Source organism: Vanellus vanellus, assembly GCF_965231255.1.
Source record: "Vanellus vanellus genome assembly, chromosome: 5".
Lineage (NCBI taxonomy): Eukaryota > Metazoa > Chordata > Aves > Charadriiformes > Charadriidae > Vanellus > Vanellus vanellus.
In genome coordinates, this window is record NC_138910.1 from 44,729,280 (window position 1) to 44,799,507 (window position 70,228).

The 70,228-nt window shown below is 50.4% G+C and overlaps 2 protein-coding genes across 2 annotated transcripts; both read left to right on the plus strand.

The window, feature by feature from the left end:
* Window positions 1-3,125: 3,125 nt before the first annotated feature.
* Window positions 3,126-31,611, plus strand: LOC309672851 (uncharacterized protein; the record flags this gene model as incomplete). Its single annotated transcript, XM_082484465.1, has 10 exons — window positions 3,126-3,166; window positions 8,026-8,213; window positions 21,271-21,389; window positions 25,335-25,424; window positions 27,275-27,389; window positions 27,906-28,048; window positions 28,186-28,376; window positions 28,778-28,887; window positions 29,228-29,369; window positions 29,796-31,611. 10 exons carry the CDS (start codon window positions 3,126-3,128, stop codon window positions 31,609-31,611), a joined length of 2,955 nt encoding a protein of 984 aa, XP_082340591.1.
* A 3,190-nt stretch (window positions 31,612-34,801) lies between these two features.
* On the plus strand, window positions 34,802-60,321 carry LOC309672852 (aryl hydrocarbon receptor-like; the record flags this gene model as incomplete). The annotated part of the gene is made up of 11 exons (XM_082484466.1): window positions 34,802-34,848; window positions 34,961-35,148; window positions 47,592-47,698; window positions 52,451-52,540; window positions 53,518-53,641; window positions 53,924-54,054; window positions 55,461-55,663; window positions 55,789-55,898; window positions 56,231-56,372; window positions 57,024-58,641; window positions 60,166-60,321. The coding sequence occupies exons 1-11, from the start codon at window positions 34,808-34,810 to the stop codon at window positions 60,319-60,321; spliced, it is 2,910 nt and encodes a 969-aa protein (XP_082340592.1). The 5' UTR covers window positions 34,802-34,807.
* Window positions 60,322-70,228: the final 9,907 nt, after the last annotated feature.

Sequence of the window (70,228 nt, forward strand, 5' to 3'; positions counted from 1 at the left end):
TGGGACATTTTTGATACCATTAGCTGCTTCTGCTTTGCCCTTTGGCAAGAACCGATCACATTTCATTTCAAGAATTTATCCCTGGAATTTGCAGACAGCTTAAAAGAAAAAACAACACATACAACGTGTCTGGGTCTGGCTCTCTATCCTTAACAGCTCTGTCTGCAACATGCTGGCATGTCAGGCGAGTCTCTCCAGTGAGAGGGTAGGAAGAACTTGGCAGTGGAGGCTGTAGAGCTGTCAGGATGCTGAAGGGGGGACCAGGGAAGAGGATGGGCTGACTCTTGAGGACCATTGCTCCATGCTCCTCTGTACCCGCATGGGAATAACAGAGCTGTTCCCACAGCATCAGGAGGTCAAGCTCTGCTGGATTGGTGCTGGAAACTGCTCTTTGACACTGGCATCCTAAATGGGATGTGAATGGTGAGGCAGCTGCGTTTGGTGATGGTACGAGTTACTTATCTAGGGGAGGATGGCAGGAAGGGGTCGAAGAGAGAGGACAGAGCAATAAAACAGCAGGTCCTGTTCAGTGTAGGTAACTGTAAAAGTGATGCAGGTAGGAATATGCAGTCCCACACAGACACATAAAACACGGGGCTCTGACCTGAGCCTTTACCCCTCAGGAGTGGTGTCTTGTCCCTGAAAATGTTCAACTCAGCAATGATCAAAAAAGGAAATTGGTGAGGAAAGGCGGAGAGAAGAAAATAAAGCACATCTTTTGGGACCAATATGAACCCACAGTTTTCTCATCATCCTTCTTGTCTCAGAAAGGACACAATGGAAGAGAAGGGCACACAAGGACAATCAAAGATCCAAATGACCACGTGAGCAGTGGGCGCCAGGCTTTAAAACCAGATCAGAGGAGGTGGGGCTTTGTGTAGTGGTGGTTGAGCTGTGCAACTCGTTGCTAAATGGTGATAAATATTTACAGGGATTCAAGGTGAGCCTGGAAGAGCATTACTATGTAGGAACCATGTCTGACTGAGGAAACTTCCTGGGCCAAAAGTAGTTGGAGGCCAGGAAAGTCCTCAGGTGAAGTATCAAATTTGCTTGCCCTGCTTGATTTTTAAGACAAATGATTTATGGCAGGAAGCAAACCACGGTTAAATGTGATGTCTCTGTGCCTGTTTTAACAGTCTATCCTTTGTGCTTATGGTTGCCTGCCCCTGCCACCCCTGCTTTCACAAAAGCAGCTGAAGGTGGCTCTTGGATGGAAGAGCAAAAGCTTTGGGCACAACAAAATGCAAAGCAAGAGGCAACAGGCTGGTTGTTCCTGGATGGGGACCAGCACGGAGATCAGAATCTGGGAGACAAGGGAGGCTTATCTTGCAAAACCCTAGAGTCATGGCACGCAGGATTAGGAAAAAGGGGAGGTTTATTCCATGGAGCAAGACAATGAAGGATTTTGTTGCATCTTTCTGCTCAGTTTTTTTGTTTTTCACTGGAGACTGCATTGCAAAACACCTCAATGTTGAAACAAAGCAGTAATTCAGGTGCCTCCAGTTCTGCGTTTTCTCTCTGGCTGCAGCTGTCTGGCAGGACTACACAGAATCATAGAATTATATAATGGTTTAGGTTTGAAGGGTCCTTAAAGACCATGTAGTTCCAACCCCCCTGCCATGGGCAGAGACATCTTCCACTAGACCAGATTGCTCAAAGCCCCATCCAATCTGGCCTTAAACACCTCCAGGGATAGGGCGTCCACAGCTTCTCTGGGCAACCTGTTCCAGTGCCTCACCAGCCTCATAGTGAAAAATTTCTTCCTGATATCTAATCTAAATCTACCCTCTTCCAGTTTAAAGCCATTACCCCTTGTCCTATCTCTACATGTCCTTGTAAAAAGTCCCTCTCTAGCTTTCTTGTAGATGCCCTTCAGACACTGGAAAGCTTCTCCTCTCCAGGCTGAACAACCCCAACTCTCTCAGCCTGCTTTCATAGGGGAGGTGCTCCAGCCCTCGGATCATCTTTGTGGCCCTCCTCTGGATTCTCTCCAACAGGTCTATGTCCTTCTTGTGCTGAGGACTCCAGAGCTGGATGCAGTACTCCAGCTGGGGTCTCACAAGAGCAGAGTAGAGGGGCAGAATCACCTCCCTCAACCTGCTGGCCATGCTTCTTTTGATGCAGCCCAAGATGTGGTTGGCCTTCTGGGCTGCAAGCGTGCATTGACAGCTTATGTTGAGCTTCTCATCAAACACTGCCCCCAAGTCCTTCTCCTCAGGGCTGCTCTCAATCCATTCTCTGCCCAGCCTGTATTTGTGCATGGGATTGCCCCAGCTCATGTGCAGGACCTTGCCCTTGGCCTTGTTGAACTTCATGAGGTTTGCACAGGCCCCCTTCTCCAGCCTGTCCAGGTCCCTCTGGATGGCATCTCCTGGGCTACATGGGCCTGGCTCCTCTGGGAGGGGCTGGGGCTGGCAGGTGTTCCACAGGAGGGACAATGCAGTGATGTATGGAGACCAGCAACAGGATCCTGTGGGTGAATATTATCCTGCAGGCATTGCTGCAGGAGATGAGCATGGAAACTCGTCTGGAAGTGGTCATCTTTTGCAGAAAGATGGGGTGGCCCATAGACATGTTGGATCCCAGGACTTGGTGTCCCCTTGTGCACAGTGGTTAACAGGCAGTGTGGCCCATAAGCATAGTGAGCTGTGAGCATGGTGACTCCCTGGGCATGGTGACCCTCTGAGAATGGTGGCCCATGGGCACAGTAGCTCCCCGGGCAGGGTGGCCTGTGAGAATGGTGTTTCCCAGGATTTGGTGGCCCCTTGGGGATGATGGGCTGTGGGCACAGTGTTTCCCAGCATTTGGTGGCTCCCTGGGGACGGTGACCCTCTGGGCACGGTGGTCCCTGCCCACGGTGGCAGCTGTCCCTTGCGCACAGTGGCGCCCGGACAGGGTGACCCTGGGACCGGGCGCCTCGGCTCCACCATTCCCGGCCGGTGCACCGCCGGGCGCTGGTCCGAGGTACCCGGAGGGGGTGGTGCGGGGGCCGGGGCGGGGAAGGGGCCGGGGCCGGGGCCACCCCGCCGCCATCCTCCTTAAACCCCGCCTCCAGGCGCGGCTGCCTGCTCCTCCTTGCCCGCCGCCGGCTGCGCGCCCGCCCGGTGCTCGGCGCTGCCGGCGGGATGTACGTCGGGAGGAAAAGGAAGAAGCCGGTGCCGAAGAGGTGGGTGCTGGAGGTGTCGGGTGTGCTCGGGGGAGGGTGTTTCCTCCGGTAACAACCGGGGGCGACAGCTTTGAAGGTGTGTGGGACAGGGCAGGGTGGCAGAAAATCGGTCTGCAAGAGCCAAACTTGTTGTGGGAAACTGCATTAAGCTGCTGTGATGTGAAGAAGTGAAAGAGGTAGGGAGACAGTATGCTTGGGCTACTCTGTTTTAATTAGGGTTAATTGGAGCTAATGCTGTGCAGGTTCTGGCATGCTGGAGGAAAAGTAAAAATCCCGACTATAATTGTCCTGCATCCCCAGTGTACCTGTGAGGAAGCTTGTTGGAGAACTTGAGATGCTTAGCTGTCCTCTGGTTTGAGTTGCAGGCTGGCTTATGTTTTAGCTCCAGTGTAAATCGAATGTACAGCAATGGTTATTTACCAAAATGATCCCCTATTTCTCATTAATTAATTAGCATGATAGCTGTTTCATAATGCCCCCCTGATGCGTCGCTGGAGTTTCCTGACTTTGGTACACCTCTGCCTCCCCCCATACTTGCTCTGAAGTCACATCAGCCTGTTGACCTCAGGTTACCAGGGATATATATTTCTGGGAGCCACTGGGGGGATGCAGATGAGCTGAGCCCAAGCCTGGGATGGAGGAGCGAACATCAATGTTATAAATGTATGGTGAGATGTTAAGCTGAGCCAAAGCCTAGGATAAAGGAGGGAGCATCAACATTATAAACCTATGGTGAGAAGGTGAGCCAGAGCCTCTCTTGGGTGTTTATTAGGAAGTCTTAAAGAAGTGTAAAGATGCGAAGCATAGTTGTTCTGCTTCAAACCTTTTTCCTGATGACCTTGGAGTGGTGATTCCAGCCCTGTGGTGGGGCTGGTGTGGTCAGACTGAGGGTTTGGGTTGGATTTGTGTGGCTCAGGATGTGGGAGAAGGTGTTTCTTTGGAGCAGAGGGGACCTTGATCCCTGGTACTGCAGGGAATGGGAAGACTTATTTTCTTCTGTGACTGAGCAGATCTTGCAGCAGGGTCCTGCTGGGAGAGGCCAGGAAGAGCAGGGCTGGGAGCAGTGGGATGTGTGGCCTGCCAGGTGGGGAGGGAAGGATGGGGTTAGGGAGTTCTCTAGTACCTCTGTAGTTTGCTCAGGGCTTTTTATGTATTAAAACAAAATAAAAAATTAGGACACAATATATCAGCCAAGGCAACATTAGCTGTTGTTAATAGTTAATAACCCTCGGTACTTGCCAGCATGCAAAAGTGGTAAACTTCCTGCTGGGATTCTCGTTCAAAGGGCAGCTGGGGAAAAGCAGCACTGCAGCAGCAGCACAGCCTTTGCCCTTCTTGGAGCAGAGCTTTCCCTGCAGCTCTGCTCCGGCTCATCTACACAGGTGTCAGCAGCTTCAATGTGAACTTTTTGGGACAGCTGCAATGAGCTTTGCGCTGTATCCGTTTCATAAGACTGCTGTGTTAGGGCTCCTGCAAGCAGGATGGGGATTCAGACCTCTTTAAAATGCCTTTTCCTTGCTTGTTGCACAGGTGTTAAGCTGCTTTGTTGAACTCCAGGGTTCAATGCGCTGTGCTCAGGCTGTGCTCCCTGGGACAGCCTCACTTGGTGCCCAGGGCTGGCAGAGACTGCCAGAGCTTTGCCCTACAGTGTGGATGGCGACAGTCCTAAGGGCAAGGAATTTAAACAGCTTTTAAACATCTAAACCAAGCTTCACTGTTTCTGTGAGCAGAGGGAAATGTTGTTTCCTGCAGTCCTCACCTGTGTAGATTCTCTGGTGGCTAATAATGTGGTTGCGCTCAAGTCAATGCCTTTCCCTTGGTAAGTGTGTGTGTGATGGGGGCTGGTGGTTTTCCTGGCCCTGCCTGCTCTCTCATGGGAGCTTCATAACTGCCTGGCAAAGAGTGAAGAGATTTGTCAGCGATGAGTACCTGGAAGCTGTTTCCCTATGGCATCCCTAAGGATGGAGAACTGTGTGTGGAGCCTCTGGCCCTGGGATTTCCTGGGCACAGGGTGCAATGTTTGCCCATGGAAATGGGCTGCCAAAAGAGCTGCCTGCCGTCACCAGAGCCATGTTCCTCTTTGTTGTCCCCCCTCTCAAGGGTGGCTGTGAAGCACTCTGTGTGCTGCATCTGGGCACAGGCAGGAACAGAGATGCTGGAATGTCCTCCTTTAGCCTTCTGGTGCTTCAGTGCTGGCTGTGTCACCCCATGTGTCACAGCCAGAGCAGTTTCGGTGCTTGGCCAGACTATTCAAGAGAGCCTGTTACATCTACATTTTACCCACTCCCATACAGAGAAGCACTCTCTGCTCATCTCCAGTCTCATTTTCTCTTCTTTCTGGCTGTTTGTGGGATAGATTTGGATAGTGAGTGGGCAGAGGACTTTTCTTTAAATGATATCTGAGGAAACTCGGAATACTTTTCTTCACCTCTTTTTTTTTTTTTTTTTTTTTTTTTTTTTTAAATCAGAAACAGAGTAACTTTTTCCTTCCTGATGAGTGACTGTGATTTCAAAAGTGTTTAAGCCATGGGCTAACTGAGTGCATAAAAGCACTGGTGCCAGTGTGTCTTGCCCAGCTCGTATGCATAAGTTTGGTGATGATTTGTACCCGACCTCTCTGAAAAGCAGGGTATATCCCTCCTGATGCTTATGTTACAAAACAGCATGATTGAGCTTTTCCAGAGGAATGCTACAATTTTCCATCTGTTCTTAGAAGACCCCTTGGTAGCTCTCTACAATGAAAATTCAACAGGCATCTTGCTGCATTTCATTTAATACTCATTTCCTCTCTTGTCACACATGTGAGCAGTCCTGCCAGATGAGATTTGAGAGAGGAGAGCTTAAATTGCTGCTAAATATTGGCAGATCCTGTTATCCGAAGCTGCTTTATGAAGCCGGGATGCCTGCAGAGAGTGAGCTTGTGGTTAGACAAATTACATCAAAACAATATGAGTTGCATGTTAGGGGATGCAATCTAACCAAATACAGACTGGGAGTCTAAAGGTTTTTTTTTCCAAGCTAGAGAATTCAAATTGACATTAAAAACCAAAGGAGACAAGGTGACATCCAAGACTCGTTAAAGTCATTAACTAACCTCTTACAACTGAAGTCACAGCCATAGCAGTAGCTTGTGTAATGACTGCAGCTGATGGAGACAGGTCTTGAGAGACAAGAGCTGTTCTTGTGGACCCTGCTCCTTCTGCAGACTGAGAGTTGGTCTCGGAGCCTAAGTTTGGCATCAATTGTTGTTTTAGGTTGAAAATGCCTGTCTGAAAGGATCAGAAATCAGAAGACTGGAAGAGAGCAAGTTTTAAAAATCTACTGTTTTCTAAGTTCTGTTCCCTAAACCACCCTATGTAGTATCTCTTTGTTCAAGTCACAGAATGGTAGGGGTTGGAAGGCACCTTTGGAGATAATCTAGTCCAACCCCCCTGCCAAAGCAGGTTCACCTAGAGGAGGTTGGACAGGAATGCATCCAGGCAGGTTTTGAATATCTCCAGAGCAGCAAACTCTACAACCTCTCTGGGCAGCCTGTTCCACTGCTCTGTCACCCTCAAAGCAAAGTAGTTTTTCCTCATGTTGAGATGAAATTTCCTGTGTTCTAGTTTATGCTTGTTGTCCCTTGTCCTGTCACTGGGCACCACTGAAAAGAGTCTGGCCCCATCCTCTTGACACCCACCCTTTAGATATTTATAAGCATTGATGAGGTCTCCTCCTTCTTCTCCAGGTTAAACAGACTCAGATTTCTCACTTTTCCTCGTAACGGAGGTGCTCCATTCCCTTGATCATTTTTGTAACCCTCCACTGGACTCTCTCCAGTAGTTCCTTGTCTTTCTTGAAGTGGGGGGCCCAGAACTGGACACAGTACTCCAGATGTGGCCTCACCAGGACAGACTAGGGGGCGAGGATGACCTCGCTCGACCTGCTGGCCATGCTCTTTTTAATGCACCCCAGGATGCCATTGGCCTTCTTGGCCACAAGGGCACATTGCTGGCTCATGGTCAACTTGTTGTCCACCAGGACTTGCAGGTCCCTTTCCACAGAGCTGCTTTCCAGCCAGCCAGCCCCTAACCTATACTGGCGCATGGGTTTATTCCTCCCAGCTGCTGTCACTGGCTTTCACACGTGTTTCTTTTTGTCATATTAGTAAGAACAGCAATGTATTCAGGCTCTGAGCAGTCAGAGGAAATTCAGAAAAAGCTAACTGAAATAAGTTCAAATAAATATTTTTAGACTTTCCCACTTTCCATTCGTGCTATTTGTTAACATGCTCGTTGCTAAGGGCTACTTGCTCGCAGGCAGGCAGGACAGCTATCTGAATCCTCTGAGCAACTCAAGGTAGTGCTTGCCATGGTGAGGACCTCATCTGAGCATGTGGACCATGGCCAGGGAGAGACCTGCTGTGTAGGAAGGGTATGGGATGAGGAAGAAAAGGAGGAAGGGCGCACAGAGCAGCATGTGGGTAGAAAACACTAACCAGACCTCCAAGAGATGCTCTGATGGCTTGTAGGTCTCTCTGTCCTTTTCCCTGCTGGGGTTCAGTGGTGGGAGCAAGGCTGTAGTATCCAGCTGAGTTCTTTCAGCCAGGCTGCACATTAAGGTGCCCATCTGAGGATTGCCCCACACTCCAGCTAGAGAACATCATGCCTAGGGCTGCACAAGGTGGCCAGCTGGGATTGCCATATCTCCTCCAGCCATTGCCTTGTGGGATTGCTGGAGCTTGCTCTTGCTGCTGCATGGCCTTGCTTTGGCCACCTGATGTTTTACTGTTGTTGTGGCTGCACTGAATTCAATACTGGGTTTGGAAAGAGCCTGTTAGACAGGCCTAGTTTGATTAAACTTTTATTTGCCTCTTCCAGCCCCAAACCACCATCCCCTGAGGGTGTGAAGTCCAACCCCTCCAAGCGGCATAGAGACAGACTCAACCAGGAGCTGAACAAGCTGACTGGCTTGCTACCCTTCCCTGAAGATGTATGCATCAGGCTTGATAAACTGTCTGTTCTCCGACTGGCTGTTGGATACCTGAAGGTGAAGAGCTACTTGCTGGGTGAGTGACTGTGTTGGTACCTCAGCTAAAGATCCAACACTGATGCATTAACAAACAAGGGTCCGATACCACAGCTCATCTTCAGGAGACACAACTCTCTATCCCAAGGCAAACGTGGCTCACGATGAGATGTGAGCCATGCAGTGGGGATTGATTGCAGGAGCTTTTCCACTCCTCACAACACCAACACAGTCACAGAGGTAGACAGCAGGCAGGCAAGTGATTCAGGAGAGGTTGTGGGAGTGTTGGGAGTAGAGGACCCTGCCCCCATTGCTTTTGGAGGGGGTGTCCAGCAAAGAAACGGCACCACGGGTTGAGGGGAGCAGTTGGGTGCAGCTGAAACCTCCTGCAAAGTTTCTCCGTCTACTTCTCATTAGCAACTGTACTACCTCTCCTTCATGTCCAAAAACCCCTCCTGTGTCCTGCTCCCACCAGCCCATGGTGAAGAAGGGAGCAAGAGGTAAAATAGTGCATCTTGCTGAACAGCAACATTTCTTTCATCTAACTGGAACTGCAGTTTATAAATTAAATTCCCCAGGAACTGTGGGCTACTGTCTCTGCTGGGCAAGCAGGGCAGGAGATGTTGCCCAGGGCTGCTCTGCTTGTTGAGGTTGGCAAGCTAAGCAAGGCTGCTCTTAAGGCCCTTGTTCAGTTTGGCATCTTGTTAGCTGATTTTTATCCTCTTTCTTCCTCGGTGGAGGGTGTGGGGGTGGGTGCCTCATAAGTTAGTGGTTTACTGCTGCAGTTGCCACCCTGGCCCTGCTGGGCTCAGCTGTGGTGGGTCTATTATACTTCTCTAATGAGCATTTCTGTGAGATTGAGGGTGATGCCTCATACCCAGAGTCCCCAGTTTATATTTCCAGGATGGAGGGTCAAGCTGATGTGCCTGGAAAGCCAATCTCCTTGCATTTGCCTCTCCACAGCCCTGCCACTGTGTAGACTGCTACTGGGCAGCAACCGTACCAGGAGAGTGATTGTGGCTGGACATCGCTGCTGTTTTGCTTCTGCTCTTGGCACCAGGGACTTTCTGATGTATTTTTCGCTGCTGCGCGTGTAGCTCCCTTTCTCCTGCTCGCAGGTCACAGCAGTGATTACTCTCCAGATTTTCAGCTGTCGTTGATGTATCTGATGTAGTTACTGCTGGTGAAAAAACTTGTGCTGGGGGCTCCAGGGTTTTTCTGCAGACCTTGACTTTGGTGAGTAGGGATCCCTTGTACATGCTACACATCTGATGTGGTGCTGCCTTTATGAGCAAGAAAAATACTGCAAAGAGGAGGCCAGCTGAGCTGCCCTGGGTTCACCGGCCTGCCAGCTGCCCTCGTGCCCCAGCCATAGCCCACAGAAGCTTTGTACTAATGTGCTCACACCATACCCTGCTGAGGAACCTCTCCCAGGCTCAGGAGTTGCAGATGGTTCAGCTCCTACTCCTGAAGCTGTAGCTCACACATGGGGCTGCAGTGATGGGATCTCTCCTGCAGAGCTGGTTTCTCAGGTAGGAAGAACAGGAGGGATCTGCTCTGGTTCCAACTTCCATCCATGGGGCAGTGTTGGATCATCACAACAGTGTGTTCCTTCTGCGAAGGACTTGAGAGTGACTGGCTGACCACCTAGTGTGGCTGTGAATTTAATGGGCCCTCATCCTTGCCCTGGAAATGCCAGCTGTTTGACCCCAGGTGCTGGTCTGACCTCTCTTGTGGTGTTAGCTGTTCCCTGAGCACCTCTGGCGCATCTTCCTAAGTGTTACTGGCTGCTGAAGGCTTTGCTGAACCTATGCTTGTACTGGCTGACTGTGGCTGGGTCCAAAAGGCTGTGACCCAGGAGGTCCTTCCTGGGAGCAGGACTCCAAAGGACATGATGGGGGTGCAAAGAAGCACCTTGCTGTGGAGGGGAAATGTCTTGTTCTGGCTGCTTTTGCACAAGAGAGGTGATTGCTGCATGCACGGCATTGGATGCGCTTTGGATACTGTTGGTCTCCTCAAAGGCAAGGTTGGACTAAAAGCAACCCTTGCCGAGTGCCTTGTCCTCCATTGTCTGCTTTTTGGGGGGAAAACCTGGGAAACAGGATTCACTCTCTGCCTTTCTGAGATGTGGGGTGGGTAGCTGGGTAAGCAGCCTAATACCATGATGGCAAGATGTGATGATTTGAGGATGCAACAGGTCCTTCCATCCAAGGCAGTTCTAACAGAGCATTAATGTGTATTGCTTTCTCCACTGATGTTCAAAGAAAGGCAGCGATGAGCCCTTCTTACTGATAGGGCTGGACTCAGCAGCACCCAGCATGTATCTGGGCTGATGAGTCTGGCTAAGAGGGAATATAGGGGTGCAGAGCCTGGCTGGGGGGTAGTTGCCATGCCTGTGAGTCACCATGCTCCCCTGCCTGCCAGCAGGACATGAACTGCAGGCTGCAGTGCAAGTAAAGCCTGAAAAGCTGCCAGGGATTGCTTTCATAACCCGCTTACAAAAGCGGTTGCTTAAATGCCACAAAGCAGTGCTTGGGAGGTGGGGGAGGCATGGACTGGTATGTGTGCCTGGCATGGCATGGAACAGGGTCAGGACATACAGCATGCATACAAAAAGCATGCATTTCATCTCCAGTGCCTTGGGCTTGATGGAATGGCTGATGGACCCTGGTAAAGGCAGAGCACATGGAGGGCAGGAAGCCATCAGCATCTTTCTATACTTAAAGGCTTCTATCACATCTTGTCCCCTCTGAATAAACTTGGCTCCCTTAGCTTTTGCTCCATGCCAGATTTGTAACCTGTCCCTTGGGAGCTCTCCCAGGGCCCTCTCCAGCTGGGGATGCTGGTCCCCAGGAGGAGACCCCTGTGCCAAGCTCTCCCGCTGGGACTCCTGCCTCCAAGCAGCAGTGGTTCACAGTGGATGCGCTCATCACATGCTTCCCACATGAGAGCTGCTTCAGGAAAGCAGTCATCATCGCATGGATTCATGTTCAGTGGCAGCCTTGTCTCCTCCTTGGAGATCTGTTCTGCCAGGCCAATTACTCCCATTTGACCACTGTGCCTTTGATTTTCAGCTCCCACCTTGCTTTGCCCGTGTCTGCTCTGAAGTTGATCTTGTTTGACTTCAGATCATCCCACCGATTCATCAAGATCGACCTCAGTTCGAGCCTTGCCCAATGAAGACCTGTCATCTGCAAGTCATGGCAGCCTGTTCATGGTGTATCACATCAGGCGTTTCAGGGGGAGGTGGTGAAATCCCTTGTGCCGTGCTTTCTGGTTCAGTTTTGCTGTTGTCCGCTTTCTGCTTTGTGCGGACTCCTCTCCTGCAGCACAAGAGTGTGGCATTGCCTGGCAAGAATCCCTGTCCTCTGCTGCCTCAACCTCTCTCCATTAGCAGCCCAAGCCCATTGCCTTGTCTCCAGACAGCTTTAATTGGTGCCATATTGATAAGGGGTTCCTCTTTTCAAGCATTTGCCCTTTCTTCTAGGCACAGGGTTAATAGAATTTACGTGGAGCCAAAGTACTTGGTTATAACCAGTCCAGCAGGGACATGGATGCTTGCAGGTGACCCTGGGTGTATGCCTGCCTGGTCTGTGTCACAGGTTAAAAGTAAAAATCCCATGTACTGATAGAGGTGGTTCTTGCAAGAAACACAGCATGTGCTCAAAAGCCCATCTGAGGCTCTGCCTCCTCTTGGTTTTGTGTCTTTGCAGCAGATATTCGAGTCCTTGGGGCAGGAGATAGATTGTTGTGAAAGGCAGGAGGAATTAGCTGCTACCTACCATTTGGTGTCCTTCTGCTAGCTCTCCCTCCCTGCTTTGTCTCCCATATGGCCTGAGGTGTGGTGGTGCTTCTGGGAGTAGAGACAAACCAAACTGGGTTCGGCTTTTTGTCGCTGGTGGTGGGTTTCTTGGATTTTTTTGGTTTAATTTCAAATGTCTGGGGAGAGACTGATACAAGATGAGATGGACAATGCTTCTTCTGAACAATCCTCTGGTCCTCCCTGGCATGTCTGCATCAGCTGGCATTTCTTCCTGCTGCCCTGATACAACTTTTGCTGGTTTGGAAACTACCTTAGGAAGACCCTGTAGAGGTGACAGGTCTTCAACTGGTTTCTTCTTGGGGGTGGTGGGTAGGATCCACATACCTCCTTTTCCAGACAGAGAGGACTACACTGTCCTGAAGAGAATGCAACACCTGCTTGAGGTATTGGAGAAACTTCACTGGTATTTGAGCTGGCCAGGCTCTGTGCTGGTGTCCAGAAGTTTGTTTTGGCCATGCCAGGTTTGCGGATAGGCTGAGCTTGTCCAACTGCAGCCCTTGGTTGGAGCTGCTGTGTTATCCCATTTTGATCTGCTGCCTGGCCACCTGAAGCAGGAAAACCAACACATAGCCTTCCCTGGACAGCTTCAGAGACCTGTGTAGGTCCAGCATGGAGGTTTTTGCTGATAACATCCCAGGAATTTCAGCTTTTCCCAGACCCCTTCCCTCTGACCCCAGCAGGCAGGGCTGAAGTAACCAGCAAGCTTATACAAATACACATGGCACTTGTGATGCTGGCCTAGGTCAATATAAATCATTTGCCATGCAGATGCCATGAACAAGCAGCAACTGGTGGAGGAGGATCTGGTTTAGAAACATTTTATAAGACCTCTAAGCAGGACAGAAACAGTATCAACTTCTGTGGATGGGCTGAAAGCCCAGCAAGGATGGTCAGTGTTTTCTCACAAGCTCTACAGCTATTCTGATCTTCTGATCGTGTGCTATTTTGAGAGTTGACTACTCTTCATGGAAAAAATGACCAATTACTGGTGTTTCCACCAGTTTGCATCTCAGACCGAGCATGACTCTCACTTTGGACAATATCGCTGTGTTACTCCCCCATAATGCTGCTTTTTAGCTCACCATCATCTTCCTTGGGGCATGAGGAAGAGCTGGTTGGTGGGGACAGCTCAGGGAATGGCCAAGGTGAGAGCCAGCCATGAGAGCTGTGGGTCAGTAGCAGATGCACGGGTGTTTCTGCATCCTTCCCTCTCCCACCTGGGAAGGATCATGGTTATCATGATTTGTGCTTGGGGTCTGCAGCTGCATAAGCAGGCAGCAGGGTTGCAGCTGGAAGCTCAAAATGATTTAATTTTTGAAAGTTGAAAGAAGGTGTTTAGGGGATTTGAATTTGGTTCTGGAGCACAGGCTTGTTTGGAAACCAGGAGATGCTGTTGCAGGGTAGTGACTCACTGGATCATCTTTTAAATCCACTTTACTTTTAAATGTTCTCTCTTCTGTCCATGCTTTAATGAGAAACCAGAAAGATTTGTATTTTGATGGAAATGACAAGCATTCAGGCATTGAGAGGAGAGTCCTCAAAGCTCCATGCCTCCATAGGCTCGTTTGGGGCATACACACATCTGCTGTAACTTGTCTGTCCCCTGGTGCAAGTGCTGCAGATGTTGCACAGCTCTCTTCTGCCTGGTATCACAGTATTCCATGTACAAATTAAAAAAAAAAAAAAAAGTCAGCATGCAAGTTTGGAGTTGGGTGTTCGGGGAAATCATGTGGATTGGCTCTGCTTGTCAGCTCCTGAACCACTCCATCCCATGGGGTTGGGTGGGACTGGACTTTGAGATCAGTTGCTAAAATCTCAGCCTATTAGGCAAGCCATTCTACAGTATGAAAGCAAGCGGGATTTGTCTCCCAACTCTCTTAGGAGTAACATGGTGGTTGCACAAACCACTGCTGGTGAAGCTGAAGGCAGCACTGTCTCAGGCTTGGTGTATGGAAGATGTGTATCTCAAGCCATGGTGGCCCTCAGATGATGTGTGCTGTGTGCCAGCAGGATGGTGGTGGCTATGTCCCCTGGGTCTGACTCTTCCCTGTGGACTTCCGCATCTAGTCCTCCTCCTGACTAGATTTCCCTCTTCCTTTGCTTTGCAGCATGCACTTGTCACTGGCTTGTGGCTGACGCACACGTAGTGGAACAGCTTGCTCTGTGCAGTTGGCTATACCTCAGAAGAAGACCTGCAGTAGTCGGGCAGTGCTGTGTTCACTCTTCACATGAACTAGATGAAGCACCTCCATGCTCTCAGGGTCAGAGCTGGCTTTGAGCATCAGGAAAGTTTCAATCTTGCCCAAGGTTATACAGGTAAAACATGGCAAGGTGGAGATTCAGGGCTTGGTCTCTTCCAAGCTTTGCTCATCAGATCCAGCCTTTGAGTGCTGGTAGACAGCAATAACAACTCCGGTGCTATCAAAACCTGCCTTAAAGGCAGTTAAAGGTTTTGTCACTTGTATGAAAAATGGCTGAACCTCTCAGCCAGACCAGCACTGAGCTTCTATCCGCAAACCAATTAGCAGTGGTTGCTACTTGGGCTTATGTCTGATGGTCTCCCAGATAAATCCGGAGTGACTTTGCTGATCCCTGTCTCTTTTAGAGTGAGTGCCCAAGGAGAACAGCTATTCTCTACATTCACATGATGCTCTGGGCTCTGTATGGTGTGACGGGAGCTCCACTTGCTGCAAACAGTGAGATCTCCTGAAAACTTGGATGGATTTGTTTAGTGCTGAGTGGCTGGGAAAACCTCCAGCCAGCTGGAGATCTGTGCTGGGGGTTCATTTCCTAGGGTTTGCATAACAATAGAATCAGATGCTGGGGGTTGCAGATGTGGCTCTGCCAAGGGTGAGTGGAGCAGAGAATGGGGCTTAAATGCCCTTCTGCAAGGTGGAGAGGATGTGCTTAGGGTATGTGCTGCCATGCCCTCTTCCTAGATTAAGGTCACCCAGGTGGTGAGACCTGCAGGAGAGACAACTGGTGGAAAACCCTCTCCTGGTACAAGACCAGGCTCTGGATGTTGGCAAAGCTGGAGATGACTAACAGCTCATAACAAATGGCAAATAGTTGGCCACCTCCCTGTAACTCACTGGCCCATACCCAGCCCAGTGTCAGCCTGGGGCAGGAGATGCCATTTTCCACATGTGTGTTGAGAATGTGTGGTCCACGTCTGTCCTTATTCCATCTCCTGCCAAACTTCCACCTAACACTCTGGGCTGCTGCCCAAGCATAAGGCAATGCAGGATAGTGTCCTTCAGGGGCTGTGACCTTTGCAGGCTTCACTCCACACCTTGCGAGCACATCTGGAGACCTAGAGGTATGTCTACAAGGTTATTGGGCATTTTGGCTTGGTAGAGAGAAGTGGTTAAGGCTGCAGGTAGGAGCTGCGCAGGTGGGACCAGCTTCAGGGGCTGCTCTTCATGTGGGTGCACCAGAGGCAGCAGGTCGCAGGCTGTGAAGAGTAGTCAGTGTTGCAGCTGATATTTATATGTGTGGATGTATTTTTATATTGTGCCCATATCACAGTTGCAACATATTTAGAATGAACGTGGGGAAGGTGTTGCATGATGCAGCCCTTCCCCTGGGCCTGTAGGGCTCTCTGGACAGCCATGTTGGGATCTTCTGCTTGGTCTGTGCTGAGCAAGATCTTATCTGTGGCACGTCCAAGTGGTCCTGATGCCATGATGACAGCCTCTTAGTTCCACAGCAAGGCCTAGACCTGCTGTTTGCACCAAGCAGGTGCTAGTGCAGAGATGGACCCCACAAGGATGTGCTCAATGGCATGATCCTGCCACCACGGGAGCTGGAGTCCCAATGGATCTGCATTCACCTGCCCATGGAGGAGTGCAGGATGAATATTCCTAGGTCTGTGCTTCCCACTAGCAGTCTCAGACATTTGCTGTCCCTGCACTGGTGCAGTTAGGAAGGTTAGATCCAAGATCTGCATCTGTGCCAGGGACTGCTCATGGTCCTGGGAAACCTGCTCTGGCTGACCCTGCTCGAGCAGGAGGTTGGCCTGGGAGATCTCACCAGGTTGCTTCCCACCTCTGCTGCTGTGCAACTCTGCAATGTTCTGCTGTGGGGCAGCTGGCAGCAGGTTTCACCATGTAATCTTACTGCAGTCAGCATTAAATTAGCTTTTTTTATTCATCTTCATGTTGTTTGCTGTTACTATGGGCTAGAGCTGCAGGGACCTGGACCTGAAGTAACTGATGCAGTGAAAGGAGTCAAGCTTAAATCCCTCCTTGGGCAAGATCCTGCAGGACTATGTGGGAGTGTTTGCAGCAGCAGCAGGAGGTTGGAGAGGTGGGTGTGGGCTTTGAGGCTGCCAGTGCTCCCCTGGGCATTTCTGTGATCCTTGCAAAAATGCTGGGTGACTTTTTCTAATAGGTTTATGATCTTTGGTTTTGGCATTTGCTTGTTTTTCTTGGATGGCATGAGCCTGCTCTGGTTGGCATGATGCCTTTGTTAAACAGCTGAGGCAAAGGTTGGTGCTAATTTGATGGAGTGTGGGATCGGATCCAAGAGGAAAACAGTTGTGTGTGGCTAGGCGTTGCTGGAAGAGCTGGGAGCTCCTAGCTTCCTGATGCCAGGCATCTCTGGAGTTTGTTTAAAGATAAATGCTTGCCATGGGTGAAGTCTGTCATCTCCCACTGGTGTAACTCAGTCCATGAGAGCCCCCTCGTCCCATCACTACATGCCCTTGTAAAAAGTCCCTCTCCAGCTTTCTTGTAGATGCCCTTCAGATACTGGAAGACTGCAATAAGGTCTCCCCCGGAGCCTTCTCCTCTCCGGGCTGAAGAACGCCAACTCTCTCAGCCTGTTTTCATAGGGGTGATGCTCCATCCCTTGGATCATCTTTGTGGCCCTCCTCTGGACTTGCTCCAACAGGTCCATGTCCTTCTTATGTTGGGGACTCCGGAGCTGGACACAGTACTCCAGGTGCAGTCTCACAAGAGCAGAGTAGAGGGGCAGAATCACCTCCCTCAACCTGCTGGCCATACTTCTTTTGATGCAGCTGAGGATGTGGTTGGCTTTCTGGGCTGTGAGCACGCATTGCCAGCTTATGTTGAGCTTCTTATCAAACACCACCCTCAAGTCCTTCTCCTCAGGGCTGCTCTCAATCCATTCTCTGCCCAGCCTGTATTTGTGCATGGGATTGTCCCGGCCCACGTGCAGGACCTTGCCCTTGGCCTTGTTGAACTTCATGAGGTTTGCACAGGCACCCCTCTCCAGCCTGTCCAGGTCCCTCTGGATGGCATCCCTCCCCTCCAATGTGTCAACCACACCACACCGCTTGGTGTCATTGGCAAACTTGCTGAGGGTGCACTCTATCCCAACATCCACGTCACCAACAAAGATGTAATGGTCCATTACAATGATTATCTTAAACAGGGAGTGAATTAGACAGCTTTTAATATCTCCCCTTCTTCCTGCCATCAGATATTTTCAGTGCGTCTTAGCCATCAACCCCTTGGAGACATGATTTCATCAGGCTGAGGGATCTGGGGCTCTCAGTGGGATTCCAGGGGGGTGGCATCTCTCCATCACATAGCCTGCTCTGCTGGCATGGAGAACTCTGCTTGTCAGTCTTTCCTTTTCGTGGTAGTGCTGGCTTCACCTTGAGCTTGCTGCAAGCTCTGTTCCAGAACTGCAGCACATCCCAGAGGTGTTTTCTGCATTGCCTTCACTCAGCTGTGTCAGGGAGGCAGGGGGAGGGGAAGGAGGCTCCAAGCCAACACCCCGTGTAATCAGGAGACAGAGCCAGCGTTGCCTGTCATGGGGTCATCATCCTGCATGTTGTTTCTCATGAGCGTGCATTTATGTGCTGCTGAAGCCCCCCGGAGACTAATAACTTTTCTCAAGCAAATGAAGGATGTTTCAGGGCTGATCCCTCTCTCCCATGAGGTTACTTGTATTGCAGATGGAGTGTTTGTTTTCTGCACTTCAATTAAAAGGAGTTTTTTTTCCTTTCCAAGTAAAAATGTGACTGGAAATAGTCTCTGTACCCCTGGTGGTTATATGGGCTGGAGTCCTCGATATAGATGTGCTCAGACCTCTCTTGGGATTGGTCCAACCACTGTGGGTATTGGCAAGATGAGTGAGGATTAGTTCAAAGACCTGTTTGGAGAGGGAGAGCCACAGGGACACTTTGCTTCTGACTTGTTGGTTGAGGAAGACACCCAGTCATGACACATTTGAACATGAAGAGGGTCACCACCTGAAAATTGGTAAAAGAGGTCTCCACATGATCTAGACCACTGAGGAATGGCTGTGGCTTCTGAGAGCAGCCTCAGCCCTGCCTGTCTGCTGGATGCTTGCTCACTCCAGCACTGGCCATCCCCAGGAGGGCAGCTGTCTCTTGAAGCAGAGAATCCCTCTGCAAGAACAAGACCAGGCCACAGGTGTTGAAGTGATGATGAGAGTAAAGGGAACTCATGTCACATGTTCCTGGATTATTTTGGTGGGAGAGGGCTATGTGTTTTGCCTCACATACTGACTTCAGCATCTCCTTGGCCTCTGGCTATGGATGGTGAGGACTGGGCTGGATGTGAACACTAGTTGCTCTACACCACCAATACGTAGAAGCACCAGTTACAATCCAGGCCATGCAGTTAGGACCTTAAAACCCTAGTGCGGTGATGCTTGGTGGCAAAACAGTTGGCAGACACAATCTTTTTTGGGTTTCCTACCCTCTCTGCTCCAGGTCTTCTCACCAAGCCAGGTCATCATAGTGTGTCCTATGGGAGATAGATTCTGCAGGATTTTCTAGCTCAGCTGTGCAGAAATAGACCACTCTTTGTTTGAGAGTAGGGGAAGTGAGCAACTCTGATGGGAGATTAAAAGCCCCTTGCTAAGATTGGTGGGAGAATTGAAAGAAATAATTTTGCTGGAAAGCACAAAATGAGCAAATAGGTGTTTCATGTTGGATTCTGTAAGCCCACAACAGGTCTCCCCAGCTCTTTCCAGTTCTCCCTGCAGATGCTGCTGGTGGACACTGGGAGAGAGCTGGAGACCATGTGCTTTTGGGTTGTGCATCCTCTCAAAATGCTCTCTGCCATTTGGGAAGAACTTGGTTTCTTATTGAATTTTCCTGCCAGCTTGCCTCATTTCAATGCTTTAGAGAGGAGTCAGCCCTTCAAAAGAACTCAAATTTAAAAAAAGAAACAATGTTCCATTTTGAAACTATTCTGCTCCATCATGTACAAATTGAATCCATACCTGTGGTCCAGATGGGCTTTGGATGTTTTTCCTTGGGAATGACTTGGCAATCATGCAAGGAGGCTTTTTTCTTGGTGACTGCCTCAAACCTGCCTTTTGAAACTCCTGGGGACATGCATTTCCTTGACTGATGAGCAAACCGAGCACAGTGATTGCTTTTCTGGCATTGAACCTTATCTTCGCCAACCTTTTCCAGAGGTCTTGCATCCCCTAGCTGGGCTGATCCCCCTCTTGCTGATTTGGGAAGTGTCTATGCAGAGGGTGGTCCCCTGCAGAAATGGGGATGTGAGCTTACACAGTGGGCAATGCAGATTTGTGGCATGGGCTAAACTGACCCACAGGGGAGCGCGGGGGGGGGGGGGGGGGAAGGCATGTCCTGTGGGAGTTGCTAGTTGCCCACAAGCTGGGCTTTCCTCCAGTGAGTGAGGGTGCAGGATGGACATGGCAGAAGATGCAACTCCTGCCTGAGCATCTCCAAGAAGAACTCAAGGTCTGGGGGAGGCTGAAGTAGCCCAGTCCTATCAGCAATAGAGATCAAGGTTAATTCTGCTTAATAGGCTCAGAACATCCTTTCCACTTTTATTTAAACCTGTGTGACTGCAATGGTGTGGCTTCTCTGTGTCACCTTATGCAAGATCTTCAGTTAATTATCTTTAACTGTGCGCCTGGTTACTGAAAGCCTGAATGGGCGGGTGCTTGCTGTCACTCAGGCTCCACATTTAAATAGATCTGAGTGATGTTTTGACCTCAAACTGGTTTTAAATACAAATACGCAGATCTGTCTGGGAAAATGCTTTTGTATGTTGACGGTTTGATGAAAAGCAAAATGTCTCATATCAGCAGTTTCAGATGAATTTAAGTTTTGGCTTTGAACTCAGTGCTACTGAAAAAAAAAAAAAAACAAACCTTTAAAACCTTTTAATGGTGAAGTGAGAGCTTCTACCATGGAGAAATTTAAATGTGTGGTCAGACTTGGGGTGGTTTGGGATTTTTCCTCATTTCCTACCTTTCCCTCAAATTAGGAAGACTTTTTTTCCAGCCAAGGTCATGCAGTGTCATCAGAAACCCAGGGCTCAGATGAAGCAGGCAGTGATGGTCTGCCAAGATATGGCTGTGCACAGAGTGTGCGAGCCCCACCTGACCTTGGGGTGCTGCAGGAGCTTGCAGTGGTGGCAGACCTGGGGTGCTTCCTACACAGGGGCTACTTCAAGGTTTTTCTCTGAGTTTTTGGTCAAGTTGGCAAAAAACCTGCCTTAAACTGCCCTTTTGTTGGAAGCTGAGTTTGGACTGAGTTTTTCAAGGATAATTCCCCAGCAGATGAAGTACTGCTCTGGAGCTGCTGTCCTTGTTCCGGTTTCTGAACAACCAGTTTTCTGTGTACTATGATGCTCAGGGCCCTGTGACCAGGGCAGGAGGTTTCACTTTGGCTGCACCCACAGGTGTTGCCTTGAAGGCATCTAGTGAGGAAGCATGAGGCAGCATGTGAATCAGCCTGGGGAGGTCATTGCAGTGAGTCCTGGGAGCCAAGAGCTGCCCACTGGGAGTGCTGTGGCCACCAACCCTCTGATCTGCTTCCAAGCAGCCAAAGGTGGAAGGGAGAAAAAATATGGGTGCTTTGATGGTTCGTTAAGGTTTGCCACTGTATTTTGTCAGCCCTTAAGGACAGGAAAGCATATATTGTGGCACTGGGGCAGCTTGAAGCCAACTCCAGCTCTACCAGGCCTAAACCTGAAGACTTGCTGTGTTGCGTGGTCCAGAAATGCTCACCTCCCCTCCTTTGCATCTCTGCCTCAGACTTTGACCGAAGTGAGGTTTCCCAGAAATGGGACCAAGCAGAGGCTATTATGTCTTGGAGGAAGCATTGGGAAATTGGAGATGGCTCTGTAAAAGGTCTCTGCTCCAGTTCCCGCTAGTCTCATCTTCCTCTGAGCTGGGCCCACGTGCATTGGGTAGCATGGTGCAGCTGTGCACGAGCAGCACTTGGGTGGGGAGGAGGGAGAGGCTCCTGGCTTGCCCCTTTCATGCTGATTTCTTACCCTCTTACTCACAGCTGCAGCTACAGATGTTGGCGACTGCGTGCTGGATCAGCCCAGAGCACTGGGAGGGAATGGACAGACGGACTTGCAGGTTGACAAGGAGCTGTTTCCTGAGGGGGAACTGCTGCTCCAGGTATCGTTCTGTACCTCAGTCATTTGGGGTCTTCCCTTGGCTCCTGCCATACACTGGGCATGACAGCTGGTCCCTGTCTGCTGATCTCTACAGTAGATATGGGGCATGTGGTCCCATCTGTGGAGCAAGAGGAGACCCTGCCCTGCCAGGAGGTGCTTTGCAGGCACTGAGCACCTTGGGACAGAGATCAGTGACAGTGCCTGGCTGAGATGGGTCCCTGGCCCCACAGTTCCCTCCCACCCTGCGATGCAGTTTGCTGCCCCTTTGGTCATGCTGTAGCAGCTCTGTAGGGGCTGTACCATCAACTGCATCCGTGAACAGAGCAGGGTTTCGGGGTGGTGGGTTGTGTCCTTCTTGCAAAGGCGTCGGGTGATGTCTGTGCCTGTAACTTGCAGGTGTTAGCTGCCACTGAGCCCAAAACTGGCATTTTTCCTTGGGAACCACTACAGCTCACGGACCCAACATGCACAAACTCATCCATCTTAACCAAGAGGTGCAGGGGTATCATACATGAGTGTAGGGAATGATCGCTGATTAGACCCTGAGGTGATGGATTCCTTGTATTTTAGTAACTGCTAAGAGGAGAATGGTGATAGCTGCAGAATAAAACATCCGCCTGGAACTGTTTGCTCTACCTGGGGCATTGCATGAGCTTGCTAGGATGAGTTCACAGCCTGCCTGGGATGGAAAAAGTCCAGGTTCAGTTTGTAGACTGTGGGGGGTAAAAGAAGGGAAGATGGATCTTGGAAGACAGTGGTGGACAAAATCAGTGGGTGGTGGGAGCTTTGCTTTGTAGAAAGGCTATATATATATAGATAAACATTGACAAATGGCAGTACCAAAATTAAATCATAGAATGGTTAGGGTTGGAAGATACCTTAAAGATCATCTAGTTCCAACCCCTTTGCCTTGGCCAGGGACACCTTCCACTAGACCAGGTTGCTCAAAGCCCCATCCAGCCTGGCCTATTCTCCAGACAGGACTTGGAAAGGGTCTCTGTACTGCGTAACTCCACTAAGGCACCTAATGAAATAGCTCTCAATGAACGTCAGAGAACAAGGAGCTGGTGAATCAGCTTGCCAGAATTCTGTTTGTTTGGGCTGCAATTTATAAATGTAAGCTGGAAGGAAATAGGATAGAAAGGGCTCGTGGAAAGGCTGATTCCTGAATAAACATCTGGGCATGTTAGCTTAAAATGTGCTGCCCCTTCGGGCTTCAGGGCAAGCCTGTGCAAGACCGTTAATCTTTCTCTGGTTGTATTCCTGACATCACATGTGCTTTCTGCTTTCTGGGCCTCGAGTCCTCTTCTCCCTTCTTCCACCTCTCCAAATACTAGCAGATGAAAGCTTGGCTGTCTGACCCTTTAACCCTGCACCTGCACAGCCTTACATGAATGCCCACTGTTAAGGACAGGCAGGTGGGTGAAAGCAGAGCCCCAGCAAGAGCCCCCATGGGGGATTTTGCCAAGGCTATGACTCCTGGGAGCCCAGCGTGACTACTAGCAATGAAGCTTGGACCAAGTGAGGTATCCTATGTGGGCTTGACTCCCAGGAGCAGTCTCAGCTGGCTGCAAGTGTGATTAGTCATGGAGAAACAGCTGGAATAAAGCGATAGCCAGAAGGGAGCCAGAGATTGCCCCAGTCCCATGATGGAGCTGCTCCCAAGTGCTCTCCAGGGGTTTGAGCTGAACCATAATATGGCAATTTGCTGAGCCACCAAAGTATTGGCAATCTCAGGTGATTGAAGGCATCTGGAGAACTTATGAGGTGTTAATGTGACAGAAATCCCCCAGCTGAGCTGCTGGATGGTGGTTCTCCCCCCCTCGTCAGCAAAGAGCATTTTAATCAGATACTGTAATTTGCAGAAAACTGACTCAGGGCCCCACAGGGGGCTGCAGTGCACAAAGGAAAGGGACCGGTCCCGCTGCAAGTTGGATCTGTACAGTGTCAGGCAATATGTTCAGTCCAGAGGCCTTTCAAATAGTCCGAGTTACTAAAAAAAGCCAGTCCACATGAGCCTCAGAGTGTTGCTGTAAATGGGGAGATGCGTGAGCTATGTCAGCAGATTGCTCCTGCCTTATCTTTGCGTGGGGGGAGAGGGTGAGTGGAGCCAAGGGAGCAGCATGTGTGGCCAGACCCTTCTCTCCAGCCTGGTCTCAAGCAAAAGGCATGTCTTCATGTTTCCCCCTAGGGGCAGCTCAAAGTTGCCGAGCTGGGCAGCTCACTGGCAGAGTCCCTATTTGTGGCAGATCCTGTCCTGATGCTTATGAGAACTGCTGCGACTTCTGCCCACATATAGGTTAAAGCCAGACTTCCACTTAGGGTTTTCTTTTCCTAGTTTCTCTCCTTTTATTCACTAATAAATTAAATCTATTACAGACAAGAGCAGGGGACAGGAGTTACTATCTAGTGCAGTACTTTCCTGGATCTTCATCTTGCCTCTTTTTCTGGCTATTAGCTTGATGCCTGAGCTCCTCTCCTGCTATCCTAGCTATGATCTCTCATGTTTTTTGAATAGTTTCTCTAATTTAGCGTGGGTTTGGTCTTTTCAAGCAAGGAGCTACTAATTGGGTATGGATTTAGCTGCAAGCCATACATATGTAATTGCAGAGTGCAAGGCAGGAAGTGAAGTTGGCAGATGGTATGAGCACAAAGATATATATTTTATTTTTAATGGAGATTTGAGGTTTTTCTGTTTAAAGCCTTATCTTCTGTCGTCTAGAACATCAGCAAGAGGAGAGTAATTTTCCCAATGTGGTGTCTCATAGTGGTAGTACAATGCCAGGATGTATTTGAGGGGCAATGGTATTTGTTCCTGACAAACATCTCGAGCAATGGGGCCTCTTGAAATGCTTGTCAGGAACAAGAACAAAACCAGATGAGAAGAGGTTGCAGTCCTGTGTAATGGGAAACGGATGAGAACAGGATGCTGTCACCTCCTTGAAGATGTGTCAAATAGTCTGCATGCTTATAAGGACCAGGGGGTATCACATCAGGTGTCACAGATATGACATCAGGGCCTTCACAAATCTGGAACCTGAGTTTCCAGATTTTTCCATGTCTTTTGCTTTCAAGGTGAGTGTTAGTTTTAGCTGCATTCCCATCTTTGAATGACAGCAGTAGCTGAATTTGGTCTTACATTGTGTACTTTTCACATACCTTTGGAACTGAGAGCAGGAGTCTGAGGAACAGTGATGTCCCTGTAGTCCTCAGGTGCTAAGGATTAAAAGGTGGGTTTTAGGGGGTGATTGGAGAAATTCTGGGGAGAAGACCTACAGAAATGCAGAAATAAGCTTCTGTAACTCCCTAACTGTAGAACTTGGGGTGAAGAGCAGGGACTAAAGTGTCTTTGGAGGTCATCCTTAAAATGAAAGGGCATGTAAATATGTCAGGTCAGTGACTGACTGCAGTTTGGTTACCATCTCTGAAGGCTTCATTATGCTTGAACTAAACTCTTGGAGTCACCAGGCTCCTTCATGGCTCAAGGCACTTGCCTCTGCACTGCCTGTTGCTGCTTGTTGAAGTTGTAGGCAGGTTTCTTAGAGGAAATCAGGTCTGCTAGCAGACCCTAGAAGAGCATAGCTATACTCAGCTGGTACAGGTGGAGAGGAGGTAACCAACTCCAGGTGCTCCAGAAACCTCTCCTTTGTTGTTCCCTCCTGATGTGGAAGATGCCCTGTGGTGAGAGGACTTCTATGATGGGTCTAGAAAAAAATTGTCAGTCCACCTTTGATTATAATTTATGGTAACAGTGAGGAACCCCTCCACAGCTAAGCAGTGTTAAAAGCCTCATGTGGTCACAAGGTGCTTTCCTTTTTTGTGGATTCTTTATTGACAAAGAAGGTCCTTTCCCATCCCTGAATGCTGAAGGAACACCTGGAGTTCATCTTTCAACAGCTGGATTGAAATTAGGCAGGGTAACTCTGGGCTCAACTTTTGCTTTCAGGCACTCAATGGATTTATCATTGCTGTCACCGGAGATGGCTACATCTTCTACATCTCCCCTACTGTGCAGGACTACCTGGGCTTTCATCAGGTGGGTACCACTTTTTCCTGGCTGTAAGCAGGTGGGTGCAGTCCAGGCCTGGGAATGAGGTGCCAGGGCTTTCTTCTCCCAGCTCCCTTGGATTGTTTTTGATGTATGTTTTCAAATGAGTCATGTTCTTTGGGGGCTGTGAAAGACAACATGCATGCTTGTGACTTTAGTAAAAACAGATGTGAGCTGTGTAATGGCAGGCTCTGTATCCTCTTGTCTTCATGTGTAAGAGGGGTGTGAGATTTTTCTTGTATCATGCTGCTGGGCACATAGGCTCTCACTTACAGAGGGTTGAAGGCACCTTGCTGGCAAGCAGTGTCAGTGCCCTGAAGTACCGTGCATTACATGGGATGCCAAGGAAAAGCAGATCTCTCCCCACATCCATCCTGTTATCTGCAATTCCCCTGACGTCTAGCTCCTTTGGCTGGAGGACTGAGTCAAGAGGAGGGCTGTGAGGCTGCCAAACCCATTTTGTTCAATGAGTTTCCAGTGCACCTGCAGAGACTGAAGTGTTTTCCTCTTTGTCCTCTTTGCACCCTTTCCTACCTCGCTGTAGAAGGATCCTCATGGGCTGATGCCCTAAGTCAAAACAGCTGTCAGAGGCAGGGAGCGGTCTTCTCAAAGTACCTGTATGTCTGGTTAAGCAGGAGGCTCTGCTCTGGCATGTTTCTGAGGGCAGGGACGTAGCAATTGGTGACCTGAGCTGCCCATGGGCTTGGCTGATTCATGCTGACCCCCATGGCATGCAGGACCAGGATGGGAAATGTTGGTCCAAGACATGGCCCTAGAAGAAGGGGACTGTGTTGTGACACAGGTGGTGTGAGGACTTGATGGTGTTTTTGCTGTGTGGCCAACCTTACAGCCCAGCATCAGCATGTCTGTTTTTCCTGGTGGCCCACTGAAGGAAGATAGTTTGCACTGAGATGCAGATTCCCATGGATTTGAAGTAAAAAAAACCCAAAGAAACAATAAAAAACCTACAAACACGTTTTTTAAAATGCAGGTCCCTCTGCATAAGTCTGGGCCGGGGGGAAATATTAGTTTGGTTTGGTCAAAATGTCTTGATCAACCTGAAATTATTTTTTACGTTGATCCTGGGGAAGAAACAAAACTACTTATTTGCACAGGGCTAAGGATGGCAACACAAGAGAGATTTTGCATGCTGTTGCAGAGCAGCAATTTGTACCCCCACAAACAAATTCCGCTCTGACAACCCACAGCCTTTCTGGCACTTTGTCTGAATTTAGTCCTGAGAAGATACTGGAAGTTAAGACATGCCTGACAAATGCCGTTGCTGTACTGTTCACGCCACAGATGGGGAGCAAAGCTTCCCAAAGAGCATGGGCTCCTGTGGCAGATGGTGCTGGAGTTTCAGCATTTCCTATGAATTGCAGTTAAGGATCGGGAGCCAGAGCCAGTTGGAAACATCCTTGGAAGGGCCAGGTGACACCAGGAGAACCTCAGCTTTGACAGTGTAGGGGATGGGATGGAAAGTTCTGCTTAGCTGTCACCAGGGGACAGTGGGTAAATGGGTGGTGTTGAAAGTCCTGAGCAGCCAGAGGTACTTGGACACTGTTATTTCTATTCCTTCTAGAAACCTCTGAGCTGCTCCCTAGGGAGATCTGCTCTCTGCTCCCTTTCCCTCCTTCCTTAGCTGCCCTTCCTAAAAGCAGCCAGTTCCTGGTCCTTGTTCTCCATCCCACACACAAAGCTGTTTGGTTTTTCCTGTTGTTTATGCTCAGTCACTGTACTTCTAGTACCCACAAAGGAAAGCCTCCTGCCATTTCTTCCTCCAGACACCTGCCAGGCTGGGCAGGAGTCAATGCTCTTCTCCCCTTGTGTCATTCCAGTCAGATCTCATATACCAGAGCGTATATGAGCTGATCCACATGGATGACAGAGCCGCCTTCAGATGCCAGCTGCATGGAGCCCCAGCATCTGACAGCACCCAGCATGCTGCCAATGGTGAGTGCCAGGGTGGTCCCGAGTGCCAATCCCTGGAGATCAGCCAGCCACCTCTGCATGGCCACCCAGTGCTGTACAACCCTTCCAGTGGCATTTATAGCCAGCAAGCACAGCACTGTGCTGAGGAGCATCCCGTAGCCTCCCCCTGGGATTCACAGCCATCCCAGGGGTTGTCACAGCCACCTGTCACCGAAAGCAGCTAACAGCAATGACATGCTGCCTTTCTCTCTGCTGGAGGGATGGGAACACTTCCTCCAAACCTTTTTGCTTTTCAGTGTTTGAAATCCTATTTATTTCAGTGGGGCAGCTTGTTGTCTTGCTCCTGGCTGAGAGGCAAGGGAACCAGAAACTATCATGAACTGGTAATTTCCCATGGGTAATTGGGTAATGGGTCTTGCCTGTCTTGTGAAGACCATGGGTTCACTTGAGCAGCAGTCTCCACTAGGAGCAGGTGTGCAAGACCATGAGCTTGAGGTGCACAGCTTGGAAAGCTTCATTTTCCCTTTGGTTTCCCAGCTATTCCTGCTGACCAGCCGCTGCTGGCTGGATGCAACATAGCATCCAGCCTCCAGCACCTCTGTCCCGAGAAGCCCTCCTTCATGGAGAGGAGTTTCACCTGCCGCTTCCGCTGCTTGCTGGATAACTCCTCGGGATTTCTGGTAACACAGCCCTGCACCAGGACACCCCTCTACCCCCCAGTATGTCCCCTAGGGGCTGCTCGTGTCCCATAGGGGTGGGAGAACAGCCAGTTGCCATCACCCTATTTTCACATGCACATTTTCTAATCCCCTCTAAGGCCTTGAATTTCTGTGGGCGCTTGAAATTCCTTCTTGGGCAGCAGAAGAAGGCATTGAACAGGTCCCCGCTTGCCCTCTTTGCCATTGCAACTCCCCTCCAGCCGCTCTCCATCCTGGAGCTTCGGACCAAGACACTGATCTTCCAGACAAAGCACAAGCTAGATTTCACTCCCGTGGCCTGTGATTCCCGGTAGGGCAACTCCTGCCTTCCCTGTGGCAAAATCCATGGCTGCAGGCACTGGACAGAAAGCCAGAGCCCATGGGAGCAGGGCACTTCTGACCCAATTCCTGTGATAAATTGTCTGATGCTTTTGTCCATCCACTGCTGGGCATTTCTGCAGCCCCCCATTAGCATGGGGGGCAGATTAACTGGGCATCAGCACTTGTTGGCTCCCATGTTTTAGCACAGAAACCCAGTAGGGGGTTTTGTGGAAGAGGGGATGCAGCTCTACTCAGGATGGAGAGTTGCACCACTCAAAGTGGGAGGCTCTGGCTAGCTGCCTGGATGCTGGGCAGGGGATCATGTCTGGCTGGTGGGGTGCAGCTGGAGTATCCCTCCCTTGTGTCACTGGGTTTCTGCACTTTTTCCAGGGGGAAAGTTGTCCTGGGGTACACAGAAACAGAGCTCTGCAGGAGAGGTTCCGGGTACCAGTTTGTACATGCAGCTGACATGATGTACTGCGCAGAGAACCACGTGAGAAGTGAGTACTGGGGGGGGGGGGCAGTGAGGCAAGTGCATTCGTGGGGGCCCTTGCAGTTCCCTGGTACCAGTGCAGCTCTGGTCACACCAGTACTGTTGCTCCGTGTCTGGGCCTGGAGCAGCTGTGATAAAGGATCTCCCCTCCTGGGTGATATCTGCTTGGGGAGCTGGCAGGGGGACAGCATGGCATGTGGCATTGTGTGCTGGCGGTGTTCTGCCTCTTCTGACCCCATATCACGCATGCAAGTTGATGCTCAACATCATGGCATCTTGCCTGTGTCATTTGTCTGCCCCCACGGAATGACCATGTTGGTGCCATCTCTCTTCTCTCCCTGCCCCAGTGATGAAGACGGGGGAGAGTGGGCTAACGGTTTTCCGGCTGCTGACCAAGAAGGGCAGCTGGGTGTGGGTGCAGGCCAATGCCCGGCTGGTGTACAAAGGGGGCAAGCCCGACTGCATCATTGCCCGTCAGCGAGCCCTGTCGTGAGTATCGCTGGGTCTCCAGCTGCATTTGCCTGCTCTTGGTATGTGTGGCTGTGGGGCTGCTTGGGGCATGCAGAAGAAAGGGTTGTTGGGTTGTGCATGATCAGAACTTTGCAGCTTGTGCCCTCCTGTAGAAGGGGAGCATGAGCAAAACAGCTCTGAGAAGGTGGTTGCAGACATGCTCACTCCTGCCTGGGGTGAGCCCTGGACACGCAGTCCTTCCCTGAGCCATGCAGACCTCCCCACATGCTCCCCAGATCCCCATTCCTCCACCAGCAGCATCATAGCCAGGACAATCCAGCACCTTTTTCCTCAGAAAAGCCAGGGCTTTCTGTGAGCTCCTGTCTCACTGTTGGGAGGGTGGTTTTGCTTTGCCCGAAGGAGGTGTTCATGCTGTTTCCATCTCTTTTTCCCTCCTCCCTGAAGGAATGAAGAAGGGGAAGAACATCTGCAGAAGAGAAACCTGCAGCTGCCTTTTAGTTTTGCCACAGGGGAAGCAGTCTTGTATGGCAATGACCTTCCTGAGTTCCTGGACTCCTTCCAGGCTAAGGAGGAGTTGCAGACACAAGCAAACTCCCAGTCAAAGCAGTGCTCAGTAGACCCCAACTCTCTTCTTGGGGCCATGATGAAGCAGGATGCATCTGTATATATCTCGCACTCTGATAACATGCCTCAGTTCTGCTTGCCAGATCTCACCACTGAACCTGATGGACCAAGCCAGAATGAGGAAGTCAGTGATGCCAAGCAGGACAGCAACTCCCTTCTGGTCATTATTGAAACCCTCTTTGAGAAGAGCAAGGTGGATGGAAACATCTGCCAGAGCCTCGATGTGGACAATGCAGAGCTGCAGCAGTGGGAGGAGTCTCTGCTCAGCTTGGGTGCAGAGGACCCGCCAGCTCAGGAGGTTGGCAAGAGGCTAGGCACCGAGGTGACCTCTTATGTGGAGCAAATGCTCCTCAGGGAAGATGCTGGGAAGAGCATGGACTTCCCACACTGCAGTGCATCACCCCACAATGAGGAAAATAGTGCTGCGGCTCACTTCCAGCGCTGTGGGGCAACAAATTCAGTGTTTCAAGCTCCACCACAGTCCCAGGCACCTGGTGCACAGGGCCACGATGCTGTGGTCTCTCTAGTCTCTACTACATCTGAGATCAGCTCTGCTCAACCAGAACACCAGGTCCTGTTTAACCCAGCCGGGCTGGTGGGGGGGACTGTTCTGGATGTCCCGGGCTCCAGCAGCAAGCATTCTGTAGCACTTCAGCTGGCAAACCTGGGACAAGTGCTTCAAACACAAGTTACCACCGCTGCTCCTGTAGATAACACTATTCCAGATGATCAGTGCCAGCCCGGGTGTGAGCTGGTAAGCTTAAGTCGCTTACCTCCATTGTACTCAAATGCACTAGTGTCTCGGTGGCACAATGTCCCGGTCCAGGCAAACCCAGCCAATCCTTTGGGTCAGAGTACTTCTCCTGGAAGTTACCCACCAGAGGCTTGGATGGCTAGAGCTCCAAAACAGCTGGAAGCAGCAGGGACACACCTGGAGTCAAAAACTCTGCTGGCTGGCAGTCCTGAGAGTCCCCTGGGGGCAGGGCTGTGGTTCCTGCCATCCCAACCTGCCCCTTCCCCTGCACGGGGCTTGCATGAGTCCTTGTTCTGTGGGGCTGGGGACCTCCATGATGAGGAAGCTGCTCCCCCTGCACAAGCATCAGCACCCTTAGGAGTCAGCCAGCTGCCAGGGGATAGTGGCTGCTCCGAACAGCCCCCGATACTCCCCCTGGAGCCCAGCTTTTCTTGGGAAGGGGAGCAGGACGAGTGCTTCATGCAGCGCCAGCAGGCTGGGGCACCTCCTTGGAGACTTGGTGGGTCAGGTCTGGTGCAACACAGTGGACTCCTGTTGGCATCCAGCACCCACCAGATGGACCATGTGTTGCTGCCTGAGTGCCAGTACAGAAATAACCTTTCTGGACATGAGAATTCCTGTCTTAGGGACGGCTCTAAAATATCCCTTCCCCCGCAGCTGGACACTTTGCCTTGCCCCAGTGAGAGCCACCCTGGAGCATCACATTCCTCACAAGGCTCAGTTTTGAAGTGCTCAGCAGCTCTCCCTGCAAAGGTGGTTGCAGGAGCGCCGCCCTCCCCTGAGCAGGGCCCTGGCTTCTCATCAGCGTCTTCTGTGGGCAGGCAGCAGCTCTGTGCCTGCGAGGTCCAGCTCAAGGTGAGGTGTGAGGGCTGCAGGACCTGAGGGGTATACTGGCTTGCACGGGTGGAGCAAGAGAGGATGCTGGCACAGCATTGATTCTGGGCAGCCCGTTTTGAAGCCTCACTGTGAACTAGGAGCCATATATTTAAAACCCTCCAGCAATTACAAGCTCTTCTGGCCGTGCACACCTGCGAGTTGTCCCCCATGCTTCTTGATCGCTCAGGATTTTGTCTTCCGGTGCCTGAAATGAGGTGCCCTAGCAGAGCTTTCAGGCAGCCTAGGATAAAGAGCTTTGCATTTTTTCCATGAGAAGTCTTTCACAGAGATGCAGCCCTGCCAGCAGGGAGGTTTGTCAGACTCTTGGGGTCAAGGAAAGGACCCCTGCTTGCCAGTCCCATGCATTCCTGGCAACCTCTTGCAGACATACCTGCTGGCCTTACAGGCACTGCAGCACTGAATTGCTATTTCTTGATGCAGCATGGTATCCTCATTGCCAGTGGGTGTGGGCTACCCTTGCCATGTTGCTGTTTGGTCCCCTGCATCATCTCAGCCTGCTTGAGCCGCTCTGCTCCTTGCTCCCTTCCTCCTGTGCTCTCCAGCTCCTTTCTTCCTCCTGAGCCCCCAGTGACCAAGTTCCTTTGGAAAAGGGGATGTTACCAAGCACTTTGAGAAGCTCAGCAGCATTTGAAGGGTCTCTGTGGGAGGTGTTGGTGAGAGCAGAGGCAGCTTGGGAATTTGGGCTCCTCAGTAGCTTTCCCAGGGGTTTTGGGAGAAGTGGGTACTAGGCTGTGACCTTCCCTTACAACAGTGTGGGGAAGGTCCAGCCTAGCTCCCTTTGGGTTTGTTGCTGGCTTCTCCTTGCCTTCCTGGCTCAGCAGTGCCATCAGACAGAAGAATAATGGTGTTTACACCTGCAGTAGCTCAGGATGGTGTGGTTTTGCCCAAGCAGTAAGAAAAAAAGGGAAGGGATGCAGACACTGTGATCTGCCTCTTCACTTTGGATCAACTTTGTGCGCTTTAAACTCCCGGAGACTAGCAAAACCACTTTGTTGAATTCCCCCTTTTTTTTTTTTTTTTTTTTTTTTTTAACTGATGTAGTGAATTTATTTTTTTCCCCACCATGGGGCAAATTCTCCCAGATCCATCCGGCAAAACTGATAGAAAAAGTAATGGGGGGGGGGGGGGGGGTGATTCAAGACCAGATGTGGCAAGACAGCTTGGTCAGAGAGGTTGGGGAGCTCCACATCTTCTCCCCTTGCACCATCATCGTGAGCATCATGTTTGCCTCTCACACTAGTATTAAGCATGTACTGTTTACCAAGCAATTAAAATCAGGCAATTAGTGCAGGGCTAGGCCAGCAGCAAGCCTGCAAGTGTCCTGGTGTGTGGTGGCCTCATCTCCTTGGGTCTCTTCCTTCATGTCTTGCTGTGCCAGGGCTCCTGGGCCTGCTCACAGGGCAAGATGGGGCTCAGGAAGGATTGAACTCCTGGTTGCAGTCTGGAAGCAGAGCGATGCTGGAAATGGGCCAGACTACTCTGAAGTGGCCTGGAGGAATATCTAGGATGGGGCAAAGAGCTGACTGGCCATGATACAGAGCCTTACAAATCAGCAGACCCAAAAAACATCAGAATGGGTTCTGCTCACCAGCCATTGTTGTCCTGGCACCTGTAAGACAATGTGAAACAGTGCATGACCCTAGCTGGGGTGTGCCAAGGGCTCCTGGTCCTGCAAGAGGTGTGCCTTGGGGAGGGGGTGCCCCACCAGGCTCTGCTGGTTGGGGCTGAGACAGACCCCTGGTGCTCTGTAACTTGTGTCTTATGTCTTTATACATTGTGTATGTGCATATAGCGTCTATTTTTGTGGCAGTGTCTCATTTTATGCTTTGTGATTTCTTTGTATTGCTGTTGGCAGATGGATGATGCTGAGGAGAAAAAGATGTCCTGAAACTCACCCCCTGCATTTGGTTACATATTAAAAGGCAATTTGCTTTGTATAGTGGTGATGGTTTGTTTTGACCTGAAACAGTGTCTCCATTTCCCTCTTGACTGAGCAAGTATTTGAAAAAAGCCTCCTTTCAGCTTAGCCCTGAGTCTGATTTCTCTGGGCTTTGGCTGATGGAGGACAGTCCTCGCTCACCCCCTCCTCCTGCACCCAGGGAGACATGGGGCTGGGACCACAGATGGTGAAGGGCTGTGCTTTGCATTGTACAGGGTAATTTTGGGGGGAATGTAGCCATGTGGACACCCTCTGATGTTACAGGCAATGAAAACACAGGTTGCTGCCCTGTGCATCTGTGCCTGGCCCTGTTGCTGCACGTGGCTCGGTGGAGCATTTCGGAAGGACAGAGCTGGGGGCCTACAGCTGGCACAGGCACACACCCCCTGTCCCCAGGTCAGTGTGTGACACACATGTTCTCACTGTCCCCAGCCACTATGGGCATGCACAGCAGCAGAGGTATGACAGTGTCCCCCCATTTCACTCTACAACTGCCCTGTGCAGTGGTGGGACTCACAGGCATGGTTACACTTTTGATGCTGACGTGCGCACACACAGCTTCCTGGGTGTCACTGCCATGCATGCTTGTGCACAGACACATGTTCACTCTCACACACACACACCCCCCCTAGTCGTGACATGCACACTGATATGCACAGTCACGCTGACAGTCAGCCTGGCATGCCAACATGACTGCAGTGACACAAGTGCTCACACCACCCCTCACCCATGTGGGTGGTGGGCTTGCTGCCCCGTTTCCTCCTCTCATCACCCCCACACCACCCTTCACCTCCCAAACCCCCTACATTTCTGCTCACCCCACCTCCCTCCCAGACACCCATCATTGTCCCCATATTCCCCCACCTCACCTTCACTCCCATCCAGCTGTCATTGCCCCCACTTCTCCCCTCGCTTCCCAGTGCCCCTTCAGCCCCTCATCATCACCCCCACATCTCCCCCTCGCCCCCATTCCCCCATCATCCCCCCCCCCCAATCCACCAGTCATCACCTCCACATCTCCCCCTCACCTCAAATCGCCCCTCAGCCCTCACGGCCCCTCCGTCCCCCGCAGCTCCTCCTCTCCCGGGGCGGAGGCGGAGGCGGGGCCGTTCCCGCTCCATCTCCCTCTCCCTGCGGGGAGGCTGCGGGTTGCGCGGCGGCAGTGGTCGCGGCCCGCTCGGGGCTCTCCGGAGGCGGCGGCTTCTGCCGGGGAATGCTCTGAGCGCTGCCCCCGGCCCGGCCATGTACGCGGGTCGCAAGCGGAGGAAGCCGGTGCCCCGGGCGTGAGTGGGGAGCGAGGGGAAGCGTCCCGGGGAGGGATGGAAGGAGGGAGGGAGAGGGGACGCGACCCGACCTGACCCGACCGGCGCCCGGTAACGCGGCTCTGCCCGACAGGGTTCGGCCGGGGCCGGCCGACGGCGGCACCTCCAACCCCTCCAAGAGGCACCGGGAGCGGCTGAACCGGGAGCTGGAGCGGCTGGCCGGGCTGCTGCCCTTCCCCGAGGAGGTGGTGGCCGGGCTGGACAAGCTGTCGGTCCTGCGCCTCAGCGCCGGCTACCTCCGCGCCAAGAGCTTCTTCAGCGGTAAGGGGCACCGCCGGCGGGAGCATCCCCCCTTTTTCTCCCCTGGAGGTGCTTTTATTTTTTCCCATTTCTAACACCAGATTTTCTTGCTTTGCAATCTCGAGTTGCGAGGCTTCGGGATGCATCGCGCCTGGGCGAAAGCAGAGCTTCCACTTGTTTGGAATTAGAGGGATCTGGACAGATGAAGTTGATTTTGTTTGTGGGTTCTGCTGAAGCAGAAAATTGAGGTTTCGGCTGGAGGGTTTCTGTGTGATCCCGGGCTGAGGCTTTGGCAGGCACAGCTGTGAGGATAGCGGTGTATTGTGCAGCCCAGTCAGAAAGTTTCAGGATGCAAGTGACTTTTTTTCCCCCTGTTACAATAGACTGGAGAAACACTCAGTGTCTGACAATGAATAATAATTACCTGTGATGTGGTTACAATTTACTTGGGAACCTTTTAAAACAGACCGTGTTAAAGGCATGTCTGCATTCCACTGGGCTATAATTGTTTTAATTAATAGGAGCCCACAAGAGGGTATTTAGGCAGCCCTGGATTTTCCTAGTGAAATAGCAGTGACTTGAGAATGCTGTATACGACTTCAAACACCACAATTTCTCTTTTCAATTCCAAATCATTGCATGTATTGAATGCCCTTTTTTTCTTTCTTTTCCGTTCTCCTTTAAACACTGCTTGTAGGATTGGCAAGCGGTGAAATGAAAAATGAATGGTCTTGGAGAGGAGTTATTTGCCTTGCAGCATCAGATCAAGTTTTTTGATGGTATTGGTTGTGTTTTTCGCGCTGTTTTTGCCCTGGTAAGGAGTTTTGCTGTGTCAGCCTTTGCAACGCTGAATGTGTTGCCCAAAATCCATCGTCCACGGTGAATCTCTGATGCAGAGGAGGGCTGTTGTGCTGCTGGTGTTTCTGAAGCACGCTTGTTCTTGTGTGGGGTGGAAGTCCGTGGCACAGTGCAGGCGTTGGTCTTCCCCTGAAACATTAATGATTTAAATTTTGACGCTTAGAGAACTTATGAAATTGGAGGGGTGGCAGCGATTCCTTAAAACGGTGGGTTTGGAAATGGCTGGTCTTGTTGCAAAGCGTCACACCAGGAGTTGCTTTGGGGCTTGCTGTCCTTTGCAGGGTGATTGTGCCAGGGTGCCGTGCAAGCTTGGCTGGGGAGCAGTGAGCACAGGATGACTCGGGGGGATGGGCCCCCTGCTCTGCTAGGGCTGTGCATCCTGGGGTCTGACATTCCTGCATCCCTGGCATGGTGTGTTACTGTGGTTTTGCATTGTGAGAAGCTAGGAAATCCTGTTCTGAGATTCTTTCTCATTTTTTCTATTTTTCTGTCATTCCATCTGGCTTTATTTCATGGAGCCAACTTCCCAACCACTGAACGCATCAGTGTGTCTGAATCTATGGGATGGTGCCCACCTCTGTCTGGTTTAAGGCAAGTCACAGTAATTCAGGTGTTGGAGGAAAGGAGCAAAGCCTCATCCTTTTAGATACAAATAGTGATTGCAGACCTCCTTGAGTCTCTTCTGCAGCTGTAAAAAACCAACAACAAAAAAAACCAAACCAAAACAACAAAAAACCCCCACCCTTTTACAAGGAGCTCTGGGCAAGCCCATCTACCAAATCAAATTATTTTAAGTTAATTTGGTTCCTTTCAGTGTGAATACCGGAGTGGTGTTGCTCTCTGACGAACTGTGCTGGAGCTGAGCTGAAGTTCAACTTTGGAAGGCTGCTGTTCAAAAGTCTCTTGCTTATTACTTCCCCACCTTTTTCATATTTTTTTCTTTCTTTTTGGTCATCCGCGTGTTTAGGTTTTTTTCCCCTTGGTCGGTCAGGGAACAGAGCTAGGAGAGGCAGCTGAGGTCTGCCTGCCTGCTTGCTACTGAGCCGGGTGAGCTCACGTGCTCCAACTCCCACTCAGCACCCTTGGATATGTGAAATGGGATCCCAAGGAGGCTGTTTTAGCTGCTGAATGCTGACAAGTCCCATGTGAGATCGGATCAGAAAACACAAGTGGTTTGGGGTCTTTTTGTGTTTATTGAGAGCAGCCAGCCCGTCCCAGACCTGTCAAAAGGCAGCTCAGAAGCAGGTAGTGCAAACCCTGGTATTGACAGGGGAGGAAGAAGGAGCTGGCCTCTCCCTCACTCAAGTGTGTTCCTGCTTAAGCACTCCCTGAAAGAAGACCAGGGAAAATCAAGGGTAGAAACTAGAACGTGCTGCCATGTCTTGTGAGGAGAAACATCTTTGCAGCATGCCCTCCTGGAGCAGGTCTCAGGTGGTGAGAATGATCACTGACATCAATTCACCCAGCAGGCTTATGCCAGCTGCTGTTTCTCCAGACCCCATCTTAAATAATTTGTTGTATGCCTCCTTCTCCTGGCTATTTGAAAATTAATTACTTTTAAGTTTTGTTTCAGCGTCTTGATTTATGTGTAGCTTGTGTACGGGGAAATTTGTATGGGCATGAGTGATTAAAACCCAGGTGGGTTCTAGGTCTTGTACGCTGGTAAAATCTTCAGGAGCTGCTTTCATTCTCTTTTGGGCTCCTGATCATCTTCTGGCCCCATAATAAATTCTTCAAAATTCAGAGCAGGCTTCACAGCTTTCGTTAAACACGTCCTTGTGTTTACATTGCAGTGGCCAGTCTGCACAAGTCAGGGTGGATTGACTGAGCTGTGCAGGGAAAGCAAACCTGCTATTTTGGCTGTCAGAAGTGGCCAAGGTACCACATACAAGAAGCATCTGCAAGCTTTTATCTGAACAGTGGAGTTTTGAATATTGGTTTGGGGAGATATTGCCAGGAGGTATTTGATTTTCAAAAAGACATGGTTTTCCTTCATCCATGAGGATTTTTATATTTTATATGGCCTAAATTGAAACTGTCCCTGTTCCCTTACTGCTTGTTTGGGAGCATGATTTTAGGCCTGCAGTTAGGTGACAGAAATCAGAGGATTTAAGGCCATTCAGTGTTTTGTTCTTTAATCTTTGGAGTGGTTTAGAGACCATCAAATATTGTGTTTGTTAAGCAAGGTTATTAATCTAAACAAACTTTTCCTTCACAGTACGTGCCAAGTACTGGGTTGGGTGTCTCTGCTGTGAAGCCCCTGATGCTAGATTGTCTTCTTCCAAAGGACAAGAGCATGCGTGTTTGTGTTTGTCTGCTAATTTTGTTCCTTTTTCTGCAGTCTGGCAAATCTTTCCAGTTTAACAAAGCAGGAAGCAGTTCAGTGCCAGAAGTTGGCCATGTGTGTTCAGCATCTCTGGGGAAGGAGGGTTTGTGGCCATGATAGCTCTTGGCCATGGTCTCGTGGAAGGAGGCACTGCTTTTTGCCTTGTACACCAATAATTGTATAACACCGTTTAGATGAGTGTTGGGCTGCAAGTTGAGTGGCTGGGTGTCCTGATGTCAGAAAGGAGGTTCTCTCTGATTTCTATCATCTGAAGGACTCTTCGGCCCTCAGGACATAAAGCAGCAAAGTGCCTTGGGGTTGCAGGGTGCCTGCCCCAGGACAGCAGATTTTCCTGTGGCACAGTGCAGGGCCAACAAGGATGGTGGGGAGCCAGCTGTGCCACCAGCAAGTGCACCCCAGTGTGCCACATGTTGTCTGTGGTGGGGTGGAAGAAGCTTCTCTTGTGATGGAGCAGCACTGCTGTCCTCTGCAAGATTCCCAGATGACCAGTTTTTACCCTGTTGCCCGGCTTTGCAGCTCAAAGTGTATACAAATGCCTTCTGTCTTCGGGAACACTGTCCATCCCACATCTCATCCTGCTGGGTAAAGCATCGTTAGCCTGGACCAGGAGGATCAAAAGGAGCCAAAATTGGCTTCCAAATCAAGGGTCCTATCCAAACATCCATGTAAGTTGACTTAAGGGCTTCTACCTTCTCCTTTCCTGTCCAGGTCTCTTTTCTTTTACAACAGTCCCTCCAAATGTCTTATTTCTTTATTCCCCCTTGGTGAGGCAAATATTTTTAATTCTCGTTCACCATCTTAGCCTTCCTCCCTGCCCTGCAGGAGGCTCTTTCAGCGCGTGTGGCTTGGTAGAGGAGGAGTGTGCTGCAGAGCTGTTGCTGCTGGATCTGAGAAGCCAGGTGCAACGGTCTGCACCTTCCCAGAGTCTGGGAGCCCCCTCCTCTCTCCCGCTGTGATGCTGAGGACTGTTCTCGGAGTAGTGCAGTGAAGCCAAGCCACCAAGCAGTCTTGTTCCTGCCATCCTCCTCTCTCATAGCCAACATGCTGCTGTCAGGTGGCCGGTGCTGCTGTGCTGGGGTCTGCGCTGCACGTCGTACCAGATGAGCACTGGCAGCTTAGCCCAGCAGTGCCTGGTAGGCTCCTCTCCTCTCATCCCTCCCCATTCCTCCCCTTGATACTAGGGTCTGTGAAATGCTGCTGGCTTATGGGAGAGTCCCTGTTTCTTCTGCCTTCCTCACCCTCTGGAAGGGGGGAGAGAAGAAGGGAAGATGCTCCAGGGGAAGGTTTGTTTCTGGATCTTGCCCTGCGTGGTAATTTGTTAGCAAAGAGTAAGATGCCTCAAAGGTGCCTTGTCGTGTGGCTGTTGGGTCACAGCTGTGTTGCTTAGTCCACGAAAATGCCTGATGGGAAGTCAATTGGCAGACCTCAAAATAGTCAAAAGCTCAGTTCAGAGAAGTACCTCTTGTGGTTTTCTCCTGCAGTGTGCTGGGAAGTTCATCCAAGCTGTGCTGCTCATTGTACAATGAGCCTGGCCCTTCTGGGGTGTGAGAGCTAGCCCCCCCTCTGAGCACTCGCTTGCCCTTGGGGGCCAGTGTGGTGTCTCTAGGGGGTCCCGTGCCTGTCACAGACCTGTGCTTGTGTGGCTCTGTTCCCTGGGCACAGGGGCTTTACCAGGACTCAGTGGTTGCCCAGTTCTCAGTTGGGATTTCATGGGCTTGTGCTGGTTTGGGTGGGGCTATGATGCAGCACAGCTTTTCCAGCTGTTCCTCAAACTGAAGCCAGGGAGGAGGCAGCATGGGGCGGCACACCACTGGGGATGCAGATGTTTGCTCTCTCCACTTAAATCAAAACACTCTTGAGGTAGCCGTGCTTGATGTGGCACCAACGTCCAGCAACTGACCTGCAGCCTTTGTTTCATGTGAGGCTCTGAATCAAGTCTGGGGTCAATAAACCATAGGAAGAGGGATAAAAAAAGCTCAGTTCAAGCTGCCAAGAGATGTGTGCTTGAACACCACTGCTGACCCTTGCTGTAAGCTAGTAATGGGCTAACTGTGCTTCGAAATGGGGCTCCTCGGGGATGCAGATGCACCTCTGCCTGTGTGCAGCATTCTGCCCGGAGAGCTGGGCTTGCCAGCAGCTAAAGCATGGCCTCTGGGCAGCTCAGATGCATCACTGGCTGTAAGAAGAGGAGGAAAATACCCTGGCATATATTGTGACGTTAGAAATTTTTGGCTTAAGATGGATTATCAGCTGCACAGTCTGTCATTGTGGATCAGAGAATAGATGTAGCCTTCATTTTTGGACTGTATGTGGTTTTGAGCTATGCATAGTATGTTTTATATGGAAGGTTAATCTTGTGTACCCAAAACCCAAGAAGTTTGCCTCTCGTGTGTTTTAAAAACAATACCACCCCTGCAGGTGTTGAGGGTTTGGGAGTTTTCCTGGAGTCCTCTTAAAATCTCAGGTGGCACCTGCAGGATTGGTGTGCAGCCTCAGAACTGAGCCTAACCCTTTAAACTATGTTACAAATCCAGACAGTTATTGCTAGAGGTGTGATGGCACAGTGAGTTGTTATAGACCATACAACTGTGCCCTGAAACCTCTGCTGAGGAGTGAGGGTGTGAGATTGGGACATGCATTTATTGATGTGCGGTTGTTTTTAGATGGCAAATGTTGCTCATTTGTTCACTTTGTCTACTCTCCCACCTTATGAGCTGTTGGGCCACATACTGCAAATAGCTGTAGCCATAAAGCCTAAGGGACAGTTTAAGAAAATAAAGTCTAGTCCTGTGATCACCCTGCTCTCTTAATTGCATAGGTAATGAGTGACCTTGGAGTAGCAATTTAAGCTGGGAAAGTCTTGTGACTTCCCTTAGGTAGGCAGATTTCCCGCTGCGTGCTTTCTTTGCCAAATGTTTCTTTCTGGGTCTCATGATAGTAGCTGGTAGGAAGCTGTTGGAGGTCCCTGTGGTTTACAGTGGTCTCTCGATGGCTGCCTGCTCTGCTGCCTACAAGCAGCCACGGTCTCTCAAGGCTCCTTCGAATGCAAGCACGGGAGCAGAGCTGGCAAGAAACTCCAGGTTAAGGCTTTGAGCTGGGATGACGCACACCTTAAGCTCCTGAGGGATGTGTGGTGGGAGTGGGAGGGTTCAAACTGCTATTGGTGCTGGAAGAAGAAGGGAAAGCCTTGGCAGGTCCTTGTCCTCTTTGTCCCTGTTTAAACCTCTGCACGTGCTTCTCCCTTTAAGACCCAAGTGCCTCTGGTGGAGCAACAGAAAGCTATGTGTAGCCAAAGCATCCTTGCTTTTAAAAGTGCAATTAGATCTTTTAACAGGACATCCATTATTCACTGTGCGTGCTCACAGAAGGTGGTGTATCCGTACCGTTCAGGCAAGGGATAAATAATTCATCTACTTAATGAAATTGGTGTCAATGGGGAGCTGTGGCAGGTATTATGAAATGGTAAGTAAAACCATAGCATCCATTATGAATAAGCAAAGGGAAACTCAAGAAGTATTTGCCAGTTGCTAGAAAATTGGCTCTGTACAGCTCAGTGATGAGAAAGAACTGATGGTTCGGCAAATTGAGGAGGAGACTGCTCTGCTGCCTGGTTTCAGCAGATCTGTGCCTGCTTCTCTCACTCTTTCCTTGATGCTCTTTCCTTCTAATGCATTTAAAATACTCTGTATCAGAGAAGCTTCTGGCTGTGTTTGCTAAGTCTTACTTGTATGTAGAAGTGGAATAATCTTGTGTTGGCTAGGAAGAGCTCAGTTCATGCTGGACAATAAAAAAAATATATCCCAGAATGGAATACGCTTTACTAAGTGCATGTTCCTGTTCTTTGCTTCTCAAAATAGTTGGAGACGTGTAAGCTTGCTGTAAAACGTGTGGTTTAAATAACAGAGCAACAATCAGATTTGGCATACTGACAACATAGGTGCCATTGGAGAAGCCAGAGGGGGATTGCAGTGCTTTGCCTGCCTTCACAACAGCAATTTAGCTTTCCACTGGTTTGAGAGTAGCAATCAAGAAGGCATTTGGGCTAAATTTTGCTCCCTTAGCATCATGCCGTTGTTCTCTGCATTGTATGCTCCTGCTGAGCTGCGGCTGTGTCACCTGTTGGGTTCCCACCAGTGGAAGTAAAAGCTCTTGTGCTGGTTTCACTGGAGCGTTGCAGAATTGATGTGTTGTGATACAGGGAGGGAGCTGGGCTCTTCCATGGCTTTTTTGGGTGGCGACACTTGCTCTCATGGGTGGATGTGGCAGGTCTTGGAGGATCTTCCCAGCAGTGCTACTGGGGAGGGCGGCAGGCAATGCAAATCCTTGTTAGCAGGGGGAGACCCTGCCAAGCCAAGGGAGGAGGGAGATGGGTGATGTCTGATATGGGCAACCTCAGGCTGCTGCAGTAGGGAAGGGAACTTGCCTACTCCTACATTGCCAGTGGATGGTGGCAGGCGTCATCTGCCTCCTACCTGTGTAAGCTCATAAACAAAACTTTTCTTATGGTGGGGGAAACCCTTTATTCATTTATTTTAAAAGGAAAATATAACTCTGGGGCGATAACACTTTTCTGTTTAAATTACTCTTCTAGATTAAAAGTTTAGATTAAAAATTAAACAACCTCAGTTTATTCAAGAGAATCCCAAAGAGTTTTTTTTTCTAATTTTCCAATATTTTGTTTCTTCTTTGTAATAAAGTGCAGGAAAACAATTTTGGGTGGTTCTTTAATGTGAGGGTGTGCGTACCAAGCAGCAGAACTGCAGGTCCCTCTGCCCATGAGCATCTTGGAGCCAGAGAGGTGGGTGGAAAAGGAATATCGGGAGATCTCTCATGGTAAGGTTTTTGCTGCTGTGTGAGTGGAAGACCTGCTTTTCAGAGAATTGGCACAAATAACAAAAAGAGAGGTAAATAGAAGGCAGTTTCATTAATAAGTAAATCAACCAATCTCTCCTTCCCCTGGAGAGTGACTGATACGCACTGGGGCTTTGAGCCCTACGGCAGAACGCTTGTAGGGAGCACCATTACCATCCCTCTTCTCTCTCTTCCCCGCAAGACCTGCTCAGACTAATAATTGCCATGCAGATGTCCCTGCCATCACTTGCAGCTCGGTTCAGTGTTTTCTTGCCTCCTTTAAATAATGCCAGCAGTGGTGGGGAGACATGACCCTTCGCTGCTCTTGAAAAACCATGAAGCAATTGGGTTCCCTTCTGCTGCTTCTCCTGCATCAACACCTGGAGTGGGCTTGGGACCAAGTTGTCTTGTTTTCCTCCTTCACAGTCAGCAGCTGGTGTGAAACCCTGTTCCCACTTAGAGGTTTTTCTGTGTGGAGGGAAGGGGGCTGGGAGATATCCTCTCAAAAATGTTAATACCTGCTTGTTGGTGCAGAGATTTCTCAGGTCTACAAAGCCCTGGTAGGTTCAGGAGTTCACTGGCAAACCTGGTAGTCGGTGAGGTGTCCCTTCAGCATCATGTGAAACAGCTTCCCAGGCTGGGCTCTGAGGGAAGTGCCGTCCTCGAGTTGGAGGGAGGAAACCCACCCCTGTTGGCCCCCCCACCCTCCTGCTCCCAGGAGACAGCAAAAGACCAGGCAGCAGAGACCTGATGAACAACATGGGCACCTGTGCGTGAAGACCACCATGGTGCATAAACGATCCTTCACCTGTGGGGAGGTAGATGCAAGCAGGGAGCTCATTCCTTGGAGATGAGGCCAGGCAGGGAGAGATTTTTCTCCTCTCTACTAAAAGGCTTTTTGTGGTAAAATAGCCTGCAGGTCCTGGCAGAAGCTTTTTGCTTCTTTTTTTTAAGAAATATCAGGAAAAATGTGCAAGCCTTGCTGCTTTCAGGTGACCAACTTCCCTCTCACCTTCCTCCTTCCACAGCTGCCAATGGCAAAGGCGATGCTGGTGGCCCGAGTGAGGGAGCCCAGGAAAGCCACTTTCCCCCATCCCCACCCCCCTGCAAATGCCTGTCACCAGTTACACCATGAGGGTGAAGACTGCACTTTGTCTCCCTGCCCAACGTGCAGGCAAGTGCTCTGTTGAGAAGGTCACCTTTTCCCCAGTGCTGAGCTCGCCCAGTTTCTGCCTTGCCCTTCCCCAGGGTAGCCAGGCAGGAGGGGAGGATGCCGCACGGCAGGGAGGATGCTGCAGCGGCTCTCTGGCTCATCTCCGCTCTGTCAGGCTGATGTGTTGTGGCAGTTCTGCTGAATTGCTGACCCGAGGGGCTGCACGGGACTATTTATGGAGAGACAAAGCTGGGGGACACCAGGCGGGAGGCCAGCCTGAGACGTCTGCAGCCAAGAGCGGGTCATCTTTGGGGTTCCTTGGGTGGCTTGGATAGAAAACACGCTGTTTGGTGAAAGTCACGGGAAAACCCCCCCAGGGATTCTGGTTTATACGAGAGCAGCCCCTTGGCCCCAGTGGGTTGATCCTGTTCGCAGGATCAGGCTGGCTTTGGTGGCAGGCATCTGCGTGGAGGACAGTGGGCCATTCTCTGATTTTAACTTGGGTTTCCTCTGGCCCCACAGCTTAGGAGCAGCCTAGACACTGATAGCAAAGTCTATTATTAGGCAGCAGTTGTGATCAATTTTCCCTTTTGTGGGGAAATATCAAACCATTAAACCAGACCTCTGAGTAGAGGACAGCACCCTTTAGCTGTTCTTCAATCATGCAGATTTATTTTTATCTTGCACCTCCAGCGCAGCATTCTGGGAGCTAGCAGAGGAGGACTGAAGACCTTTAATAATTCATAGCTCCTGTGTTTTGCTCCCAGGGATCCAAAAAGCAAGTTGCCGGAAGGGCGCTGCCAGAAACCTGCTCCATCCACACCACAGGACTCTGGCTGGGCGATGCGGCTGCTGTGCTTGCATGCTGCCCTGCCCGATGGCCTGCCAGTGCCTGGGACTTTGTGCAGGCTTGTCAAGCTCCAACCCAGGCAGGGGACCCCGGATGGTTCCTGGGCAGCAGCCCTTGCAGCAGGATGGCATTCAGGGTAGGGGAGCAGTTGGGACATGGCAGCACGTGTGTGTCCGCCCCAGCACGCTTGGGACTGACCCACTGTTGTACAAACACGTGCTGTAAACTTAATCCTGGGCTGTCGGCCCCTTGGTGTTCAAATAGCTCCTGAAATAATCTGTGTGGGCTGAGCCTGAGTGGAATTTCCCAGACCTCCCAGAAGCAGAGGTTTTGCTGCCATATCAGTTTTTTGTCTTTTCATTAAAAGCAGTATTAGAACTGGGACAAGCTTTGCACTTGGTTACGGAGCAGAGTCGATCTTTGGGATGGTCTTGTGTCTGGTGGGAGTGCATTTTGTCCCCAAAGTCTCACATGCGTACCAGTGAGGCTCTGCAGACCTCAGCATCCTTCCTTGCTCCCACCTACCTATGAGCCAGTGCTTGGCAAATGCCCGTGGAGGACTTTGGGATGGAAGGTGAGCCCTGGCAGTGGAAGAGAGCAGGTCTGCAGGGGACAGTGTGCCTTTGCTATATGCTTGCCTATCCCAGCAGAGAGATGCTGACAGATCGGGGACTCCACTTGGGAGACCAAACCAGCCCCTCTGCTTGTGTCTGCCCTGTGAATGCAGGCACTGCTGGGTTCAGCTTCAGACCTTGTGGTCCTAGAAGGCTCAGAGATGCGCCTGGAGCATCTACCTTTCACAGTGTCTGGGAAGCTGCTCACCCATGAGCTTCTGCACACAGGTTATGAGGTCCTTCAGGATCTAATCCATGTGGATGGAGGAGCTGGGTTTCAGCATCTGCTTTGGAAAAGCACAAGGTGAGCCAAGCATTACAGAGCCTGGTTTTGTTTATGCACTGGTGTCTGGTGCCTTGTGCCTTCTGATTTGCTGCTGTCTCAGGTTGTGGTTTCGCTCCTGCTGACAGCTATATGGGGTGTTAAATTACTTCCAGCATCCACTTGATGCTCCCATCGCATCTGAGCATGGCAGCTCCTTGGTACGTGTAGCACAGGAGCTGGGAAAAGCAATTTCAAAAGAGCTTTTGCTCTCTCTGAGCAGGAGCAAGGGCAGGCTGCAGTGGTAGCTGCCGCTGGTGCCTCACACCTTTCCTCCCAAGTACTGGTGGAACCAGCTGGTTTATTGGCAGCCAAATGCCACCTTCTGTCCTTGAGGTGCTTGCAAGAAGTTTCATGGTTTTGTTATATTCTCCCTTGTCTCCTGGACAGGCCTGCCTTGTCATCTTACTCATTAAATATTATCCACCCTAAAATATCCCCAGGATTTGTTCTCTCGGGGAGCACAGTAAAAAATGCACAGGCAAATCTTCTAGTTAAACTGAATGATGGATTTCCTCATCCGTATTTATTGTGCATTGATCGCTATTAGGTTGCCTGCAATCTCGAGTGTCTACATTTCTATCCATGTGTGTGCTTTTCCATGTTGTTTTTCTCCCACTGTGAGCTGTGGCTTGCCTTAATTTGATTGAATAAACCTGCAATGTTGCTGAACTGTAATGAGATATCATCGACTGGATTATCCAGATCATACACTTCAAAATGGCATGTTCCTTATCCTGGAAGAGAGTGGGGTTTGCTGCAATGCCTTTTGCATAGGGCAGGCTTTTGCTGCTCTTGATCATCTCTCCTTCTCAGAGACAGAGCATGCACAAGCTGATCCATTCAGCATTGCAAAGAAATGCTGGGTGCAGTGACTTCCCCAGGAAAAACAGAGCTGCTGCCGTGCCCCTAGAATCAGTGGGGTGTGCATGGTGTGGCTCTTTCTGTTTGCAAGGACTGGTGTGAGGCATTGACCCTGTGTCCACATCAGGACTGGGAAGCTGCGTGGTTGCTATTGCTAAACGATAAGAGATGTTTCCAGCTGGTGAGCTTACTAAACATGTCCTTTTGTGCTACTGGTTGCAGGTAGTTGCTGATAAATGCTAGACCTTGTAGTTATTCTGCTGATGCCTGTCTGATCCCTGGCTCTAACCACTCTTTACTTGTAGGCTGTTAAAGGTTGGGAGGCGGGGGGGAAGTTGAGGATATTAGTTGTTAAAGGTCTGGGAGGGGAAAAGTTGTTGGGGGGGGGGGGGGGGAGAGAAGTAATTGAGGGTATTGGGTGGGTGAAAAATGTCCTGTTAAAATAAACTTTTTTGATGGGTGAAGCGAAGGGCTGGCAGTACATCACAGCTTCCCCTGGCAGTGCATTGTCCAGCTTTGCAGCCAGGCCCACGTTTTGGACGTTCATGGTGGTGACTTGTGTGTGTTACTGCAGCACTGAAGTCCCTTCCGTTTGCTTCGTGCAGTTGCTCTAAAGAATCATGATGCCAAAGAGGTGGAGAGGGATGGAGACTGCAGAAAAGGACCAGCTCTGGGCTCGGCAGCGGTACCAGAGGGTGATCTGCTCCTACAGGTTAGTGCTCCTTGCTGGCCACCTCTCCCTGGCAAATGCCTTCAAAGGACTTTCCTCTTGTCCCCTTTCCAGCTCCTTTGAATTTTACACAAAGAGCAAGCTGTTGTGTTATTGATTGCAGGCTGTTTTGGTGAAGCAGTGATTTTGTGTAATGTAGCTCATAGTGCTTCTGACTGAGCAGAGGTTTAAGACCTCTTCAGGTCTCTGGGACAGGAACTGTGTTGCTTCACCTCTCCTTTCCCCATCCTTCCTGGAGAAAATTTCCACCTGTAAATTCTTTGGGTGTCAGAACCCCCTCCGTCTTGGTGGAAGTAGTGCTAAACTTCTGACCTCAGAAATTCAGCTCTTCTGCTTCTCTGCCCTTGTGTGTAAAATGGGCCGTACGTGTGACACAGGTGCCAAGCAGAGCAAGACGTTTTGAGTGTGGTTTTCAACGTGGGCACACTGGTCCTCGCTTGGGGATATTGTCCAAACACTGGTGAAAACAGAGAAGAAAATGTCATGGAAGTCTTCGTTGGTTTTCAGGCAGTGATATATGACACTGAGTACATAGCCCATATACACAGGGTACGTGGATGTATCCTGGGAGCTCTGCAAGAGGCATATAGTTGGCTCCTTTGGTGACTCCGGAGGCAACGCTGGTGACGCTGCATCACAGCTGGGCTGAGCCTGCTGCTTCCATGGTTTATTCAGAGATGCTGGGAGATGACCTCCTGTCTCCAAACTGCACATGACAAATAGGAAGAGGTCAGGTTCCGGCAGCACAAGGTCCTGCAAGGACATGGGTCTCCCCTTCCTTCCCCACCTGGCACCTGAGCATGGGCTGCAGCACTGTCCCCTGCCTGGGGGAAGCTGTCATCCAGAGTGGGGCAAGTGTGCTGGTCAGCCCCGGCTCCTTTCCAAAAGCTCACTCAGCTCTTAGCAGTAGGTATAATTAGTGTTCTGCTTGAGCATTGGGGAGCCAGGATCTCAGTATCTAGTGAGAGAAAGGCTAAGGCCAAGATGGTTAATAACCAAAAAACTGAGGGATTTCTGCTGTGGATATAACAAAACCATGCTCAGCAGGGCTTGCCAGGGATTGATGTCCTGCTCATCAATTTGATGCCATCCTTACAGAGGTACCAAGCTGGGTGTTAAAAGCTCTGGGCGTGTTTGGCTCTTCCAGGGGCCTGTCTGTATGATCCTGGGCACAGTAGAGGCTCAGAACCTGCCTGTGTGCCATGAGGAAATGCTCCTACGTGTTTAAAAACTACTTCCACCTGTTCTGTCACCTTCAATGTCCAAACTTCCTTTGTCTCGTCTCTTGGTCCACCCTGATTCTTCCCTTCCCCTCTTTTAATTTTCCAGCCTTACTTTTTTGGCCTGTACTTTTCCACCAAGACTCTCTCCAGCGGCAATCTCAGCAGAGGAAGGTATCTTAAACTGGGGTTAAGCTTGAAACTCCCTCTAAAGTGGCCAAGCCTTAGCAAGGCTGAGAACTGGGTGGACCACCTCTGCCCAGGTGCACAGTGATGCAGGTACATGTCACTGGCTGCAGGGTATTAAATCAGCCTGCTGGTCGGTGCAGTTGGGGAAGGACAGAGCAGTGTAAGATGTTGCCTGCTGCTGCCATGGCAAAGCAATGCTTCTGAAGCTGCTCAAAGGGTTACAGTGCATTTGGCAGTACTAATTGACCTCTGCGGCAGATTCCCACACACTGAGATCAACCCCAGTAAATAGAGAGAGCATTTGTGCCCAGAATAAAGGGAAGGAGAGGGGGGGAGAAACACCGACCTGGACAATGAAACAGGAGTTGGCAGCAACAATAGCTGGACTTGGCTGAGACTGCATGCTAAACCCTAATTAATCCTGATGTCTATACATTACAAAGTGGGGGAAGCAGGCCAGGGCTGGCTACTGTGGCTTCCCTGCCTGCAGCCAGGTTAGTGGTACAGGATGGTTTTGGCCTTGGACAGCTATAGGGCTCCTGGGGTCCACACTGCAGGAGGACCTCTGCCTTCTAGGGGGCTCCTGCTTCAAGCTGGCAGGAGTGTCCCTGCAGGGACCTGTTGCCCTTAGGGAGGGGTGGCCAGATGATGTTGTCACGGCTCTGAAAACTGTTCTGCTTCTGGAGAGTGAAACCAGTTATTTTCTTGGGTTTTCATGGCTTTGCTCTTAGGCAGCACCGTCAGCTTGAAGGTGTTTACTGGAAGTCTATAGGGATCTATTCAGATCTGGGAAAACTGATTCACACAGTGATGCTTACTATTTGGGGTTGGGGGAGACTCCTGTGGGCCTGCTCCCAGGTGATGACACAGTCTTCAAAGCACAGGGCTCTGTGCCACTGGGACTTGCCCTCTGTGGTTGGCAAAGGCTGGTGCAGTGCCTGCAGCACTTAGGAGCCCTTTGGGGTGCTCCTCTGGATCCTACCAGTGCCTGCATTAGCAATGCTTTCACACGCATCAGCTCCTGCCTGATGCCAGTGGGCGGGGATGAAAAGCCAGGGCTCCTGGGACAGCAGCTGCACTCACAAACTGGTAACGAAGCTCCTCTGCATCTTCTGATCTTCGTGGATCTCTAGATGCAAAGGACACTGTCAGCCAGCACCCTGGTCCTTTCTCCCGTGTCCTGTCCTGCCAGCCCTCATGCTGCTGGCTCAGAGAAAACGCCAACCACCTCCTAAATTTGTTAAGCTGTTAGGAATAAGCCCCTTTGAGGAAGATGGAGGCTCCAATCACCTCAGCCTATTCCTGGCTGGCAAAACAATGCTCCCTTGGATGTTGACTTTGCAGTCCTGGAGCTTGCGGAGAGGATGGAAGGGCCAGTGAACTGTAAAATATTTAAGTTGTGTAGCATTAAAAATACATTGGAAACTTCAGATTGATGGCTGCATTTGCTATTTTCTGTGAGGAGGACCTCGTACTTTGAGCTTCCATGGGCAAAACAGCTTGAGTGTTTATTGTATGAAAAGAGAGCGTGGCGTTCAGCCTGTTTGGGTGGAGGGTGTGCACAAACGAGCATGTGCTCCAGGCTGGAGGGTTTGTGTTGTGTAAATCTGTACACCATGCAGAGAGCAATCTGTAGAGGAAGAGGAGTGTGGCTGGGAGTGTCTTGTGGCTAACGTGTGCATCCCAGGCATGGGTGGCTGCAGACACCCCTTTACCCTGCAGGCACCAATGCTTGGTCCTTTTGCTGCCATGTGGTGCTTTGGAAGGATGGTGCTGTGCAGGCTGGATGAGTGTCTTGCAGCAGGTTATCACTGGGTGTGTGTTTGGGGTGAATCATTTGTTTGCTGAAAGGAAAAAGTACTCTGAGGTCAACCAGTAATTCTGTGGTTTTCCACCAAATCCAGGGACCAGACTCAGCCTGGCATCCCTCCAGCTTTGGAAGAAAATGGCTTTTCAGAAATCAGACTTTTTTGCTATAGTTTCAAAAAGCAAACTCTTATGCTTTAGCTTTCACCTTTTCCATTTTCACTGCTTAAGGCTCTTTGCGGCATTGGGTTGGCCACCTTGACCTCAGGGCAAGCAATGGCAGGATGACAGAGCAGGCAGTCAAGACAACAGCTCTTGGCTGGTCCCTTGTTCCTTGCCCATGGGAAGGAACACCACAGTCTTTCTCCGGGCCTCTCCTCTGGCACCTGGGGAGGACAGGTGGGACATGAACAAGGCCATGAGCTGTCCAGGTTTCTCCCAAACCTGCAGGAGTATCCCCATGCACACGGGCCAAGCAGCACCAGGGAAAGCCCAGCCAGCACTGGCAGCACACAGTGATCTGCGGTGAGTTTGCTCCCCACTGAATGTTCCCCGGCTTTTCCAGCCCCACACTGTCCCAGACCACACACAGCTGCCAGGACCCTTCTGGGCCACAGAGAGGATGGGAACTACACAAGCGGAGCCACCCAGATAGACACAGGTCAACATTAAATGCAGCCGACATGAAATGCTGTTTTGATTCAAGGTTATCAGAAAGGCTTGTTTCCACCAGAATACCAGAATGAACCACTCCCTGATGATGTCTGGTTTCGTTCTGCAAGTCGTTCTGAGATTTTTATTTGCTGTTTGTGTAGGATGAGTATAAATGTCCAAATCTGAGTCTGAACAACTGTTCTTGGGATGGAAGCAAAGTTTTCCATCAGTTTGGATTAGGGTATGCTTGGGCAGCTGTATGGAGGAGCTGTGTTACCTCAGAGAAACCCAGCATAAGGTACCATCTGTTTTCTTGGTAAGCACAGCTCTGCCAGCGTTGACCCAATTTTTCTCCATCCAGAATTCAATGGAGTTTGCCCAAGTGGGCCAGAGTGGAGGATAATCTGAGAATAAGCTGCAGGCCTTGACCTCTGCTAGGTAGAGCAGACTCATCAGGTCTGTAAAAACCTGTGTTTTGGCTGCATGTGCTCTGACACTGTGGCGAGGTACGTGCATAGAGGCAGTTGCCAGAATGGAGGTTGCTGCTGTCCCCATCCTGCAGGAAGAGTGTGAAACCAAGAAGCTGCCTGAACAGCGCATTGGTGGATTTGGTGAGAGCTGGGGCTGTACCCAGTGTTGCAACAGCGAGATGCTGTTGGGAAGAGCTTCCTTTCCTAACAGGTTTCCCCTTGCTTTGTCTCCTCTCCTATACCTTTCTCTTGGTGGGACAGCGGCTCAGCTGCCTGCTAGCTGTGTCCAGCCAGGACTTGGGTGACTGGTGTCCGAGCGCAATGAAACTCGCCATCCAGCTGGAAAAGGGTAATGTGAGAGTGGCATGTACATGCCGATCTCCTCTCTTCCCTAGGCACTCAACGGCTTTGTGCTGGTGGTGACATCAGAAGGACTGATATTTTACTCCTCGCATACAATTCAGGACTATCTGGGATTTCATCAGGTTAGTGGGACACGTCTGACTTGTTGTGGTGGGTTTGCAGAGTGGATTTTAACTTGGTGGTGGTGAATAGCCACAAGTTCCCTGCAAGGAGAAAACTCTGCAAGGGATCACAAGGTCTCAGGGGACTGCATGGGGCCTCTTCTTGGTCTTGTGAATTTGGACCCCATGTTGCCAGATATGGTTGTGGAGAAGTGTCAAAGCAACTTCGCTAGCCCACAGATGCTTTCCATCAGCTATATTGACAGGCTATGAGGTTCATGGCCTCATTGTGTAATGCCATGGTGAGATGTCTGTGGTTCTCTGCCCAGTGTGCCTTTGGGCACCTACTCCTCCAGGTGAACCCTTGTGAATCCCCTAAGGCTCCAATGCTTTGTGGTTATCTGAGCACCTAGGTAACCTGGAAGGCACTAGGTCAGATTTACAGGGAAGTGGGACTTACCTACAGTCCTTTAGTTACTGTGGTTTGGTGTTGCTCCCGCACAGCTGGCTTTCCCCACCATCTGGGGTAGATGAGGACTGTCCACCTGGGCAGAGGGAGCAAGTCCCGGAGCATGTGCCTTGTTCTCTCAGTAACAGTGTAGGGCTGGGGTGGCGTTGCTGTGGTTTTGTTCCAAAACCCATGTTTTCATGTCATCCTGTAAGTCAGCAGTAGGATTTTGAAGGACACTGTGTTATGGGGACAAACTTGTCAGGCGACCAGTATTGCTGATGCTAGTGGCTCTTTAGGATAGGGAGGTGGGGAGGTCTGGCCCAACATGGGCAAAGGGTCCTGAGAGCCAGATGTGCTGTCTGTTCCCACCAGCATCAGCTCTGATGGAAGGTGTCAAACCTCATTCAGCCAGGGACCTAGTTGAGCACCAGGGAAATCGGGTGAGATATGGCCAATTGGGGCTGTGACAGGCTGTTTCTGGGTGGGATGTGAAAACTGGTGCCTTCAGGGCAGGCCACAGAGCTCATGTGTTGCTTTTTTCCTCTAGACAGATGTCATGCACCAGAGCATCTTTGAGCTGATCCACACCGAGGACCAGCAGGAATTCAGGCGCAACCTCCACTGGGCCCTCAACCCACCCCACGCTCCCGAGGGTGAGCCTTCTGCAGAAGGTAAACGCAAGCTGGGAGCCAGATATCCTGGTTGACACGAGACGTGTAGCTCCCAATGTATGCCAGGGAGCCCAGCCCCCTGCCATCGCTTGCATGGGGCTTGTGTCCTTGTTGCTCAAGCTATAGCTTCATTCAAACATTGTGGCTTTCCCTGAGTTTCTGTTGCTGTGCTCCGAAAACTGCCGCAGTCCCTGATCCTGGGGGCCTCCAGCCTGTTCTCAGGATGTTGAACCCTCGCTAGGCATCCTTGCTTGCACCTCTCCCAGTCCTTCTTTCCTACAGGCGGGAAGAGTCTCAGCTCTTCTGCTGTCGCCTACAAGCCGGATCAGCTGCCCCCAGAAAATTCCTCCTTTCTGGAAAGGAGCTTCGTGTGCCGCTTTCGCTGCCTCCTGGATAATTCCTCTGGCTTCCTGGTGAGTACAGACCCACGCTGCGACCTCCACAGCAGGAGGGGTGCAGGCTCGCCCCAAGGGGTCCATGCCACTGCTGGAGCGTAAAAGTTGGTCTTGAAAGACCCAGCACTCCTTTTGGCCATGTGCAGCACCTGCCTGTCTCAACAAGGAGGTATTTCTGCTGTTGTTGTGGTTTAGCCCCAGCTGGCAACTAGGACCACGCAGCCACTTGATCACTTCTCCCCGCTCTGCCAGTGGGATGGGAAGAAGAATCAGGAAAAGTAAGGAAAATTTGTGGGTTGAGATAAAGACAGTTTAAGTAAAGCAAAAGCTGCGCACGTGAGCAAAGCAAAACAAGAAATTAATTCACCACTTCCCATCGGCAGGCAGGTGTTCAGCCATCTCCATGAAAGCACAGGTCCATTACGTGTAATGGTTACTTGGGAAGACAAACATCTTAACACCAAATGTCCCCCCCTTCCTTCTTCTTCCCTCAGCTTTATATGCTGAGCATGATGTCACATGCTATGGAATATCCCTTTGGTCAGTTGGGCTCAGCTGTCCCAGCTGTGTCTCCTCACCACCTTTTGTGTACTTCCAGCCTATTAGCTGGTGGGGTGGTGTGAGGAGCAGAAAAGGCCTTGACCGCTTAGCAACAACTAAAAACATTAGTGTGTTATCAACTTTATTCTCATCCTAAACCCAAAACATAGCACTATACCAGCTGTGAGTAAGAAAGTTAACTCCATCCCTGCTGAAACCATGACAGCTGTTTTTTCATAGGTTTGGTCTGTGCCTACAACCTCTCCATGTGGGTTTTGTTCTTCTCTTTTCAGAGATGCTGAATCTTGAACAAAAGTGCTTTTGCCAGGTTTTTGTGTTAAAGGCATTTCTTAAGACCAAGTAGGTGGTGTTCATCCCTCCTCCTCTCTGCTGCAAGTTAATGGGGTTCTTACCTTCATAACCACAGGTGTAAACAATGCTGTTTATCTCTCACCCTGCTTCAGTTTGGAAACTCAGTGTGACGAAAAAGTCCTGGTTGTCTGTTGTTTAGAAGCAACACTATCATCCCTGCTGGGGCTGTGGTATAGCTCAGTTAAAATGCAAAGCAGCCTGTGTATTGTGTGATGCCCTGATGCAACTGCAGCATGTGCTCGGTCCTACAGCTGCTGTGTGTCCGAGCCCCAGGCCAGCAGTGAGTGGCTTGCAGGGGGAGAAGGCAGTGGGCTGCTGCTGCAGGGAGCTCAGCATTGCAATGCTTGATCCTCCATCTTATTTTAGTAGGTAGCACTGGAGTGACAAGGGACAAATTGCAAGGGATTATTTGCATGAACTCTGAGATGGCTTGCTTTCCATGCAGCTCTCCGCCCTCTCTTCTCTCTCCACCCAATTTTCTGTGTGACACTGAGCTTTTCTTCCCTTCCCAGGCTTTAAACCTTCAAGGCAGGCTGAAACTCCTTCATGGGCAGAACAAAAGGTCTGAAGATGGGTCTGCGCTGCCACCCCAGCTCGCTCTCTTTGCTATCTCCACCCCCTTGCAGCCCCCATCCATCCTGCAGATTCGAACCAAGAACATGATCTTCAGGACAAAGCACAAGCTAGATTTCACCCCCTTGGCGTGCGATGCCAAGTAAGCAGCAGACCTGATTTGAGGGGCAATGCTGCAGGCTTCCAGCATGCCGGTCCGTACCCTGCCTGGGTGATGTCCTACCCTGGCTCTGCCTCTGAGCTGGGTGTGTTCTCGGTCTCCTGCAGGGGGAAGATCGTTTTGGGCTACACCGAGGCAGAGCTGCGAGTGTGCGGCACTGGCTACCAGTTTGTCCACGCTGCTGACATGCTGTACTGTGCTGAGAACCACGTCAGGAGTAAGAGTCTCTTCTCTAGTCCCTCGTACCCACCTCTGAAGCTGATGAATGGGCTGGGCTATGTGCAGCTCCATTGGCTGCTGTTTTAAGCCTGGCATCGCCATGGGATGCTCTGCTTTATGCCTTGCTGTGATGCTCTTGTCACTGCAAGGAGCTTGGGGTGGTGTGTAGTGAGGGGTATTTAGCTGGAATGGTGTCCCCTGCATGTGCCAGCCATGCTACTGCTGTGACGCCACCTGCTTATCCTGGCTGGAAACAGCAGCATCGCTGGAGGCAGCCCTGCCTCTGGTGACATGCTGACAGCCCTCGGCACACATGCTTCCTCCCGGCAGTGATGAAGACAGGTGAGAGCGGTCTGACAGTCTTCCGCCTGCTGACGAAGGAGAACCGCTGGAAGTGGGTGCAGGCCAACGCGCGGCTTGTTTACAAGAACGGCAAGCCCGAGTACATCATTGTCACACAGAGACCCCTCGTGTAAGTGCTGTCTGTGTCAGCCCAGGCTGGGGTGGAGACAGACTGGCTTTTTAGCTTTTTCCATTGGTGTGGGCTCTGGGACACCAGGGAAGGATGTTTGATTTGTCATTGCATCTTCTGCCTTTTAAAGGAGCAGCTGTAGGATACTGTGCTCTGATGCTGTTCAGCCACATGCCCCTCTGCAAGGCCACCCTGCAGTGCTCTGCAGGTCACATCCCTGCCCCAGTGTCCTGGGCACTGTTTCAGGCTTACCCTGGGGAGACCATTGGCTGCTCTCTACCAGCCGTAGGGACACGTGGGTGTGTGGGTGCCGGAACAGCAAGGACTTCAAATGTGGCTGCTGCATGGCAGCAACCAGACATCCCTGTCCTAAGGGGTGGCTGTAGCACAGATGAACAGAGCAAAGGTGTGACTTCTCTCTGGCATTTTAAGTATTCTCTTGGTTATGCTACAGATGTGTGTATATATAAAAATATGTATGTGTGTGTATTTGTATGTAAATGTATGTGTGTGCGGTTCTGCTCGGTACATACATGCTGATGGTAGCAAAGGGGCTTTGGCTTGCAGGAATCACAATTATCCACTGCAGAAACACTTTGTGGAGTGTGTTTGTGCACATGCAAGCCACAGTCTCCTCTTCCTGCCCTGCAGAGATGAAGAAGGAGGCGAGCACCTTCGGAAACGGTCCATGCATCTTCCCTTTACCTTTGCTACAGGAGAGGCGCTCTTATACAAAAGTGCTTACCCTCTCCCAGGATTCCCTGAACCTTTCCAGAGCAAAGGGAAAGCCAGCAAGTCCAAGAAGACCTTCCACAGCCACAGAGGGTGCTCCCAGAAGGATGGCGTTGACCCCAGCTCTCTGCTGGGTGCTGTGATGCAACAGGATAAGGCAGTGTACATCTCCCATCCAGCTCCTGCACCTAACTGCTCCTTCAACAGCAGTTTCATGGACCACCTGAAGGACGTGTCCTTGCTAGGTGCAGGAGGAGATGCCTGGAGTGTGGGCGCTGCTTCAGCTTCCTCAAGTGGGGACAGCCTCAAAGCGAAGCTGGTGGATTTACAGCAGGAGGACCCTCTCTTGGCCACTCTGGACTCGCTCTCAATTAAGAGTGATGAGAGCTGTTCCAACAACGAGCTCTTCAGTGCGCTGGAGGGCCTCGGGTTGAATGCTGAAGACCTGGAGCTCCTGCTGCTGGATGAGAAAATGGTGATGGTCAATATGGACCCTGAGAGCACCCCGTCCCTGAATAACTGCCTCACCAGCAACAATATTCTCTCCTACATCCATGCCACTCTGGTGAACAAGCATGAGGGAGGACAACAGGTCTGTCTCCTGCCAGGCACTTCCCCAAGCCTGTGTGGGGGCACCGCTATGTACCAGGCCCATGTGGAGGATGAGGACTCACAGTACCTGCCCAAGCAGGTGGTACAGCCCAACATTGCCCCAGGCCAGCCCCCTGGTCTGTTGTGGGAACAGCCCCTCCATGCTGTACTGGGGCAGCCACCCCCACTGCTGCTGGAGCCATCCAAGGAGGAGAAAGAGCCATCTGATGGCTTGCAGTGGAGGCCAGGTGGGGAGGAGAGTCTGCTCCAGTTCCTCCAGCCGGTGCAGAGCACCCTGTGGGACAAGGTTCCTGGGTCACCCTCAGGAGCCACTTGCCAACAGGAGCCACCCAGGGCTCAGCAGCTGGAGGGTGACTTCCTGGCGATGCATCCTACCCAAGAGGATGCTCACCAGTCCTTCTCCCTGCCCAGCCAGTGCCAGGGCCACGTGGGACCACCTATCCAGCCGAAACCCCATCACTTGCCAATTAATAAGTTGTGCAGCCACAGCCCTGACGCTACTCCACACCTCCTTCCTAGCAGCAGCCCCAGCCCATGGCAGGACTATGTTTCCCCTCTCCTGGGGTCCCCAGCTCAGTCTGGTTTTTATAGCACCAGCCAAGACTTAATCTCCCAGCACCAGGGCTGCTTGAGTCCAGGGCCGAGCATGCCGACAGTACACTTTAACCTGAACAGATTATGCAGCATGGAAACTGCGGGCAGCAGGGGGCCCCAGGAAGAGATGGCTCCATACTCTAGTTTTTTCCCACCCTCCACATACCAGCTTAATCCTGAGAAGCAGCTGAGCCCTGTTCCTTCTGTGCCCCAGCACCCTTTTCCAAGCTCAGCTGCAAGTCGCTTTGGGAACATTGGCAGTCCGTTGGAGACTCCTGTGAAGTCCTACGGGTCGTACACATCTGTACTGAGCCAGGAGAGCAGGCACAGGGTAAGGGCCTTTCTCCACTCTCGTGCTCAGTATTTTTCTGTGCTGGTATTTCCTGGAGATCTCGGCACAGGGAGGCACGCACTGTCTGGTCAACAGGCAGGAATTGCCTTGCTCTAGCTGGTGCATGGCCAGAAAGGAAGAATTTAGGGGCTTTTCTTTGCACCAAGAGTTGAAGAGTGAAAGACCAGAGTGGGGATTCTTCCCTTTAGAAGGTGGCTGTCTCCAAGTTGGATTTCTATATGGTTTGTTAAATTGCCATTTCTGTACAGAGAGTAATTCCAGCCATGCACTGGTAAGCTTTGATGGGTAGTACAAAGCACGTGTGAGATGAAGATCTGTACCATAATATCTTTCCCTTGTGGAAGCATTCTCTGGCCTGTGCACCAGCCCTGTCAATAGCCCATCCAGCTACTGCTAGTCATCCAGTGTTGCAGAGCAAGGTCTCCAGCATCGGATCTGGGTGTCACAGTGCCCTTCAGGGCTGTCCTCGCAAGTGACTCCCCTGGAATTGGGGCCAACAGCCCAAATTGGGGCTGCTTGGGGAGGGCATAGGGAGTGAAGGCAGCCTGGCCCTTTCCCCTCTTCCTGATGTGGATACCATGCATGTCTGTAAGGGCCATGAGCTTTCTGGGCTCCAGTGTGGAGAGCTGGTGTAGGTCCTGGAGGACCCCATCTCTGCAGTGATGCTTCCCTAGCCTGTGGCACCACCAGGCAGGGTGCGATGTCGTAAGTGGTCTGTCCTGCCTCCCTGCTTGCCCAGCTCTGCCCTAGTGAGTACTGTCCCCTGGGTAGCTTGTTCCTTGCTGCTAGACATCTTCTGCTACTGGAAGGCTGCCCTGCTGTCTCACAGGGGTTTCTGTGTTAACTTGTGGAGCCAACAGATGTCAAAGCATTTTCTGCTTCTTCTTGAAGAATGTGTAATGTGTACCTCCCATTCTTCCTCTCCTCCAACTCAATATACCAGGTACCTTCTAAGTCTGTTGAAGAGCTTGACTCTGGTCGTGCCTAGGGTTTTGAGAGCTTGTAGGACTAGTGAAGAACAGCCCCAACACATCTCTAGAACTTGGTGGCCACCTCATGTGGCTGACATGTTTTTGGCTTGCCAGGAGGAGTGCAGCAAGGGTGCAGGACCAAGATGCTTCCTTCAGATGCAGTCCAGGTGTCCATGATTTACAGATAGGTTTCATGAGTGAGCTGCAGGACTGTGATACCTGGGACAGGCTCTGCAAAGGTCAATTAGCAGGTCAGTAGGTGAAAATCAGTGCCAGCTGAGGAGGTTGGATGCACTTGCCCTCTGTGCTTTCAACCTCTTGACAATGAAGCAATATATCAGCATTTGTGAAAGGACCTGGGGGAAGGTGGGGGGATGTGTATGGGTTCACTGCTAAACTCCTGTACAATCAGCAGTGGTAGGGCAGGAGCAGACCTGCTCCCGCTCCTGCCAGCCTTTTCTGGGCACCAGCCCCATCAGTACTAGTAAAATACTGCAAAACACCTCAATGCTCTGTTTTCTCTCTCTTCTAGCCCGAAAGCAGCTGTGTTTTGCCCAGCGCTCCCATGGGACTCCCTGGAGACCGCCTGGTACTTGGGGGGAGCCTGGCTCTCCCCTGCCAGCCACACCCCCAGGCAGAAGCACTGACAGATTACCCTCATGCCTCCAGCAGCAACTTCTGTCTCTAGGAGAGAAAGACTGAACTCGACAAAGCAGGACTATCCCCTGGGGAAGGAGCTGCCTTCAACTTGCAGATAACAAACCTTGCCCTTGCCATGCATGTCCTGCCATTGCTTTTGATGTCAGTTGCTTTGGCTCAGATGGGGTCTTTTGCTTTTCTTTAATCTTATTTTTTTATCAACTTCCCACCATCCTGCCCCTACCAAGTCTCCATGTGGCAGACCTGTGGAGGTGTCCCTGGCATGGGGAGGGTGGTGGCTCTCAGTGGGGCTGGAGAGCAGGTTCCCCCAGGGCATAGGAGTGAGACAGGCTGCAATGTGGGTCAGCTGGCGTGTGCAGCCTCATCTTTATCTTGTGGTGTCCAAGAGTTGTGTGGGTCTTGGTCAGTTGGAGGATCTCAGACTAAAGAGTATGTTTGTCACTTGTCATCTCTTATCCCGCCCCCTGACCTCCTTGCTCTTGTTTCCCTGGTGGGGCAAGTGTCTGCCTATCCTGCCTGCCTGTCTTACTGAGTGTCAGCTTGTTTGGGCCTTTTATGGTTGCTGCTGGCATTCAGAGACTAACTGTTGCTCTGGAAAGAGAACAGAGGATTGCTGTCTATTGCCAGCCAGGCTGCTGTGTTGAAGGTGTGGCATTCGTGTGGCAAATACCCCACTTTGCCAAGAATACAGGGAGCAAGCTCTCCATCACACCAGTCTTTGCAGTTCTTCCATTAACAGAGTGCGTTCTTTTGGAAACCCAGGCTGCTTCCATGGCTGTCACTTGGCTCCCACGGTTCAGTAGTCCCTACAATATCTGTGCAAGGCAGCCCTTGCCCCAAAGGACAGGCGGGTTTCTGATGGCTAATGCCCTCCAGCTTCACCAAAGCTTTGCGTGATCCAACACAGATGCAAGACTCGTGTGTCTGAAAAAAAAAAAAAAAAAAGACAGGAAAGATTTTCAACTCTGGTATTAAATTTCCTGCCATCCCAGCCAGGCATCTGTTGCTGTGGCCACATTGTACAGATATTGCCTGGTTTATGCAAAAAAAAAGTGAACCTGACTTTTGTTCTTGTGTTGCACTGGTCCTTCCCCACTGGCAGGTTTCCTTGAGTCCCAGGTGTTTCTATTTGTTAGGATCAAGATTAGACCTCCTGTAGTGAACACCCTGGGGTTTGCTGTACTGTATATGATGTGCTCAGGTTGGCTGATTAAGCAGTTTTTCTCCTGGGTGATGGGGTCTGAACTTGGACAGGCAGCGGGGATCATTCTCAAACAGCAGGAGCAGGCTGGCATGTAAGCCATACCTTGTATCTGTGCCTAAAAAGATTGCAGATAAGTAGTGGAGCTGTCTAACCTATGGAGATGATTTCAGATTTACTGTAGAAAAAACCCAACTCAATAAGATAAAGAAAATTATCACTATGATACTTAAGTACTTATAGAGTGATTTTCCCCACCCCCCCCCAGAAAATAAATACAGCCCATATGTATGTATATAATATGAGTTGAGAGATTTATTTTTATGCCACTCCAGCGGAGAGAATAAAAAAAACCTCTTAGCTTCCCAAAGTAGTATCCTATGGGATGGGACAAAGAGGCTATTCAAAAGATCAGAAATACAGCGACCCTTTAAAAAACCTGACAAAGCATCATCCTTCCTCCTGCGTGTCCAGCTTTGGTTTCATATGAACTTTCTGTTCTTTTCATTTTAATAAAAGGTTTTGGACCTCAGCCTCAGACATCTTCCTTGCTGGTTGCATGTCTCTCTCTGTCTCAAGCACGTCAGGCTTTGGCTGGTTGCAGTGTTGGAGCCCAGGTCCTGGATGGCAGCCACACGTGAGGGAGGCAGGCAGGGCTTACTGCCATGTGATGGAGGTGGTTGCAAGCTGCGCAGTCAAGGTGGTTAAAAGACCACTTTCTGTGTTTCCCCCACCAGAGAAAGGCAGAGCTCCTCAGAGGCTCCTACAAAGGAGCTTTCTCAGTTTTTACCTGCTTTTCCTTGTATCTGGGGGTACACTTAGGTCATGCAGTGGAGAGAGCCCAGCCTGGGGACTTTTATCCACTATCTTGGGTGATCAGCTGAGGTTTACATGGTTGGAGAAGGGGTCAACTGAGCTTCCATGTGAGTTTGTGGTGCAGGCTGACTTGAGCACTAAGCTCTGGCTCCTGCCAGCCCCTGCCTGTAAGAAGCCACCTGCTCAGGGAGATCCTTGTTGCTGCTGAATGATGTTCAGCCCCCAGAAAAGAAAAATTCCTCTGTGTATGTGCCCTTGGTTGAGTACTGTTGTCCCATCTGATGCTGGGGACTGCCATGTGCAGGATGCATAGCCTGGAAGAGCTGAAGAGAGTGCAGCCACCCCACCCCAACTGCACTCACAGCCTTTGAGATGCCAGACACACAACACCAGTCTTCCAGCTCCTGTTGTGGATGTGCCTACAAGTCCCACAAGTACCTGGGGGGAACTTGCCAAAGTGCTGGAGAGGTTGGTGGGCTGGACAGGGCTGGACCGTGTGGTGGGCACAGCTGCCTGTCCAGTTCATGAGCATCGTTCCTTTATCACAGGAGCATCTTTGGCCACCTCCAGTGGGTGAGCCACCTGGTCTTCAAGGTGGGTTGTGGTTTTGTATAACCTGGGGATGTGGCATTTCGGAGGGCTCACAGGACAGCCTGGAGGTTGTTTCTTCTGTCTGAAGAAAGCAGCTTCGTGTGCCTATTCTGCCCTTTGGGAATCAACAGGGACATGGAGAGAGGTGATAGAGTGGGATGGTCAAGGACAGCAGGCCAAGGGAGGTGATTTTGCCCCTCTGCTCTGCTCTGCTCTGGTGAGACTCCACCTGAAGTACTGCATCCAGCTCTGGAGCCCTCAGCACAGAAAAGACGTGGACCTGTTGGAGTGGGTCCAGAGGAGGGCCACAAAAATAATCAGAGGGCTGGAACACCTCCCCTGTGAGGACAGGCTGAGAGAGTTGGGGTTGTTCAATGTGAAGAAGGAAGGGCTCCAAGGAGACCTTATAGCAGCCTTTCAGTACTTAAAGGGGGCCTACAGCAAAGATGGTGACGAACATTTTAACAGGGCTTGTAGCAATAGGACAAGGGGTAATGGCTTTAAACTAAAAGAGGGAAGATTTAGACTAGATATAAGGAAGAAATTTTTTACAATGAGGGTGGTGAAACAGTGGAACAGGTTGCCCAGAGAGGTGGTCAATGCGCCATCCCTGGAAGCATTCTAGGTCAGGTTAGACAGGGCTCTGAACAACCTGATCTAGTTGAAGATGTCCCTGCTTATTGCAGGGGAGGTTGGAATAGAAGACCTTTAAATGTCCCTTCCAACCCAAACTTTTCTATGATTCTACGGTGAACCCTCATGTCTCTCAAAATAAACAAGCAGGTTAAAAGCAGCTGACAACTTGAATATTTAAATCTCAGTAGGTCTGGAGAGCTGGTACCCAGGAATATTAAAAGAATCAACTGAGTCTCTAATCTGATGATTTTAAGGGAGTGGGGAAAAAGCAAATATTTAGAAAGAATCAGGTGGAATAACTAGAGACCAGCAGGTCAGGTGGGTTTATATAGATCAGGGAAAATTCTCCATAAGGGCAGTCGGTCGCTCTATTGTGAAAGGTTGCTCTTATTATTCAGTGTGGTCTTCATGCAAAATAAAATTTGCGTGGGGTTTGTTTGGTTTTTTTTTTCCTTTAAAAAGAATAATTAGAAACAAGTTTGAAATTAACTGAGAAATTTGATGGACAAGGGTGACAGGGAAATCTCGACAGACTTCTGCAAGAGTTTTTTGTGCACCCTGCACAACCACCTGATTTAAGAAGGTATCTGCAATATGCAGAACGAGAAGCTTCCTCTGGGCTAGGCCAGGAAAGCTGTCTTTCATACGGGAGTATGAGATGTGACCTTTGCTCTAGTTTGGAGTAAAAGTACAAAGTTTTCTATGAGATCAGTTATACAGCCTTGTTTATATAAAAATATATAATTATATATAGAGATATATCGAAATATAAAATGTCTATACTTATAAAATGTCTACATAATATAAAATGTCTTTTAAGACAACCTAGCTGATATTATTCCCCTGCATTGTTTTTTTAATCTGGAAATTAAAAAAAAAACCAAACCAGGTTGTTTTTTCTGAATATTAAATTTTAGAACATTCCCACCCAGACCTGGTACCTGTTTTTTCATAACAAAATAAGGCAGTATTGTAACATTTCTCAAGTTTGATGGAGACATGCTGGGAGAATCAGATCTTTTATGGTTTCTGTGCCCTGCTCTGCTTTTTCTCCCTTTCTCATCCTAAGGAGTTGGCTGTGGACAGCACCATGCACGCTGATGGAGATGGAGGGACAGCCACTCTCAGCACTGTGGCACAGGCACCAGAGCATCCTTGCGGCTGCAGGTCACTGACTGCCAATGATCCATTGAATGCCAGGCACCAAGAACAAACTTGACCACTAGCAAACTTCCTCCTTGAGCCAGGTCCTGGATGTGCAGGCAATCGTTGCCAAGTACTCTGACTGGTTTCTCTTTTTCCTTGTCACTTGTTTCCACAGCCCCAAGAGCTTTCCATCAGCCAAAGTGACCTAGGGAGGACTGCAGCCCTCCTGGCTTTGTCACCAGGATGCTGTGCTTTACTCGGCCACGTGAAAATTTGTTCGGTGCTGTGTTTCTGTGAGGTTTGTGGAGCAAAAGCCATCGTCTCTGCAGCAGGAGGTGCCTTGCAGCAAGTGCCCTTTGCTCTCCAAGGAGACCAGCACATCCATAATTCATGCCTGTCCTCACACCAGCTGCTGTTTGTCCTCCCGTGGGCCTTATGGCAATGACTTGCAATGCACGGGGACAGTGTGAGGAACCTGGCTGGAGCAAAACCTCCCGCATGAGCTGCAGCAAAGGAGAAGCCACCGTTTGGCATCCACAGCCTGCCCTGAGCCATGATGGTAGAAAAGGGGGGTCAGGCAGATGTGCTGTTGTGCTTTTGTTTGTATGCCTGCGGTGAGCGCTGTCTCATGGGATGCGTTCACCCTTGAAGAACTGGGCAAGCCTGAGGAAGGTGTGAGAAAAGAAGATGCAGAGATTAAGGGATGCTTGTGCAGCTCTGAGCTTGGCTGTGCCTGAGGAAGCAGAAGAAGAGCTGTGGTGCCTCCTGGCTCCAGCCTCCTCACAGCAGGGGAAGAGGTGTTTGGCTGGCCTTGCTCCAGTTGTACTGAGGTAGTAAAAGTCTTATACCCGGCACTCTGCTCTGCCTACACCCCTCCTAGTCCTATGCGGTCTATACACTCTGCCTCCATGCCCTGGGCCTGCCGTCAACTCTGCCATGTAGTTATGGGCAGCCAAAAATATGACTTACGTGTGGATCCAAGGGAGCTTAATGTTAGTCAAGTTATGTTTGAACAGCCCAAGCAAAGACTTATTTAAGTCTAGTTATGGTCCAGTTGGGTGCCTCAGAGGCATAGATGAGATGCAGCCTTCTCACATGAGGAGATGGAGGTTGGCGGTGAGGAGTGGCTGAGTGTGGGTGAGTCCTGTGCCCTGTCAAGGAACAGCCCTTGGTGTCCCTCTTACCCACAGCAGGGGATGCGGCTAACCTGGGAGTGACGGCAAGAGTATCAGGGCTCTGTTCTTGCCCTGCTGGGTGATAAGTGGGGAGGGAGCTGATTTAGCACTTTTAACGGGATGCATGCGGGGCAGGAGGACAGCAAAGGGGATTTATTTTTTTTTCCTTCTGCATCTTTCTCCATTGCCCTCATGGTCATCATTTTCCTAAGCTGTAGCAAATGCCAGCCAGAGAGGGGATCTGCGAGTCGCAGCCTGCAGCTAAAGGAGGCTCCCAGCTCAAGCCAGTTAGGAGAGATAATATCTGATGCTGCCTGCATCCTTGAGGCTGAAAGCACAGGTCCCCAGGTGGCATCGTGAAGGCCAGGAGCAGATGTCTCTCAGGGCCCCAAGGCAGCAGAGAGCAAGGTAAATATTTCTATAAAAGCTCAGCCTGGTGTTTGCCCACACCACCTACATGCACCATCCATTATACATGCGGGCTGGAGCTGTGGGCAGTAGAGCAGAACACTTTCTGATGGTTTATGCATTAAATAGAGATGAAGGAGGATGTGGCAAGGTAGTGTTCATTCACATCTGGCCCGTGTCCTCTTCGCTGGCTGTGGCTCAGTGCCAAAGCCATGATGGGCAAAAGGAGAGCTGTGAACCGGGGCTGCATCCTGACTTGGGACAACTGAGACAGTGGGTGTTAACTTAACTAGTGCATTCCTGGGGCACAGCTGAGATACTTTTCACTTTGGTTTACATAGTTTAAAAAAACAACTTAGACAAAGTATAAAGTCTCTTATAATACACAGGCACTTCAGAACATCTGGAATTTGCAATACTTTGTACCCAATACTGAGTTGAGTGGCCAGCCGTGTACACAACCTTCTGTGCCCACAAGTTTCATGTACGATGGGCATTAGATATCAGTCATCTGCCCAAAGAAATACATTTATGTATCCTTTTGATAGGTCCAAAGACTTGCCAAGCCTAGCTGGTGATATAATGATGGAGCACATCAGCCATCATCCTGGAAGGCATGACCAGCTCATAGCTAGGAGGTACTTGTGAACAATGGGACTATTATTATTATGTTTATTATTATCCTCCTCATTATCATTATTATTATTTCCTGGACCTAGGAAAGTTGGATTTGGATGGGCTGAAACTTTTCATGTTTTTTGATAAATGTGTGTGTCACAAAAAATAATCTTGAAGCTAATGTAAAGTCTTTCTATAGGAAATGTTTTCAGTTCCCTTGTTTAATTATTTAATACTGAAACTTGGCAGGTTTTCTTGACAGGTTTTAGAAAGCTACAGTCAAAACCCAGCACTGTGTTTAACCTCCAGTGAAACATTTCTTTTCAACCCAGAGCATGTTAACTTTTATATTTCTTACGTTCTGCAAAGTTTGAGGACACTAATTTTAGGTGGATAGGAGGAACACCTACATGGGAGTGATGTAGATCACCAGAGGTGCCTGGGGACCAGCAACGGTGTGTCTGAGAAAGGCAAGAACCTGAGCTGCTGACATATCTGTAACCAAAGATGGCAAGAGGATGAAGTCAGCCTCTCCTACGCCAGTCTTGCTGGACACCCGCATAACACTAGTAGACTGGGGAGTCAGAAAAGGAGCATTCATCCTTCTCTGGCATAGATTCACAGATGGATGCTGTCAATCAGTCTCGCTTGGTTGATGTGTGGCTGCGATGGGGTGGTTCCCCAGGAATGTAGGGCTTGGCCTCTGCAGAGTCACCCCTTTTTCTTAGGGGGTGAGGGGGGCTGTATTACTTTGCCAATTTGTACCCTCACAGCATCACTGAGGTCGTGTCTGTTGGATCCCTTCTCCTGAGACTTTTCTGTTTCAGGACAGAACAGGATTAGCTTTATGCTAAACTAACTAGCATCTCCTGGTGTTGGAGTCACCCATGTCTGGTTACCTTAACACTGTTTGTTCGCTATAATGTGTATTGCTGTCCTTGCCCCTTCTCCTGATGCATGGGCAGCCTGTTGTTGTCCTGCAACTGTGAGAAGCTCCTGCCTTTGCTAACAGATGCACTGTTGTTGCTGATACATCTCCCAGATGTCTTTCTGCTGAGTAGAGGTGTTCTAGGGCTGTTTGGTGTCATGGTGTCTCATGTCTGCTTTGAATTCTGTCCCTCCCGATATCATCAATTCCCCTCTTCCTGGCCAGCTGTCAGCAGTGGTTGCTAAACCCTCAAATACATCTGAGAGGATTTGCAAACTGAACAGGTGAACCAAGTGTCATGTCTACCTTGTGCAGTCCTCTGCATTGGTGCTGGGCTCCAGCCCCTGCTGTTCTAGCCATTGCTAGTGGTTTTGGCTCTCTGGGGAAGGAAATGGCCCTTGGAAGCTTGTCCAAGAACTGTTTGCATCTCTGTGCTTGCTGCCTTTTCACGGGATAGTTCATGCCAGAAACACCCTTGGCTTGAGTGTGAAATAACACAAGTCTTAAAAATCCCAGCCCAATCTGACAGTGGTCTGGCCACAAAAGAGAAAGGGAACTGCTGCTCTTGAGGGAGAAGAAAATCCATTTGCACGTTGGCCCCCTCCAAAATCAATAGCCGGAATTACTTTGCAGAAAGCAGAATCCAGCAGTCAAGAATCTAGCAAACAAGCAATGCAATGTCTGCACATGAAGTGGAGGAGCTCAGAAGCGGGTTGAGCTCTACATCAACCCTAGAGACAGAAGTGACACTGAACCTGTCATCCTTGCTGCTGGTGAGGCCAGCACAGTGCATAGAGTCTTCAGAAGATCTTTGCGTTTGCTCAGATCTGGTTGCCTTCCTGTGGGCTCACTGGGTAGAGTTATTTGAGCTAATTTGTGGAGCGTAATGGACATGTTGGGCTGGAATCTTCTGAGGTGCACTCTGAGTTGCAGTGATTCCATGTGGTTTGGTTCACCCCCAAAGGGAGTGAACTTCCATTTTCCAGGTGAACTTTACCTCCTAATTGGAGCCTCTGCAGAATCAGGCTTCTTTCTCTCCTGCCCCTGAAGAAGGAGGGTTTGTGGATTTGATCCTGGGGTTTACAGATTTGATCCTGCCCTTCAAGTGTTTGCCAGCAGTAAATTTTGGAGATGTTTTCCCAAGATGTCCATATGCCTGCTAGCAGTCGATTAGGGGAACTCTTTCCCAGTGCAGGCAGGAAAGGAACACGGGAGCATGGTGGGGTACAGATGGTACAGAGGGACTGGGCAGCCTCTGGCAGCCGGGCATGGAGGGGGGCCCTCTGGAGGCTGCTTGCAAAGCACCCTGAGGGAGAGGAGGAGGAGAGTGGCAGTGGGGAAGCTCAGCCCTCCCTTTCCTCTCAGCAGGAATAAAGTTCCTGCAGTAAAGGAGGCTTTGAAGAAAGGTGGGAGGGACACCACGCAAGACTGTGGCAAGCTGGGAAAGGAACAGACCAAGCATTATACATGCTGCCTGCGCCCCTGTGGAGGTAATCTCGTAGTTATTTTAGACTCCAGCTGGGAAGCAGCTCTGATCCCAGCTTTTGCAATATCCTGCCAAATCCATGCTCCAAATCTGCTCTCACTGGCTCTGAGCAAGGCAGACCACGCGGCAAGAAGCTGCCAGCATCAATCGAGGTGAAAGACCTTCATGCTGCTCCATGCTGCTGGGTGTGCATTTGTGCCTTGCTGCCCATCTCAGAGCTCCTGGGAAGAGGCTGTGGGACCTTGGTATTGGTCTTTTTTTTTTTTTTTTTCCCATGACATGCGCATTCAAAGACAAATACGGAGCAGTTGGATCCATGCCTCCTGATACTGAGGAGTTCTTTGCTCCCCAAAACTATCCTGCACAAACATGGGAGCTCCCTCTCGTGGGAGATGCTTCTTACCAGGATTGACCACAAAACCAGGCAGCATTTTAGGGCTTTCTTATGCTAATAATACACGTGGCGGAGTTGTTTCACTTTCTAAATCTGTGTGAACACAAGCAAAATCCAATCCCCTTGTCTCTGTGTGTTTCACTGAGTTTCTTCACATACAAGGTGTTCGGAGGGGTCTAGCATCACTAAAGAAATGTAGACTGGGTGGCGTTTGGGCATCTTCTGCTTGCTTTTGGTCTGTGTCCTGGAAATACGTGGGAAATGTGCGAAGAAGCTCAAAACTGAGCTCTCCTCCCCATTTATTAGCAGTGAGGGCTGTTCCTTCAGCAGTATTTCTGTGCCATTGTTACATACGGAGTAAATTACAGCTTCTGGTGGGATTTCACAGTTGTGGATTGTATCTCCTGGGTATGCTGGCTACTTGCTCAAAGCATGCTTTCAACCTCAGTGATGCTCCTTAAGCAGCAAGACCAGGTTGAATCAACTGCAACGGCTGCTAGTCCTTGGATCCCACATGGACTTGAATCGTTACACCT